This window comes from Rhipicephalus microplus, chromosome 3, assembly GCF_043290135.1.
Source record: "Rhipicephalus microplus isolate Deutch F79 chromosome 3, USDA_Rmic, whole genome shotgun sequence".
In the NCBI taxonomy this organism is placed as follows: Eukaryota; Metazoa; Arthropoda; class Arachnida; order Ixodida; family Ixodidae; genus Rhipicephalus; species Rhipicephalus microplus.
Window position 1 is genome coordinate 88552069 of NC_134702.1, and position 54008 is coordinate 88606076.

The 54008-nt window shown below is 44.9% G+C and overlaps 2 protein-coding genes across 2 annotated transcripts; both read left to right on the forward strand.

Moving 5' to 3' along the window:
* Positions 1-1410: 1410 nt before the first annotated feature.
* LOC142803822 (uncharacterized) lies at positions 1411-5331 on the forward strand. The gene is made up of 3 exons (XM_075889954.1): positions 1411-1557; positions 3600-5124; positions 5215-5331. Coding segments are annotated over exons 1-3 (1530 nt in total). The 5' UTR covers positions 1411-1554; the 3' UTR covers positions 5217-5331.
* Positions 5332-22020: 16689 nt separating this feature from the next.
* Positions 22021-25167, forward strand: LOC119160244 (uncharacterized). Its single transcript, XM_075889956.1, has 3 exons — positions 22021-22159; positions 23431-24958; positions 25045-25167. Coding segments are annotated over exons 1-3 (1533 nt in total). The 5' UTR covers positions 22021-22156; the 3' UTR covers positions 25047-25167.
* Positions 25168-54008: the final 28841 nt, after the last annotated feature.

A 54008-nucleotide genomic window follows, 5' to 3' on the forward strand; every position in this document is an offset into this window, starting at 1 on the left:
CCAGAACAACTAGAGCAACGGGGCGGCGCACACCTGTTGCACGTGTTAGGGAAGCGACGCAGCAGGTGAAGACGACGTAAAGGGCGCGTCTGCTAAGTAATTGCGCAGCACCCACAAGGTGCAACTGTTCCGGGTATTAGGCGGTGCAAATAGCCTTGAGAGTTAAAAATCCTTCATGATGACGATTACAGATATATTTAGCAGCGCATAGCCAAGCTAGAGCTCAAAAAGCTTCGCTCCTTAAATCAATATAGCATCGCCAAGCAACAAATAATGAAAGCATGACATTATTTAAAGCAGTTTGTTCCAGATATATTGCTTAAAACAACAATAATTGCGGACGGACGGACGGAAAAAACTTTATTAAAAAAGAAACCGTGCAAGGTTACCGGCCCGGGCTCAAGCTACCCCGACGTTTTGTGCGGTGAGGCGTAGCCTTTCCATTGCTGTCCGGGCCAACTGAATTGCCCACAGTTGGTCGTGCAGATCTGAGCTAGTCAGCGCGTGGTGATATTGAAAATAAACGCTATATGGTAATCGTTTAAAAGATGGTCTTACCGCTAAAAAATCATCGTAGTAATTTAACGCTCCTAACGAACGGCGTGCTTCTTGGGCACCCAACGACTGATTGTAAAACTCAGTGTTGCGTATTCCTCCTTCACGAATGGCTTCACTACTACCATTCATTCCTCTTGCAGTGCTCACATTACGCGTCAATGGGAATACGAAATACATTCAAGATACAAAAGAAGTCCGCGTAAAAAAGTATCAGGAACTTTTGAACGAAGCGTAAGATTTATCAACGTAGACAGAACTCAATTGATTTTACCACATTCTCTCTTGCGTGATCTACAGTGTTGCAATACTACCGATTCGTGTCACAATACGCTTACAATTGTGTAACGAGGTGACGTATAGAAGCTGTCGGCATTCCGTTATTCTATAACTCGTAAAATAGAAAAAACACCCAATTTAATCTTATGGCTAAGAAATGTAGGCTAAAGATTCTGCCCTCTATAGTAGAAGCAATCGCTACGCTCGATTTTTTTCTCGTAAGATCGATGACGCCTGAGCATTACGCCGTTGCCTAATACAAGTTACTCGCTAAGCTGCCGTCGGGCGAACTCTCTCGGACCTTTGCCACGTGAAATGGCAACTGCCCTATCCTCACCTTACCACGGGGGTTTCCTGCTAAATCACTTTTGCCCACCGCAGGAGGAGAGGGTGAATGTAAAACATTATTCGGCCTAAACGGGGCAGCTGTTCCAGCTCCAATTTCCGAGCAAGGCGGTTCAATAGGTCAAGCTAACGGCGATTTGCAATCTCTCTGTTGCATATAACGCTAAGCGAGTTTTTAACCGGATGTCTTGTTTAAAGCGTGCACATATATAAGCATGAAATAACGGTCAAAGTTGCAACTTTTTGGCAGTCTCTCTTCCACTGAGCATCATTTCGTTTTCTGTTTTACTCCTGACGCGGAGAGTATAAAAACGGCACGGAGTTTGGGCCACTTCAGCAGTTCTTGGTGTGCCCAACGATACTACTGCCGCAGAAATGGTAAGCACAGTTCGCATTGCCTTGCATCAGAGGTAGCTTCAAAGTGCAGAGAATTAAGTGCCCACAGTTCGCTTTATTAGAATTTCAACCACAGTAAGCTGTTCGTACTTAACGGAAATCGAGGTGAAATACATTTAATTAAATGATTACGTTATGTTCCACCTGTTCCAAAGATTTCGCTTTATGCTCTATCTTTGCTTTGCCAACATCACAGAAGGGCTTTTTTACTGATACCATGGTATGTTTAGCTTACAATTAAATAAGATTATTGTTAGTTATACTTCAGGAAGCAAAACCAATTACAAACTGAAGCTTCGCCGTTGCTTCATCTTGTCTAGCAATTTATGTTACAAATTCCAACAGAAATACAATTAATAACAATTGTTGAGGTTTGACGTCCCAAAACTATTCTATGATTATGACAATAGTGGTAGCAGAGGGCTCCGCATATTTCTCTCACCTGGGGTATTCATAACTAAGTACACGTGCCTCGAGCCTTTCCACCTGCATTAAAAATGCGGCCACCCATGCAAGGATTCGTTCCCGCATCCTGACGGTCAGCAGTCGAGTTCCATATCCACTGGACTACTGCGATGGGTAAAAGAAACAAAGTTATATAGCTTATTATACGAACCTTACCAAGTTCGTATAAAAAGATAGAGTTTCTTGCTTCAATCCGCGTGTAATCGGCAAATAATCTCTGGCAGGCAGTAACTCAGTAAGATGATGTCCCAACACGAATTATATATCTACTTGACATGGCAAAAATTTTTCAAAACATATTATCAGCCAAGAATAGCACCGCATAGTTTGAAAAGATTGCAATAGGATGGAAAGGTGGGCTAGTTGGTAATTCAGGATTGTTCAGCGAACTAGCAGCGCGGGGGTAAACACAGACACAAAGCAAAGAGGAGGCACACAGCACGAGCGCTCAACTAACCCGCATTACCTACCAGTCCAGCCCAGCTGTCGGAATCTTCTTTTCCTCAGCTGGCACCAGAGGTTTCCAGTCTAGTCCAGTCGTTGTTAGTTTAGCGCTCTTTGCTTTGTGTCTGTGTTTACCCCCGCGGTCCCAGTTCACTGAACAATCAGTTTGAAAAGAGAAACACACCCACAACCTGTGCTCAATCTCACAGCTATAAACCTTTTGCGCCACAAACTTACCATAATTTGGGCGTTCAGCTGATTGTGGATTTCTGTTTGTTTTCGGCCACTCTGAAATAGGAGCATCGTGTCCTTTCGGAGCTTTAAGACATTCTCTATATATCATACCTTTCGCCTAATCGCTGACTGCAATTCCAACCTTTAGGACAAATTTTTAAGATTACAAGCTATTTACACCACGCATTACACAACAAGCACAGCCCCATGTTCTTTGAGCAGTATCAGGTACAATATACCATAGCCTCTACCTCAGAGTTTTCTACATCGCTACCATCTCGTCTCACAGCAGTACGTCTAGTGTGATGCGTTCCCAATCTTTATACACATGCAAAATTTCTGAAGCGTTCGTATAACTAGTAATTTTGGCGCCCTATATGTAGTGCCGCGAAATTGAATAATTTTACACTTTCGTCGCCGTACAGTTTAGTCATTTACTTCTCATAATTTCACATTCGCAACATGTACTTTATTCGCAAGAAGACGATTGATCCTATTACATATTCTACATTTTAGGAACATCTTTGGCGAATATCTTCAAGGTATGCATAGTCTTACTCAGATTTTTCAGAGCTGCCTAACCATCTTGAGAATCACGAACATTGATTTATGGGATAAACTATTCATAATATACTATATTTGAAAAAAACACCTTTGTCCCGTCATGATTCTCCACCTTTTCTAGATTTAAATCATTCCTTCCAGACCATCTACAAAATTTTCTAGTTGCATTTGCACACCTCTATAATTGTATAAACAAGCTGCTAAAATATCTGATGCCCAAATTATTCCCACTTTTTTCTGATAAATAAATTAAACTATAAAGAAATGACCCACATTGCACGAGAGTTGCAATATATCTGTGTCAATTAATTCCACAGCTTCGTATCTTCGTTTTCCTGGCCCTGGCCTCCTGTGCTCTTGCTGGATTTCTCCACGGTAGTCACAGCCCAGGCAGTGGCATTGCCTTAGGCAGTGGCGCTGGCCTTGGCAGCGGTGTTGGACTAGGTGGCGGTGTAGGTCTTGGCAGTGGTGTTGGCCTAACTAGCTATGGTCTTAGCCATGGAATTGGCTACTCCGGCCTTACTGGCTTCGGCGTTGGCCATGGCCTTGCCTACGGGCCAGCGGCCAGCTACGCGGTGGCCTCCCCGGCTGTTGCTGGTACAGTCTCCACTTACCATGCTGCTCCAGCCGTTGCCACTGTCCATGCTGCACCAGCAGTCACCGCTGTTCACGTGGCTCCAGCTATCACTACCTATGCCGCTGCTCCAGTCGCCACCGTTGCCACTGCTCCAGCTGTATCTCATGTGACTACCTACCAGTCCGCTCCAGTCGTTGCCACTTCCCCTGCTGTGTCTACTACCTTCAACGCTGCTCCTGCCGTGTCCCACGCCAACACTTATCAGACCACTCCAGTTGTTGCTGCTGCGCCAGCTTCTTCTCGTGTCAGCTACCAGGCCTCGCCTGCTGTGACTAAGGTTTACCAGAATACTGCGGCTGTCTCTGGTAATCCAGCTGTGTCCCGCATTGCCTACCAGTCCAGCCCAGCTGTCGGAACCTTCGCTTCCTCAGCTGGCACCAGACGTTTCCAGTCTAGTCCAGTCGTTGCTGCTGCCCCAGCTGTTTCCCGTGTAAGCTACCAGTCTGCCCCAGCAGTGACCAAGGTTTATCAGAGTGCTCCAATTGTCTCTTCTGTCCCGGCTGTTGCCAGTGTGGCCACTGCTCCAGCCGTCTCTCGCCTCACTACCTTCCAATCTGCTCCATCTGTGGCTGCGTACGCTGCTCCGGCCGTCACCAAAGTCTTCCAGTCGGCCCCAGTGGTGGCATCTGCCCCAGCGGTGGCCACTGTCGCCCATGCTTCCCCAGTCACTACCTATGCCGCTGCTCCAGCTGTGGCTACCGTCAACGCTGGCCCAGCTGTGACCAAAGTCTTCCAGACAGCTCCAGTGGTGGCTGCTGCCCCAGCTGTGGACACTGTCACCCATGCTTCCCCAGTTACTACCTATGCCACTGCTCCAGCTGTGGCTACCGTCAACGCTGGCCCAGCTGTGACCAAAGTCTTCCAGACAGCTCCAGTGGTGGCTGCTGCCCCAGCTGTGGCCACTGTCACCCATGCTGCCCCAGTCAACACTTACGCCACTGCCCCAGCTGTAGCGACCATTCACACTGCCCCAGCTGTGGCAACCACCACTTTCCACCACGCCCCAGCAGTTTCTACTGTCGCACACGCCGTCCCAGCCTTCGCTACCTACCAGGCTGCTCCAGTCTATGGCTACGGTGTTGGAAGCCTCGGCTACGGCGCTGGCCACTATGGACTTGGCCATGGTGTAGGTGTCTATGGCTTGAACTATGGCTATGGTCTCGGCACTCCCTTTGACTACAGCACCCTCCTCCGCAGGAAGAAGTGTGAGTAAAACAGAAAATTTATTCAATGGCTCGGTGAATTGTTACGCAATTCAAAATAATGTTTAACGTGGGTCATGCTTTTTCTTGCAGAAGTCAGTCTGTTCTTCGAAGGACATGGCTCTTCTACACCAAGGATAGATTGAGGTTATGTTATTTGTTCATATTGTTAAGTTTTGTTGCCAAATAAAAGTATTTAGACTTTCAGAACTCTTGTTGTTCGCAATTAGAGCGAAGGCTTTGCGACGTAAAACCACGCTATGATATCGAGGCACGCTGTTGTGGAAAGATCAGAAAATTTCAACTGTCTATTTTTCATTAAGGCACAGTGACGCCGTTAAGTATGGGGGCCTCTACAAATTCGCCTTCACGGAAATTCGACAGCCGCAGCCGGGATCAAACTCATGACCCTCGGCTCACCAGGTGAGCACTGTAACCGATTCACCCTCCCGGAGGACTCTTTTTGTTCATGAGGATCATTTTCCAAGCAGTATGATCACGTAGAAGGGTCTGTGATGGCTGGCGATACTGCACAGATTAATGGTTGGTGTGGCACATAATCATAATATGAGGGGAATCCGGCGACCCCTTTTACCCTAAGGTATGCTTCTTTGGCAAAAAATAATGGGTGACATTTTCCGGAACAATGAAACAAAACAAAATCATAGCGCTATAGAAACAGTTCAGTATTTCGTTATGGATATCATGTCGAATACTCGGACTTCATATTCCCAACTTCTATTCCTCATTATGTGCTTTCTCATACATTACTATCATGGCCGTAGTAACATAGATGCCCCTGCATCCCGTATACCATGGCCTTCGTAGTAACAGCTGTTTACCTTTCGAGTGGCTATCTAATTTCTTGTGTACAAGTAAATGCTATTCGCTTAGAATTCACCATGATTCATTGTTTTTGATACAATTGGCAATCTTCATATGGTACATGAGACAGTTACTGAATCCAACGGGAATATCCTCATTTGGTTTGATTTGTAAGTTTGCTGTTAATATCTTAATCTTTGTTGGTGATGTGAAACATTACATTTTGGCAGAATGCTGCATACAACGAGGCTAGCTGTTACACTGCTGCTACGTGGGAACGTTCAGGCAGTCGTGGAGTTATCTTATCTGAGGGATAAATGTGTATTACAATAATTCTAAGAGGATATTCGTTGGAAATGTGTGAGTGCCACACGCCGCTTGCGTGACCACTTAAAAGTTGAGAAGCCTTGTGGCATCTTTAAAAATTGCACTCCTTATCACAGTCCCTGTGGAAGTTCATCACCAGTTTTATACGGGAAATTTTCGAACCTTCTTTCTTGATCTAAATGTTTGGATGTTGGACGTTTTTGAAATGCGGAGCATTTCTTAGTCACACGATGCCACACTTCGGCGTCAGCCGTGGCCCCGTCCACACCCCCACTGTACATGCTCGCGTTTCATGCCGGCCCAAGAAGACACCACAAAACCGTCGCTCCCCACCCCCTCTATCGCCTCGCAAGGCCGACGCAAACAGCGTCTGCTAGCAAAAAAAAAAAAAGACTGCTCGCGCTACACTACCGTTCCCTCGCAACTCCGTTTATGTATGCACCGGATCACGCGTTCGGAATTCAGTCAAGGGCGTATTTGCTTGGCTCGCGTTCGACGTTGAAGGCAACGCTGCTTCTTAGCTCACTAGATAAAAATAATAAAGTTCAAATAACAATCAAGCCTTCCCAAACGATACCGAAATACGCAACATTTATGCATCACCCCCTTCCCCTCCCCTTGGTGACCCATTTACTCTAGTTCCTCCTGTGGGAAGATGGGGCGGAAACTTTTCCTTAAGGTTGCTCGTCTGCAGTGTGCCAAGGAGATGATTACGCCTTACTTGTTTTATCATTTGCACAAGCACACTTATTTTAAAAGTTAACTAAACAACGTAGATTGTTTTAAACATGTAATCTGGTGCTTTTGAACGAACCGTGTCGTTCATTAGGAATCACATAAAAAGAATGTCTGAACAGATACCAAAAAAAATGAAAAGCACAGAGAAGGGTGGTAAAAGGACACGTGGAGCGATGAAATGAAGAAACTTATTGGCATAAATTGGACATAACTGACACAGAAAATAATATAACGTGGTAGAGCCCTTAGTCCTGGAGTGGGAAGATGGTTCAGAGGAGGGCGGTTAGATTAATCTATAATGCCTACCCCAATTTTGATTCACCTTCATCGCGCATGGCTACTAACAACATTCCGCTCCTGAAACAGCGTAGAGCTATCGCCAGACCCAAGTTTCTTTTCCTGCTTCAAAATGGGCAGCTTAATATCAATCCTCGTGAATACCTCTCTCCGTCTTTCTCCAGGCAAACCAGCCGTAGTCACAAGCACTACCTCACACCGTACCTTACATGTAATAACCGTTTCAAACACTCCTTCCTTAACCGTTGCAAACAGAATACATTGTCTGCATACATATGAAGAACTTTATTTCAACACCAGCGGTACTAGTTGAACAAAGTCCCAAAGCCCCCTCAACCAGTCGGTAACTCTACCAAGGTCGGCACAGGAAGGTGAAAAACCCCCGCGATGGCACGGGCCCTCCGGACAGGTAGCAGGTGTAGACCCAAGTCAGAGCTGTGTAAGCTCCGCCGCCACGAGTCCTCATCGCATAAATCAGCGCCCATGATCGCAGGGCACTGCCAAAGCATGTGGTGCTAGCGAGCAACTCTCGAGGTCACGACGAATACATCCTTCGTGAAAGTCCGGCTCTTTCCTGTGATACGTTAGTGGACAGAGATATGTGCCCGTCTGTAAGAGTCGAAAAGTGATTACCTCAGCTCTGTTGAGCCTAGCGTGAGAAAGGGGAAAACGCCTTCGACTGAGCTTGTAGCTGGACGTAATCTCATGAGACGTTGTCAAAGGATCCTTTCTCAGTTCAATATCCCCTTCAGACGCTTGATTGCCTAAATATGCTTTTTTCTAAATATGGCATTCCGGACTTCGAAAAGTAAATGCATCGATTCGCTTAGGCAACCATGTTAATGCAATGCTAAATAATATCACCTCGTGATTTCAGTTGTGTTGCTTTACTTTACTTTTGAACTTTACGCTGTTTCTTGGGCTGTGTGCACATTTTTTTGGAGTAGTGTATATTCATTTCACCCTTCTTAGTATTTGCTTGTTTTTTGGTTGTGGCGTCAGATAATTATAAAACTTGCTGTATAGTCTGTCAACTTTGGTTTCACTGTGTTCCCCTTTTTTTCGCCTCTCCGGCTTGGTCTACGGACTGCAGTAGGCACAAAATAAAATAAACAAAATAATAAAATAACCGGCTCATCACTATGCTAATGCTAACACAACTACAAAAGCATACATTACAGGGGTTCTGCTACAGGTTAAAATGTCAGCTTTGTTTTCCTTTTTTTGCACAAGAGGTTTTTTTTTTTATCGAGGGAATAAAACATAGTGCTTCTGCGGGAGGCGATTGCTTCATGTACACTGTTTGAAGAATCCTATCATATTTCTCTTGTTAGTTTAAAGCGTTTTCATGGTTCTCTAACCACGTGATTGGGGGCCTAGATATCTCTAGCAAGAGTTGCAAAATATGCCATAGCACTGTATGACGACGCTACGAAAGCATGTAGTTGACTATTGTCGGGACTATGTCACACTGGTTAGGCTTGATTAATTAACTAACTTTTGAATCAACGAGGTTGGGCAAAGTTTGCAGTACGTTTGGTTAGACAGTTTGTGACTGTATGTATTCGATAATTGAGTATGGTGCTCGCTAAAGATGCCTACAGCATACAGAAAAAAGACACACTACAGGCCCGCTTGAATGCTCACGCCGTGATTTTTGTGCTTCTCAAAGCTCCATTTCCTCGTTGCCGTTCATAATAGCGACAAGCATATGTGACGCTTATCGCCGGCGTCGCCACTAGCTCAGCGTGCGTCAAAGCACAGCCAACACCAATTTGGCGGCCCTGTCGAGGCAGCACATCCTACCAATTATTATGGACGTTTTCACGCGGACCGTTAGAAGGCACTGTTATACGGTGCGAAAGGGGGCACGTCACTGGCTATTTTTTGACAGAGAAACTGTTCACCTAATTGTTCCTCGTGAGTCTACAAAACTATCATCTTAAGGGGTACGTACTACTGAGCGGCATGGCCGGAAACTACCGTAATCCTAGGGGGTACAGTAGCAAATTGCGCTAGTTGGAACATACTCATTGCAATCAATGCACAAAAAGGAGAAAAAACACAAGAAAGTGCACGACACAAGCGCTGTCTAACAACTGAAAGTTTATAGTATAAGAAACGTGTCATACATATGAAAACATGACGGCATAAAAATCTTGACACCCCTTGACTGTAGGACGACCTTGATTGTAGGACGACGTTAAGAAGTGATTGCGTGTCATTTTAGTTTACTTTTATTTACTTGGAGCAGTGAGCTTGGGCAGGCATGCCAGCCGCTGCGCTGCATTTGCTTCGGCTCGCAGCATTTCCCGAACGGCATCCAGTCAGTGTCCGACCGGTTCGGCGCTGACCGTAGACACTATGTAGCCGCACGGCGCTCCGCGAAGGGCTGGAACGCTTGAGATTGCTGAGTGCTTATGATTTCTTGTTAACCCAGGCGTCGGCTCCTTCAATTTAATATCAGTGCAAATGCGCTCTTCTAAACGGGGCCTTTCGCCCGCCTTGATTCAGGGAGTGGTCGTGATGCAGCGCTATACATGAGACAACGGCTCAAGTAACGTTGTTATGAGAGGTCGCGCTGCTAGCGTCCCACGTGCCTCCGAGTGCTTTCTCCCGGAGACGCGATAGACAAATTTGCCACTCCAATATCATCCGTCTGTCACATTCGTTTCTTCGGGCTTCTTCGTGGCTCGAAGCAATGCCGCCGCTGCATCACAGTGCTCTTAAAGTCGGCACATGCAGTTGTGTTACAATGACGCTTCCCGATTCGTTGCCCGCATAGCGCCACGAACGGCGACACGCTATTTAAAAACACATATCGCTTACAGAGCCAGCGTGACTACCAATATTGTAAATGATGGTGGTCACGCTGTGATCTCGAGGGGTTCAATACGGCACCCCATGTATCTGTACACAACTGAACAAAAATTACTTTATACCATTCTGGACGTGAAGCACTGCATGAGGGGTCCCCTTGTTTCTCGACCGCAAAGCACACGCGAAACTAGTCGATGAGTGAGAGTAGGAAAAATCTAGAGGAGAGGGTGGTGAACGGCTGAATAGGATGCATCTGGCTGGCATGATTAAAATAGAGGAGGCGCTGACCCAGGTCAAAGGAACCAACCCCCACGTGGACGACGGAAGCGGATTGCCTCACGACATTTACGGCGTGCGCAAGAATGGGCCTCTTCCAGGACCCCTTGCAGTGGTTCGGCTTATCGCCCGACGGTGTATGATGTTCGCGCACCTAAATCTCGCCACCGAGTTAAGCGGGAGGCACATGGTGCAATTTGGCATTCGATGCGGCGCGCGACACCGCACGCCACGTACGATGGTTCAAGACACATGGGGCGAACAGCAATCAGCGCTCAGGCTCCGCCCACATACAACCCCTCAGCTTGCACGTTCGGAAGACATCGTATCCTTTTTATTAGGCGCAAAATAAAGAAGCTCATGCAGCCATGCTTTGTTGTCTGATAACATCGCCAAGAAAGCTACGCCTTCGCAAGCGACAAACATCGACACAGCCCACATTCATTATCGACTCCGAGCGTAGGCCCAGCAAGGCCGACGTTCTCGATTGTGCCGCTCTCTTTCTGACTTGATTTCATTGTCCAGCGCCTATTTTTACCAACATGATAACACCTCGTACACTTATATCACGCTTTCGCCTGTGCGACTGGTTTAATCAACGGCGTCGATGTAAAAAGCAAACGTGGCAACGAAGTGGGCCGGTTCGCCGAGACCGCCGGTACCACTGTTTGTTTACCTGCGAAATGGACTTCCATCACGGCACGACATCTCGTCGTTGGTTCGGAAATCGGCGTTGCTTTGCAGAAATAGTTCACTTCAAGCATCACTTTATTCAATCATGAGTGCTTTCTCCCGGAGACGCGATAGACAAATTTGCCACTCCAATATCATCCGTCTGTCACATTCATTCCTTCGGGCTTCTTCGTGGCTCGAAGCAATGCCGCCGCTGCATCACAGTGCTCTTAAAGTCGGCACATGCAGTTGAATCAAAAACAGTCTATCCAATGTTTTTGATGCCACTGGCAACGGCGATATCCACAAATACGAGGCCATCGGAGCGGCGAGGCAGAAACTTGCGACGGCGCCCACCTGTGGCACCCCTTGTCACATTCCGGCGCTGCCATTGGCTGCAGCCGCCAAACCGGCGCGGCTGCCGTGCGGCTACATTCAGCAGGTTGGATGCACGCGCGGCGTGCGAATCGTCGCCGCATCCTGTCGGACGCCTATCGGATGCGACTGTTGGCACGAACAGCCGTACGGCAAATCGCATCCGAATTCGCACTATGTGTCTCCCGCTTTAAGGCGGCGTGCGTTGCGATACCGTGGGATCGCCGTCGTCCTTTCGTCACGGTCCAACTTGCTTCTGGTAGCTCTCGGAAGCGGGTGCACGTGATTGCGACACGCGAAAGCGTGGCATACGTCGCGGTAAACGGGCGACCGGTCGGCAGCTTTGATAAAAGCTGCCGCACTGGCATGCCTTCGGCTATTTTCCGCGCTAATGCTTTCAAAAGAGCTCGTAAGTAGAACCACGTATGGAGATCAAGCGTCTTCACATACCGCGCACAAGGGAAAGGCGGATTACTGTCCCGTCGGATTACTGTCGGCAATAAGTGGTTGTGTTACAAGGGATGTGTTTCTTATGGCCACAAATGCCAATACGCGTAGCTTCAACTTTAAGTAGTTGTGCGCCCACTGAGCTAGCCCTTGTCTCAATGGCCTCGGCTTAGTTTTCTTGTTTTTTTTTTTATTTTGTTGTTGTGTTATTTGGGGCAAGGGCATGAGTTCTCGCACTTGCACAAAAATGATGTCTTTGTGGCGGGTTTTTGATTTGCCAAGTGCACTGTCCTATCCCAGGACAAACAGGCGACAATTCGCCTACAGTTGTGTTAAGGCAGGGCTCCCAGCACATGATAAGCGGCCCCAGCGTTGCACCCAGCGTTCTGAACCAGGCTTAAGGTGTTAGGCATCGTCGGCTCTGCGAAATTCTCTATGGTGTTGCCCTCCAAACGGCTCATTTCCAAAGTGCTTTCTTTTTTGTAACTTCTATGCCCGTAAATTTGCATTACATTCTGTTCAGTCTGTAAGTATAAGTATTGCTCAGCCCTACTAGAACTGATACAGCGTTTACTTCCTCTTCAAGCGACCAGCAAGTCAATCACCGTCATTTGCATAGCGGCAGTACGTTTGTTCGTCCAACTTTGCTATACCACCACGGGTGGTGCGTCTCGGGCGCTGAATGGGGAGAGTTAGTTCACCAACATCGAAAGAACCTGAATTTTACTCCCCACCAAGCACGTAATCAAGTATGCTCTACATACGCAATTTCAGCATCTGTGAGAGCGATATGAGGTTGGCTCACGCATCCGTATCCTGCTTTCACGATTTCATTTGCTGCAGCGATTTCACGCGTGCGCTGGTCGTTATGCCCCATCAACACCGTGGTTTTGTTAAACTGAGCTGTGCAGCCGTACTGCCGGCAATCGAGGACAAGTAGCGTGGTAGGTGTAGCATTCATGGAGATAGGAAGCTCCTTTAGACGGACGTTGAGGCAACGTTCTATCTTCCCAATGTACATGCACCCGCCTGACAAAGGGGTGAAATACACCACTCCGCTCCTACAGTCACTGAAACGCTTATATTGCTTGAGAGAGCAACTTTCAGTGCTGACATTGGCCCGCCCCTTCTGCATTCTTTTGTGCACTCTCACGCTTACACTTCCTAGCTTCTTACCAGCACGAAAGACAAATGTCTTAATGATTGGTCACGTTCTTTAAACGGTGTGACACGGTGTGCAGACAAGAGATAATGACGAACACAAGTCCATCGTGTATGTCGGGTCATATGTGACTGTCTATTTACCTCAAGCCTTTCCGTGGGGAGAATCAACGGAAAAACCTCTTTAAAGCCTAGCAACAACCAAGAACCAACTGCAAAATATATATATATATATATATATATATATATATATATATATATATATATATATATATATATATATATATATATATATATATATATATTGTTCAGAATCATCATCGTCTACACTTGATTTTTCATGTTTTGTGCGGGTTAGTGTAGGCCTCACGAATCTTTTGGTATTTTGTAGGCGTATGTACGCTACAAAAAAAAAAGCACTAGTACTTAATACACAGAAAGGTAAAGACTGTCATATCGGACGTTTTTCACAGAGTAACAGCTTTTTTATAAGCATTTCTCGCCTCAGGAGGAGAGTGATGCGTTCTGAAGTATGCCTCAATAGGCAATTAACAAGCCCACACAGAAATAGCGCTATATATTTTAGGCAACTGTGAGCTACCTGGATTAGGTGGTATTGTGACAAGGTAAATCAATATTTTTTTTTACCTCAGCCTTGCGAGAGCTGGAGCAACCAATATAATCACATCGAGGCAATTGTGGTGTAGGCGTGTTTTCGGCTCAAGCGGTTGTCAACTTTATTATATTCTTTTTCATTTTACTACTTATTTTCGCTCTATGTTAGTATATTTGGTGCAGGTTTATTTTGTGGTGTCCGGGTAATTTATTGCACTTACAACGCTTCTTCTTTTTTTAGGTTTTGTAATGCCTGTACTACACCAGAAAGGTGTTTTTTTTTTTTCAACAACAACAACTGGAATGGTCGTGGAGTAATCGCCTGACCCCATTCAACAACATTACACAACATTACAGACTAAACAGACGCAAATACCCACCACCACACAACAAATTGGACAAAACACCGGCCGTAACTCTGGGGTTAATACAGACAAATACGTACCCCAGCTCGCTGATCCTACGCCAGTGTTATTCGAACCTATACCCGACGGGCAAGTGTAAAGCGTGTTGGGAAAGGGCCACACTGCGGCACATGCTTTGGCAGTGTGCTGGAAACGTTAACGTCACTGCCGCCGCTCCCTTCGCGGCGCATAATAGGCAGGGACGAACTCCGAGGTCAATTGCTGCTTCAACCACCGCGCGAGGGCAGGGGCCGGCCTCCGCCGCGGCTGCGGTCACTGTTGCCGATCGGCGGCGTCCGCTGGGAGGCGGCACTCACCAGCGACGAGCTGGCCGACCAGCTTTGGCCCGTCCGGCAAGCTGAAGATGCCTCCCGGGTCCAAGGACTTGGAGCGGTCACCTGAGGCACCACCGTCATAATCTACGGAGAGTGGGAAGGGACAGGGGTTAATCCCCTCTTCCCCCAACTCGCCCGGTAAAACTGCCGGACTTTAAATAAAGTTCATTCATTCATTCATTCATTCATTCATTCATTCATTCATTCATTCATTAAAACTTTGGCATCCAGACCTTATTCACAGGAAATACAGTAAAACAGCATTGATATTTACCAAATATTGTATGAATTTCAGGGTGATAACGATTTCCTGTGGCTTTGGCCAAAGCACATAGACCTGCAATGTGTTGAAGTTCGGGTGCGGCGACCCGCTTTTCACTCTGTGACATTTAATACGAACGTAAGCGGCCGCCAAGTTACGAACAGGTGCAGCCAGCCCTGTCGCAGAAGGCGCAACAATGATTTCCGAGTGGAACACTATAATACATGCCCACCTAACCACAAGTTGCCTATCGGTGGCGCATTGGGACCTTCGAGATAGTGCACTCGAATTTCAGAGACCTTGAAGGAGCCCTGCAACACTTTTTCAAGTAGCCATGGAATGAATTAACCAAAGAAACTTTTTGCCTCTCAAATTCACCACCACCACAATTTTTTTATAGTGAAGCATTTCTTAACGATCTTCGGTGACTTTGAGCGTATCTATCTATCTATCTATCTATCTATCTATCTATCTATCTATCTATCTATCTATCTATCTATCTATCTATCTGTCTATCTATCTATCTATCTATCTATCTATCTATCTATCTATCTATCTATCTATCTATCTATCTATCTATCTATCTATCTATCTATCTATCTATCTAGCCGCCTACGACATTTAGCTCTCCTGGCCGTTCCGATAATGGTATCGATACCAAAATTGGTATGGCATTACATGACTGTCTGAGGAACATATTTGACTAGTCAAAACCTAAAAATGTGACATGTATGTCATGAATGTCATGGTTTACATTTTATGGTCCTGCAGCTCTTGTGGTAGTTTCGTTCACATGTCATGTTGCAAAACTGGTATGGTATGGCATGATTGCAAGGCGAACACAAGCGACCGACTCTAACATGAAAATTCTGACATGCGTGTCATGTAACAACATGACTACATACCACGCTCATGATGCGATCGTGGCCGTTTCGATAGCGTCACATATTTGGTATTACAGTACGTGAATGAATGACGAAGGTATGTGACTGATGCAAACATGATAATCATGAGATGTGTGTCAAGTAACAAAATGACTACATACCTCGCTCATGATGCACTGGCGGCCACTTCATTAGCTTCAGTTATACCAAATTTAGTATTATGAGAGGTGAATGGGTGACGAAGGTATGATACTAGTGCAAACATGATAAATATGAGATGCGTGTCATGTAACAACATGAGTACATGCGATGCTTATGATGCGCTCGCGGCCATTTCGCTACCTTCACATGTACCAAAGTCGATATTACGCGACGCGAATGAGCAACATAGGTAATTGACACATCCAAACATGATAATCACGACATGCATGTCCTGGAACGACACGACTACATGCCACACTCATGATGCACTCGCGGCCGTTTCATTGGCTTCTTATGTGCCAAATTTGGTATTACGTGACGCCAATGAATCACGAAGGTATGTGACTGGTGCAAACATGATAATATTACATGAGATGAATGTCATGTGAGAACATGACTACATGCCACAGTCAATGCGCCAATACATTTCGGCGGTACGCGGTGTGCGTGCTCGTCAATGTTCATTTCGTCGCGTCACGCCAGCGTTGCCGCGCCAGGCGCCGGTCCTGTGACATACTCAAGGCCACGTGCCGCGCTGCGTTGCTTTGATGCATGCGCGTTGCAGTGCGTCTGGTATACCTCAGTCACGAAAAGAGGGAGACGTAGTGTTGACTGGGTAACGCATCGGCGCTAAATGCAGCATGTCACCTTCCGCGCCGGTTGCCGTGGGGCCACGCCGATGGACGTTGGTCGCGCCTGGCGTCAGACTATAGAGTGCTCGCGTTTTGCTATAGCCTGCGCGCGCGTCAACGCTACGTCGCAGTATAAAGGGTTAGTCATAATGCGCTCGTGGCCGTTTTGCTAGCTCCACATATACCAAATGTGATGTTACGTGACGTCAATGAATTAGGAAATATGTGACTGGTGTAAACATGATAATCTTGACAGGCGTGTCATGTGAGAACATGACAACATACCACGGTCATAGCGTGCTCGCGGCCGTTTCGCTAGCTCCACATATACTAAATTCGGTATCCCGTGATGTTCATAGATGACGAAGGTAAACGACACACCTAAACATGATAATCATGACACGGAAGTCATGTACGGCATCATTCATGTTCACTTCGTAACGTTGGGCTGATTTTAAATTGACATATCAATATTTCTCATTTGTGCTTTGCATATCATCGATTCGCCTGTACGTGGGATCTGCCATTTTTTTTTTTTAAGAATCCGTCGTGTGCGAGCTAAGTTACAAAAAGTTTTCTCACTTTGCAATTGCATTCTCTTCTCTCTTCCCGACGAAAGCACTGTAAGCTAAGCAGGGATGAATGGCATAGGGTGGTGGTGGTGGTAGTGGTTAGAAGAGGAAAAAGGCACCTAATTTCTGCAGCCCGATAGGGAGCATGGCACAGTGCCTCAATGGCAAAGTAAAGAAATCATGTCACGCGTGCCGCGTCACTTTTAGCGCTTTCACTTTCTCTCCCTTGTTTTTTTTTTGTTTTCTTTTGTTCGAATACGTGACTTTCGAGTGCAATCACGCACGCACGCACGCACAGACCAGGTGCGGCATTCCGTGGCAGCCCCCGTAACTAGCGAGCAGTCCATGGCTGACACAGTGGGTCTGACAAGTGATATTCAAGCTTCTGGAGTCCTTTGTTGAGAGAAAAAAAAAGAGATATTTAGCTGATCCAGCAAAAATATTCTATGACTTCCAAGCCACGTGCTGCGCTGTGATATTTGGCTCACGTGTTCTAGGGAGCCTCAACTACCGATCGGCCGCGTTTTCTGACCATGCTCAAAATGTGTTTATAACCTTTATTATTTAAAAAAAATCGTTGAATAACCCTTTGATGTCCAAAATTTTGTTTCAATGCACAGAACCAAGAAAACTTTGGCATCTATCAAGCAAGATCAAAATACGCCGATTACGTTGTCAGAAAAAAGTTTGGCTTATTTCTAGATGAGTAATGAGTATTTGCTTCTGAGCAACATTGGACATATGTGGTACTACTTCACATAGATTTTGTTGAAGGAGCTTTGGCCAAGAATCATAGGTACAGAAATGTTTCACTTAGTGTAGTTAGTGAATAACTACCAGAACTTGCAGAACTTCCTTGGCTTCTTCATGTTGCCGTAGTGGGGCAAGTATTAATGCTAGCATATACTGCAGGTGTTGAGAAAGTGAAATAACAAGATGTCTCATAAAGCTAACACCTGGAAAGTGGGTTGCTTCCAACTTCCAACCAATTAAAAAAAGTCTCAGCTATAGCTCTTCATCATTTCGAGCAATATATAGCATCGATAAACTTGACATAATGCCTTACAGACGTGTAGCGGGTATCTCACGTCTCCGCAGAGAGAGAAATGTTGGCGTAGAGGGTGACCCGCTACACTGCAGATATTTTGACGATTTATGGCGTAGGGTGCGCTTCGCAAGCGTACTTGTGGTAGTAAGCCGAAGAGTGCGTCCTACGCGGTGTAGAAAAGCACCTCTTTCAGTTTCCACTGTAGCTGCGCTCCGTGTTCCACACAGGCCTAGATTTATTTTTTTTTTTTTTTTGCCGTTGCTATGACGAAAAGTATGGTCTTATGGATAACATATACTGTATACTGTAGAAACATTACTATGTTATATCTTGGTCTTTCAATCGGCTCAGTATAAAATTACTACAAACGTATCTTTCTTTATGTGCTTTCACAAGCGCATAAGCCCACTGTTGCTCGTGGGCAACAACACTTATGGCGGGAATCTTTTTGCCGTGTAACATGTGGCAACGTCCTTCATCACGCTAAAAAAAATGTTCTACAGTCCACTATCAGTCATTTAAAATCTAACATGCCTCGCAGAAGCACGCCATTTTGCTGGTATGTACTGAAATTATTTGCTTGTGTGGAGCTTTCCTAGCCACCCCTCAGACGCTCGAACAAAACTACAGAAAGAGGATGCTGCCACTGCTATGTAATGGATTAAGGCTCAAGACTCTCGGCAGTGTTCGCCTCTTTCCGCAGAAGGCGCTACAGGTATAATAAAGCAGGGTGCGTTTGCGGGGAAAAAGTACTTTTGGAGTTGTTGCTCCAGAACAACACTGGTATCACAGGGTGCGCCACCACGTGCCCTCGCGTTTCGACTGCAGATGGCCTTGACCTCACGTCTTTTTTTTTTTTCTCGTATTTAACGCATGAAAATCCGCTGTTGTGCTCAAGGTAGTGTCAATGTACTGTGCTTGTCCAGACCTGCCCCGTAAATGGAAGGACGTGCCGCAGTCATACACCCTATAAAGGATTGACGAGGATTGAAAAAAAAAAGAAAATGGGACGGTCTTGGCTAGGCCTCGCTACGTCAATGTCAAGCCGTCCAACTCTCCGACTTACAACGGTGACTACCTAATTTTCATCAACCCTACTGATTGCGCGTGCTCAATAGCGAATCTCCGGTAACACGTCCCACACACTACTTGGACAAGAAAGAAAACCAGAAAAAAAACAGCCGTTTTGAAAAGTTTTAAAGTCATTTTTGCCACGATACGGTACTGTGCAGTGGCAAAGAAGGTAATATTTGAAGGGGCAACCAGTTTTCATTGGTCACAACACACATGCTTGAATGATTTCACACGTGCGTGCGCACCATATATTTGCCATGTCACGTATGACTGGTGACAACTAAAAGCATTACTGTCAATCAGTCGGAGTTGTTCACGATGCTCTGAGACACAATAACTGAAAGTGTGCACTAGCAAGCATTGGTTGCAAACTAATTTTTCGTAGTTTATGTACTTGGAATTTTCAGAAAATACGAAGATTGTTGGTTACCAATTTATATTGAAGTTAGCGTGATTTTACTACAAAATGTACAAAAAATCGAAGAACTTTTCTCTTTTCTTGGTGTAAATGCTTGAAGCAAAATAATGCAGTTTTCCGCAATGAGTACTGAATAAGCATCTAGTAAAAAGTCGTAAATATTTCCAGTATTGCACTGCTAAAAACCTTAGTTTTAATAATGGTAATAGTCTTTTTCACCTCAAGTCTGCAAGCATTTGTTTAAAATAGGAGCTTGAATGCTACAAAACGTTTTCCAGCATATCTGACTCAACACTACGGGACTATTATTCTATATATAAGTTAGACACTTTATTGTGTTGATCGAGCGTTGGACTTCGGATCGTTGGACTTCGGAGCGTTGGACTTCGTTGGATCGAGCGTTGGACGTCAGAGAGAAACGATTTCAAATATACAAAATCAACACATTAAAATCTAGTTTATTACACATGAGAGTTTTCTTCGTGCAATTTGACATGGGCTTACTTCTGCAGCATTCTCATGTTTTGGAAGGGCCATGCCATATAACTATCATCGCATTTCCGTTCCTTCTAGCTAACATAAAATTTGCGTCTACACCAGCGTAAGCAAGGGTAGGAGCAAGAGAGCACAGACACCAGGGCATCATTTTGAACGCAAAATGTTTTGTCGTTCACTTCAAGAGTGGCCATGTCTGCAGGACGACCCTCTTTCATTAATATTTCTTAGCTTGTAATTTTGTGTAATTTCGTGACTACGGATGCAAACATTGCTTACCCTACCTTTTCAATCTAGGAAGTGCTTAGAAGCGCAGCTATTCATAGCACGCAACACAGTTATTATATACATTCGTTACTGAATAAAGCTAACGGCGCGTATTGTAGAGTTATTACACGTGATGAGGACGTTGAGGAAGACAGCAGTCGGTGTGTCCAAGACAAAACTGTTTCTCGGGCCGAACCTGTTGACAGAAAGTTCAATTGCAGCAATGTGCTGCAATCCATCTGATAGCGGAGGACAGAGCATCGACCTGTCGATCCACATATCCAAAAGAACTTGGTTTTGGGCAAGTTGGGACTTGCATGGCTGAAGTACGCTTGAGCGTGGCACAAATTGCAATTAGCGAAAAACTGAGGGAAGGGAGGAATCTGATGAACTGATTACCGTTGAGACGCGCTGTTTTTTCATGCATCACGCATCGACCTTTCCAGCTTTATCACTGGTAGCCGCACAAGCTCTCGAAAAACGTTATGTATTCGCGTCCTGTGCGCACTCTTCACAAGATGGTGTATACTGCAAATGTGAAGCTTCTCAAACACTGAGGTGCACTGTGTGCCGAGTGTTGCTCAAGGTCTTTGTGGGTTTAAACCAAGCACATAAAAATAACCCGCGTGGCACTATATACTTTTAAAACGTGCCACCACGCCTCGTGCAGATTCTTCAGTACTTGCTGAAAATTACAGAACGCACAGTTTCGCCATTAAAGCCTTACCCTGCAAGTACTGCTTGTATGTAACAAAGTTTATTTCATAAATACTTTCGAGCTGTACACACAGCCTTTTTAATATCCAACAATGTCAGTCATACATTGCAAGGACCTCTTCCCGCGAACACGTTGCACAATTTACAAAGTTCATTTCGGTGCCCTGACACGTCACCATAAAACCGCTTCCAGTATGATTCTGCATATTTGGGGCGTCAATAGCTAACAAGCGATTTACCGACATTAGTCCAGCGCAGACGTTTTTGCCATCCACCAAATTTCGCGTCATTCATGAAGCTATGCGAAATATTGTGTCGACTGTGAATACTTACTCAAATGCGGTTTTTTAGTCCTTATATTGACTGAAAAGGGTTATCTTACCCAAAAGGCTCGCACACATACGTTTATGGTGTCGCTTCTAATCGACAAACTGCTGCTACAGGGCTGGCATAACTAATACAGCCCTGAAAGTCGTGTATTGAATTACCCATGTATACTTAACAGCGCTACTTTATTCAGTGTATAGCGCGAACAAGACGCGCACTCATCTAAATTCTGGAGTAGAAGAGAAAGCATTAAAGAGAAATCACCGGTCCGAGTCGTTCGACTCGGACCGGTGTACTCTTTCACTTTCCCTGAGATCAATGACGCCTTGAGGGACGCACAGTCACCCCACACGAATGGCGCGTACGTTGCAAGCGGCCATATCTCAACGCTCTCACTCCGTTAGCATCTTGAACGCCCACTACAAAGTGTGTTCTCTCTCTCTCCTTACGAGTGCGCATATTTCGTCATCGCTTTTGCCTACGGGAGGAGAGAGTCGCGAGTGTTAGTGAAGAGGGGCTTAAAAAAGGAGGGAGCTAGTGCTCGAGAATAAGAAAAGTAAAAAAAAAACACGTTACAACAGAACTAAAGTGCGATCCGCATTCTCCCTTCGGAAAATAAAGTGGAGTGCGTTCTTAACCGGATCTTCATGGTTCTTCGTGCGTGCATCGAACTACGAGCGAAATGGTGACTGGGGCTGTCACCTCTTCTTTTTTAAATTCTCTCTCTCAACGTCTAAGTACCCTTTCCCTGTAGCTTTCACTCGTCTCGTGTAGGGTATAAAAGTGGTTCGAAGAGATGGCCACTTCAGGACTCCTTGGTTAGCCAACGGTACCACTGCCAGCAACATGGTAAGACCAAGCCCCCTTCAAATATTGCGCCTTAGGTCAATCTAAAGTGCTCGCCGCACTGTGGCAGCGAATTCAGTTTCTGCTGCACACCCACTTCATAACTCCCGTTGCAAGTCATTACCCAGAATTCACATGAAATTCGCGAACTGAAATACTGCAGCACTCACGATAGTTCGACACTGGAAAACTTCTAAAAAGCACTCTAAGGATTCATTTAGGCTGATTCCTGATTCATCAGCATTGGTATTTCGGCAGTTACTTATTGGATGTGTGAAATTCAAAATTTCCCGGGCTCCATACCTGAACTTTCTCCTCGCCTTCTGCGGACTATAATTCACGACAGCGAGTGCACTCTTGCAAAAAAAAAACAGGGTTCACAGATTCAAGTGTTCATATGCAGCGTATTATAAGTGTAAATCATTGGCGGCTTACAAATTAAGCATAGTGCTCCAGATGAAAATCCACCGAAACAGCTAACTTTTTTGTATTTATACGAGTGTATGTGCATAAAACTTCTTGTTAATACAACTAAGTGGTCTTGCCAATCGAAACGTGCGAAGAATTACTCTGAATAATTATGTGTTCAGTGATAAACCACCAGCGTGTTTTCAATGACGTAAAAAATGTCCTCCGCCTTGTGTAACTCAACTCCAGCCCATGTTAGTCGTAAAATCCCCCGTGAGTTTACATTTGCGATAAACTAACAAAATACAATCGATAATACTAAGGATTTTCAGGAACGCTAATAATGTCTGCACTACTGACAGAAATAGTATGTGCCCTTTCCAGCCAAGGCATATTCTTTTGGCATACACAGTAAAATGAAAAGACCTATGTAAGTGTTGTTCAATGGGAGCAACTTTTAGAACGAGTAACAACTCCTGGCAAAGAAAAGTCGAGCACCTACACATATTTCTACAAGTGGGTGCAGTTCGCTGCCCGTGCAGGCACTCGTCCATAGTCTACTTTACATTCGGTGTTACATAATTCTAGTTGAAAGAATGCTGTCACTTACAGGTGACAAGCCCCACATCCTTCACAGCTTTTTTTCTTCATAGCAGGCTTACATGTTCGGTATAGCCATATCCTCAATTAATGATCAACTATTGTGGAGTGCTTAGTCATGATGAAAGCCGCATATCTTAGGTCAGCAATATTGCCCTACCCCTTAGTCTGAAATGTATTCCTATAGAACCAATAGCGATGAGGGCTTTTCCTTTATATATTCTGCCCAATTCAAGGGGTCCCAACTTTATCGACGTTTTTTACAGTTCCGCGTCTGCGTCGTCCTCGCCCTGGCCTCCAGCGCCCTTGCTGGTTTCATAAACGGTGGCCACGGCTTCGGCAGTGGCGTTGGTCTCTCCAGCTATGGTCTTAGCCACGGTATTGGCTACTCCGGCCTCACTGGCTTCGGTCTCGGCAGTGGCCTTGCCTACGGACCAGCTGCCAGCTATGCTGTTGCCGCCCCATCTGTTTCTCGTACTATCTCAACCTACCATGCTGCTCCAGCTGTGAGCGCTACTTATGCGGCTGCACCAGTCGCCACCGTGGCCGCTGCCCCAGCTGTTTCGACTACTTACCACGCGGCTCCAGCTGTCGCCACCGTCGCTGCTGCTCCAGCCGTCTCCCGCGTGACCACCTACCAGTCGGCACCAGCTGTCGCTACCTATGCTGCCCCAGCTGTTTCCCGCGTCACCTACCAGGCTGCCCCTGCTGTGACTAAGGTTTACCAGTCTGCTCCAGTTGTGGCTGCTGCCCCAGCTGTTTCTACCACTTATCACGCTGCCCCAGCTGTTGCCACGGTTGCTGCTGCTCCAGCCGTGTCCCGCATCACCACCTACCAGTCGGCTCCAGCTGTCGCTACCTATGCCGCCCCAGCTGTCTCCCGCGTGACCTACCAGTCGGCTCCAGCTGTGACCAAGGTGTACCAGTCCGCCCCTGTTGTGGCTGCTGCCCCAGCTGTCTCTACCAGCTACCAGGCTGCTCCAGCTGTCGCCACCGTCGCTGCTGCTCCAGCTGTGTCCCGCATCACCACGTACCAGTCGGCTCCAGCTGTCGCCACCTATGCTGCCCCAGCTGTCTCCCGCATTACCTACCAGTCGGCACCAGCTGTGACTAAGGTGTACCAGTCCGCCCCTGTTGTGGCTGCTGCCCCAGCTGTTTCCACCACCTACCAGGCTGCTCCAGCCGTAGCCACCGTCGCTGCTGCTCCAGCCGTCTCCCGCGTCACCACCTACCAGTCGGCTCCAGCTGTCGCTACCTTTGCTGCCCCAGCCGTCTCCCGCGTCACCTATCAGGCTGCCCCAGCTGTTTCTACCACCTACCACGCTGCCCCAGCCGTTTCCCGCGTCGCCTACCAGGCTGCCCCAGCTGTCACTACCTACAGTGCTCCAGCTGTCACCAAGGTCTTCCAGTCTGCTCCAGTTGTGTCCGCTGCCCCAGCCGTCGCTAGCTACGCCGCTGCTCCAGCTGTGTCCCGTGTGACCACTTACCAGTCCGCCCCAGCTGTTGCTGCTGCTCCAGCTGTGGCCACCATCGCCCACGCTGCCCCAGTAGCCACAGCTGTTGCCACTCCAGTGGCCACCTACGCTGCTGCTCCAGCTGCCGCAACCATTTCCCACGCTACCCCAGCTTTTGCTGCCTACAATGCTGCCCCAGTCTACAACTACGGTGTTGGAAGCCTCGGCTATGGTGCTGGACACTACGGTCTCGGCCATGGCATCGGCGTCTACGGCCTGAACTATGGCTATGGTCTCGGCACTCCCTTCGACTACACCAACCTTCTCCGCAAGAGGAAGTGTGAGTATATTTTTCTGTTTCCATGCTACTGAATCCACTTTTTTTTCCTCGAATGGAGTTTATAACGTGATTTTTTTTCTTTTCAGAAATTGACCTGCTCTCCTGAAAACGAAGGATGTTGAAGCGAGAAGAACAGTGCTTTGCCCTTTAGCTATGTTGTTTATATTGTGAAATAATGTTAGAAAATAAATGTTTCCCATCAAAAAAAAGATATGGCTAATATTTTCAGGGTTTGTCTCAGATACCCGTGACATACCACGGGAAAATAGTCTCTCTGGCGGTGACACTTGCTGAAGCTTACTTCTTCTACACTAATTTACAATCTCCTACTCATTTTATCGCGTTCTAAACAGCAAAAATCTGAAATTTCAATGTCCCGTGTTATCCGCAATGCTTAAGAGTAGTTAAGTAATGTTTATTGATTTGTTTTTACTAATCGATGGTCAAGGTCTTGACATTGCCTATGCTTACTCTCATGACAGCTGCCAAATATGTTTACTTATTTATTTAACTACACTGTCAATCATTACATCGGGTCTTAATTGAAAGGGCAATACACTTACATAAATTATATTAGGTAAATAAAATTGTGTATTATTTGCCTTCTCAAAAGGACGTAAATTATTCTCTCCAATGCTGCTCGGGAAGAGTAAAAATTTTGTCCTTTTTTATTATACATAACTATCAATATTAGGTCGATAGTATTACTTCGTGCTGAAAATATATTGTTGAACACTCGTTATTCCACCTCCAATGTAGTTTTGAAGTGATAACATCCTCAGGAATAACAACAGCGTTTCTTACACTGATGAAGGTTTCAATGTGATCTTGCAAGAAAAAAATACCGAATTGTATCAGTATTTCACCATTACGGTTTTATGACGCAATCATTCTTATTTCGGTGAATATTTTAAGCTTAAGTCTTTTATTATTTCAGTTAAGAAATCTCATAAGATGGCCGCGTTTCAGTGGCAATAAACGTTTTGACCCACCTTTGTTTCTAACTGCCTCAAAAAGATCCAAGTTCTACGGCTTTATCATCAGCATCAGCGATTCGCTCCTTTCGTATTTCAAAATCAAACGCTGCGTTAGTTTCTGTGTTCTTTCCAGCTTCTTCTTGACTGTTACCTAATGACGACTCCAACCAACGGCGTAATGAAACATCATAACACATCCTCTTTTATTATGATGTACTTCACTGCAAGCATCTGTGCTACTCAGTGCACTAAAGGTCAGATGCACTGAAGCTGCTCTAACAGCTTTTACCTGCTCTCTTCGCCACGCGTTTTGCTGCGGATTAAATATCGATTTCGATTCAATATTAGTTTTCTTTAGGATTGATCTATGATTCAACTTCGAAAAAAGTGTTGAAAACAAGAAAGGAGAGAAAAGGACAGACAAGCGCACACTATCAACCGAATTTATAATAAAGTCTAAGCTTTACTAAAAGAACGAGGTAATGCATAATGGACAAAATAAAAAGCAAGAGGGGGCAAAGCAGGAGGAGAAAAAAAACTGGCAGATCCCACGTACGGTGGGAATCGATGATATCTGAAGCACGAATGAGGAAGTTAATATGCTGATGTATCACTTTAAAATCAGCACAACGTTACGAGTCGAAGGTGAATTATGCCGTACATGACTTCCATGCCATGATTATCATGTTTAGACATGTCATTTACCTTCGTCGTCTGTTAACGTCACGTAGCACCTACTTTGGTATACTTAGGCCTAGCAAAACGGCCCCGAGCGCGCAACAAGCGTAGCATGTAGTCATGTTTTACATGACACGCATATCATGATTATCATATTTGGACCTGCCATTTACATTCCTTGTCCATTCACGTCACATAATGCCAAATTTTGTACATGTGGAGCTAGCGAAACAGCCGCGAGCGCCTCATGAAGCGCCCAATATACTGTGACGTAACGTGGACGCCCGCGCACGCTGAGCGCAGCGACGCTACTCTAGCAAAACGCGATCACTCTATAGCCTAACGCCAGCCGCGACCGGCGCGACCAGCGTCCGTCGGCGCGGCCCGGCGGCAACCAGTGCGAAAAGTGACATTTACACACACAGACAGCACTACACACGTTACACAGACAGCACCGCGTCTGCCTTTCCTCGTGACAGAGGGACGCCAAGTTCGCTCGAGTTCCACCGAAGTGGTCGAGGGGTTGAACGCTTGCTTCCGACTTCCAAGTTCGCTCGAACGGGCATATGTCAAAGCAACGCAACAAAATGAACACTGGTTCCCGTTGAAGTGTATATTGGCGCCTTGAGTGTAGCATATACTGATGTTCTTACATGGCACGAATCTCATGATTATCATGTTTGCACCAGTGACACGCATCGCTTCGTCATCCGTTCTGGTCACATAATATCAAATTTGGAATATGTGACGCTAGTGAAACGGCCGCACACGCATCATGAGTGTGGCATGTAGTCATGTTGTTACATGACACGCATGACATGATTATCATGTTAGGAGGTGTCATTTACCTATGACGTCAGTTCGCGTCACGCAATGTTGAATTTGGTACATGTGAAGCTGGTGAAACGGCCACGATCGCATCACGAGCGTTGCATGTGGGCATGTTGTTACATGACACGCATCTCATGATTATCAAGTTTGCACCAGTCACATACCTTCGCCATCTATTCACGTCCCGCAATACCAAATTTGGTATATGTAAAGCTAGCGAAACGGCCGCGAGTGCATCATGAGTGTGGCATATAGTCACGTTGTTACATGCCTCGCAAATCATGATTTTCATGGTAAGGTCTGTCGCTCGCGTTCTCCAAGCAGTCATGTCATACCATACCAGTTTTGCAACATGCCCTGTGAATTAAACCACCGCAACAGCAGCAAGTTTATGAAATGTAAATCATGATATTCATGACATACATGACATGATTTTCATGTTATGACTAGTCAGTTATGTTCGTCATACATTCATGTTACGTGATAGCAAGTTTGGTATTGACAGCCTTATCGAAATGGCCAGAGAGTCGTAGGTGGCTGGATAGATGCTCAAAGTCACCGAAGTTCGCTAAGAAATGCTTCGCATTTAAAAGGCCTGAGGGACCAAACAACCAAAAAGCTAGGCCACATCAAGCATAGCACACCCGTCACACAAAACCAAGGTAGCCTAACTCTTTACTTCAGGTATAGAAACAGAGGAACATCAGGTATAGAAACAGAGGGAACACTGCCGCTGTAGACTCAGATTTCTTGGTAATATGCGCAGCCTCAATAGGTTTGCGCACTCTGATAATTATGCCGGAATGACACAGACGTATAACAAAGAGCGGAGCACAGCCGCATTTACTACAGTAGGCTAACAGATGAAGGCTGGAGTGGCCTTTCAAAGATTCAAAATGATCTCGAGGTCCAACATTTGACAGCGACTTGTTTGGCCCACGTACACACGATTGCATGCAGTGTTGCCAAATAGCAAGAAATAGCAAGATTTCTGCAAAAAATACCTCAAATTAGTTCTAAAGTCCACCTAGAAGCAAGAAAGGTATATTAAATATTTTTCAAACATTTTTAGACCATTATGTGTGCAACAAGTTGCGTTGCTTTAGTGTTTAAACAGAGCTATCAAGTAACGTTTTCTTGTACTCAACTACACAGAACATGTATCAACGAAAAGTGTTGCTGCTTTGCTTCGATTCATTTAGGATAGGCATGGTTTTAGCAAAGCGTCAGGGCTTCCATGCCCTTCAAAGAGGAGCTGGCAATGCATCAGAGCTCTGTAAAGATCATGGTTGCACGAATATTTGAAACTATTGAAAAAAAATTAACCAGCGCGTAACAAAACAACGGAACAACTTTTTTTCTAATAATTTTTTAATAAGCAGTACTCAGCAGAAGACCCCAGTGGAACAACGCGTTAAAAGAGCCACGGTCACTTTCATTCTCTTAATAAAAATTTGTCAAGGTGCCTGTAGTCCAAGGTGCATGCAAGATGCATGCTGGTCAGACGACACCAAGGTCAAGCTGTTTGGCGAATAAGCTCTGCTAATCACTGGGTGAAGGATTTCTTCCTTTCAGCTCCTGTGTGACTGAAGCAAATGTGTCTTCAATCTTCTATTATTTGCATCGAATTCCTATCATTTATTTGTCAAATAATATTTGCCTTTCCCGTGGGAAAGCTGACGAGAAAGCTTAAAGTGTGCCTACATCAAAGCACACATAGAAAAAAAAATAGAATCTACTGTAACCTCAAACCAGCGTATGAAGAAATTTTCTTCAAAAGTCATAAAAGGGCAGAAGTAAGAAGCTGTGGCAGCACACAGCCATAACTCGTGTGGCACATACAGTCATTTCTCGATGTCAGCCATTGAAAGAGCATCATCCATTCCGCTAAATATGATGCTATCATGCTGATTTCTTAATCGCATCACTTCCCAGGCTCAATTTATGATATCTTGCCTCTTTGTGTGTGTTTGTGTGTGCGCGCCATCGCATTTTGTCGCGAACTAAGACAAACTAAATTGAACTAAAAATCACGCGTTCTGTCAGTGGCACTCCTTTGATTTTTATGGCCCCTAATTCTTTTTGTTTTCAACAAAATCAACAGTTCAAAACACAGACAATGTCCCCTGTGCTTTTTTTCTTCGATAATATGACTGTTAGTTTCTTATATATGTACAAGTGCTCCTCGCTGAGCACTAATAATTCAAAAAGCCTTCCACACTACAGCCATAGCTACCTAAGATAGCTATATTAGGAGCTAAATTTCGGATGAAAATGCTGAAACAGCTACATGTAGCTAAATTAAACTTTCGGTAGCTACCATATTCCAAAAGTAGCTAGATCTAGCTGCAAAATAGCTTAACAGGCAACACTGAATGCATGACAAGAGTATGGAGTAGACAACACTGGTGATACAGGATACATGTTTGTTAATATGATTAACATTGCATGCATCTTTCTGGGCATTTCGTTCATTCCCGACTCTTGTGTTTACTCTGGCACACAAAGAGGATAACTTCTTCCCGACAGACATAAGCACTTGGGCGTCATTTCTTGACGCAACCTGTTTTAGACGGCGGTCAAAAACCATGAATACAAGGGGGAACAACAAATTTCTTATGCTGCGCCTTCTCATCCAAGTTACATCCATCACCAGGACCTCTTTTAAAATTTTTAATCAACTTCTCACCGACATTTAACAATACATCCCGTGAAAAGCCTGCTTGTCTCAGTTTTTGCACCTGCCCAGAAAGGCTTTCTTTAAATAAATGACTACAGGATTTCTTCAGTGCAGAGGTAAAACATGAGAGTGCAATGGCATTTTTAAACAGTTTAGTATGGCCCGATTTGTAGTTCAGCACAGGTTTTACAGACCTAGGGGTGTAGCACCACCACACTTGCATGGGCGGCATCTGCAGCTGTAATTCCACACACTGGATACTATGGTTCTTTAAGTATTCCAAAGTAAAAAGGTGAAGACCACACGGCTCAAAACGTTTTAGAATAAAATTCTTTAACTCATTTCTTGTTTCCATCCATTTTGTTTTGCACAGTTAATTACAATATGGACAGCGACGAACTTGCCCTGCATACCATTCTTCTAGAATTGCCCGAATGAAGGCGTCATGTGCTTGAGTACAGTTTATGTCACGCGTAATCTATCCCAGTTTTCTCTCCTATATCATAACATTTAAAAGACTATCATGCACACGTCTTTTTCTAGATTAATTCTGTGTTACATTTTTCCGTAGTTGCTCCCCCAGGTACCTGAACATGCGTGCTTTCTCAAACAAGTCTCTGTTAATGTTGTGCGGAAAAGACTGGACACGTTTCTGTTTGGTAATTCGCGTTTATGTAGATTTACAATACTTTTCCCTGTCCTATTTTGTACGCCAATCACATACTTTTTGCAAACACTTATAAAACAAAATTCATCATCTAATTTCATGACTGTGGTAGAGATTAAACAGTTCTCTATAAAATATTTTACCTAAATAACCTTTTCTGCCCAGCCACTGATATCATTAGGTTATCAGAGAAACAACAGTAGTCTAAATACTGAGCCTTGGGACACTCTTGAAAGTAAAGCTAAAGGATCTGAACCTCGCCCGCCAGCTGAAGTGCTGGTGTGCTGTTATGTATTTTATTACAATTTATTATATTTCTGCATTACATAATTTACCGATTATTTGTACATGATGTGCTCCATCGAGCGTTTCTGCAAAATGCATGTAGAACACATAAAACTGGGGTATTTATTTGTTGCACCAGAAAAAAAAATGCTGATAATTATGTCACAGTTGATAACCCGATCCTCAATCCATCTCGATAAGTTTACAGTTAAGTGCGCCCATTTAATAAACAGCACTCTATCTTTGAATACTTTACATGTAATAGAAGTAAGGGACACAGAAAGGAATCTGTTGGCTGTTTCTGGTAACCACCAAAAACGACGAATGAGCTGCGCCCTTCTTGTAGCAGTGAGTATGATTTATTGTTTTTTTTTAACGGCTACATTTAGGTAGTGTGACGTACTGCTAGAAGAATACATCACTTATATCTTCAAAAAAGCTTGGTCTTTAGGAACTTGGTTGGCAAGCTTCTATTGCTCGTGACCTGTCCAGCAGCCGCTGCCGGTGTGTACCCCAGTGTTGCCAGAGTACTTTTCTTCGGTCGGCGCTGAAAGTAACTGCTTCGATCACCTCTCCTGCGATTCCAGCAATGCTCACTACAGCGCGAGCCGCCACCCAAGGCGTTGGTTTCCAATGGCCTGCGCTTGCTTGCTTGCTTGCTTGCTTGCTTGCTTGCTTGATACTTTCTTTCGTGGCTCTCATTCACCAATGGGAATTGGCCAAGAAGGCCATGGTTAATGCAAGTCAATACCTTTAGGTTATCCAGGCCAGGAGGATAGGATTACTTTGTTTTGACTGTGAAATTAATTTGGCACATTGTGCAAAAAGCAAAGAAGATAAATAATAGAATTTGTTGAGTATCTGAGGTTGCTTCCTCACAAATGCGTTCACTTCGTTCTCGTCGCTTCGTAGGCGCGCCAGTGCCTCAAACATTCCTACACGTCCTTCTCTGTCAAGAAGGGCGTGTCGCGGATCGCCGATCACTTGATATCCACTGCGCATCCACAACGTCATCATCTGCGCTGATTTCTAACCCATTTAAAGTCGGCGCCTCGAACGCACTCTTCAGTGGGCATGGACGCACGACAGGAATCATGGCCTCACACATCTTTTTCTCCATTCCACAGGTCAGTTGTTTTTCAATGACAAGACTAAGATGTGACGATTCATTTATAATCCTGCCTTTATGTCCAGAAGAAGTGCTTGCTTCATTTTGTTCTTTGCTATTACTTTTGTGCGGCGATATTGAAAGCAATCCTGGGCCCCCAATGAACAAACATCGGATACGTTAACCGAAGTTATGAAAACATTACGGGACTTGAATCAAAGAACTAAAAGAACGTAAGATAATCAAAGAGAAAGGCTCGGTACTATAAGTGAGACAAATAGACATCAGTAAACAGTGGCGGATGCGATATCTGAAATAAAAGTAAGACTCGATAACGTATAAATTGAGACGGGCAAATTTGAAAAAATGGCAGCATGAATTTGGTGAAGTCGACGAGGCCGTTGGAGGCATCACTCAAGACGCTGGAGTCCTACACTACTGATTGGAGGATGCAGAAGATCGTTCCCGTAGGAATAAACTATTGTTTTATGGGATAACGCATATTTCCAGCAAGTCTGTTGTTCAATCAGAGCTGAAGATAATCGACATCCTGAATAGCACTCTAAACATAAGCGTTTCTAACATATCGTGGGCGCATCACATCGCTCGGTTTTCTGAAGGAAAATCATGTCCATCAATTCTTAATTTTACTGCTATAAAACAAAAGAATAAATCTTCTTCAAGCGTACACGGCTCAAGGGAAGTAATATCTCTGTTGGTGAATATTTCTGTGCCGCTACACGCAACGCCAGAAAAACCCTAATATAATATGGAAAAAGTCTGAATCTGTCATACAAGTTCAGGTACAAAAAGTTAATTATTAGAAAGTGCTATGGTTATGATGCTCATGAACAAAAAGCCTATGAAATGATTTCATCAAGTACTATGAATAATACCACGGCGTCTGTTCGAGTCTTAAGGCCCTGGCACATAATTTTAACAGCATCCCCATAGGATAAGGCGAAGGGTAGGGACGCTGAGTCGAAAATATGCAGCCTACTGCTTCTATTTACTAATATACGTAGTGTCCTACCTAAAAAGGATCTGATATGCGGCCTAATAAATAACTGTGATGCAGATATAATTGCGCTTATCAAGACTTGGTTGACGAGTCAAGTTACAAACTCTGAGTTATTCCACATCAAGAACAAGTATATTGTTTACCGTGTCGATCATCCAAAGGGAATAGGTGGTGGTGTATTAACTGCTGTCAATAAATGCTTAGACTGTTTTCCTGTGGTTATGACATGAGACATAGAATGTGTATGGTGCTGTGTAACTGTCAATTATGAAAGGTTCTGATTTGTTGTTGTTACCGAGCATCATCATCTGCCTCGACTTTTTGTGGCAGCATGTACGATTGTTTAAGTCAAATAAGTAGCCGTTTCCCCAGTGCATCTATTCTACTTATGAGATAGTTAATTTCCCCCTCCTCGACTAGCTTCAACACTAGCCGAGGAGGGAAGATGTTTGAGGTTCGGAATAGGTCCCCTCGATGACTCGAGTGCACGGTGGCAGTGTCAATCAAACTTCAACAGAATCGAAACGTTTCATCGACATGTGCGCATACTTTAGCCTACTTCAAGTTGTTACTTTGCCTACACGTGTAACGAACACCAAATCATTCATTTTAGATCTCGTTCCAACGTCATCAACGGATATGATATCCCAGGTTTAACACTCGCCCGGTCTTAGGGATCATGACGTCTTGCATTTTACCATCATTCATTCAATTTTCTGGTCTCATAACAGTCTAAAAACCATTCGAGACTACAAAAAAGCCAATTTTGCCGCTATAAACCATGAACTTGGTGTTTTCCTCGATAATTTCCCTCCCTAACGCCGCTGAATGCTCATTCGATGCTAAGTGGAATATGTTTAAAGAAAAATTCATGATCTTGTCAACCGGTTCATTGCAATGAGGCGTGTTCTCTCGAATAACAATGCGCCATGGTATGCTGAATCCTTGAAACGATTGTCAAAGCAAAAAAACGTCTCTTTCGCAGAGCTCAGCAGGTACGAAGCGAGGCTACATGGACGGCTTACAAAGAAGCTGCCTCGACCAATACATTTGCTGCAAAGAATAGAAAATTTTTGTTTTTAACACCACCCTTCCGACCATGCTTACCTAGAATCCGAAAACCTTTTGGAATGTAATAAAATCCATCGAATCAAATATCATATCGCTCAGTTCATCGGCTGGTCATCCCACACCCCAGGACCACTGTGCTACTATTCTAAACAATGCGTTTGTAAAGGCTTTCTCACCTTCAAGACATGGTGTACACCTACCATGGCTACAGCGCTGGAACTTTTTACCCATCGATCCGACAATTTTTCCCTCCACAGGCATAGCAAAAATAATAGACAGCCTCAAGCTTACGTCTTCATGTGGAATCTATGAAATCACGGTGAAATTTCTAAACAATACCAGAGAATACTCCACAGTTATCTTAGAGAGCACTTTTTCACAATCGTACACGTCTTCATCTTTACCTTCTGACTAGAAAACAGCAAAAATCACTCCGATTCCGTAGTCTGGTGATACTCATGACCCATCTAATTACAGGCCCATATCGTTAACTTCGATACCATGCAATATAATGGACCACAAAATATTCTCTAACCTTGTTGCGCTTCTGGAAGAAAACCAACTTTTTCTCTAGGTGTCAACACGGCTTTCGCAAACTCCTTTCCTGTGAGACGCAGCTGGTAACTTTTACTAATGACTTGCACGTGTATCTTGGTAACGGCTTTTTTACAGACTGTATATTTTTGGACTTCTCAAAAGCATTTGACAGGGTTAAACATGTATTGCTTCTGCACAAACTAAGCGCACTAAACATTAAACCGGGAGTACTTGTATGGATAGAAAGTTTTCTTTCTTTTTGTTCTCAATTTGTGGTTGCGAATGACTTCACATCTGACTCGACTCCTGTCGCATCAGGTGTTCCTTAAGAATCTGTCCTAGGTGTTCTTTTATTTTTAATCTACAATAATATTATACCCGACAACATTTCCTCAAAAGTTTTATCACGAATGTTTGTTCGCGGATGACTGCGTTGTATATCGCAAAATTACAGATGCATCTGACATAGCAACCCTTCAATCTGACTTCAATAACATATATAATTGGTGCCTCAAATGGGGCGTGGAACTCAACATTATTGAATGTAAATCGATGCGCATTTCTGGTTCCACCACAATCTGCCCTGGCTATGCACTAAATAACCGCCCCCTTCCATCTGTTATCTAGGCATTTATATTACCAACGACTTGTCTTGGAAGCAGCACATTTAATACATAACATCAAAAGCTAACCGCTGATTAGGATATTTGAAAAGAATTTTTTTGTTTGCACCTGTACAATTAAAATCACAGCTATATATAAGCTGCGTCCGCCCCAAACTGGAATACAGCTCATCCATCTGGGACCCTCATCAAGTCACATTAATTAACGAAATTGAATCGGTACAAAATCACGCTGTTTGTTTCATTCTAGGTAATTACCATTGCTCTGTTAGTGTTTCATTAATGAAGAGTACACTTCATATTCTATTACTCTCTATTCGCAGAAAGAAATCACGCATTTTATTATTTGATAAATTCAATCACCACAATCCTTTCCTTCACCCTCTTTGGATTCACCCGGCATTGTACCGTTCAGCTCGCCATGATCACGTGTACAAGGTCAGCGTACCTTGTCACAACACCTTAGCTTGTTCAAAATCATTTCTCCCTAAGACCTCAATAGATTGGAATAACCTACCTGCATCATTAGTAAGCATCACCGACCCCCCTTGATTTAGGAATGCACTAATAAACTGAGAATCGTAAACTGCACTGATTGGCGTAAGTGTTATTGACTGTTTAGTGTATTCTTTGTGGTTCTAGTTCAGTTGTCATTTATTAAAGTGTGCTCCTTGCATGTAAAACTTCATCATTTTTTTTATCTTCAAGTTAAATGTGTTTACATAATCCTGTAGTTCTTTTGTTGTTCATCTGTATTTCCGCCCCTCCCCTCTATAATGTACAAATATACCCTGTGGGTTCACAAATAAATAAATAAATAAATACATAAATAGGTGTTACGCAAGGGTGCTGGAAGTATCCTCCCAAGCCCCCTCACCAGTCTGATGAAGAACGCCTGGTAGCTGCACGTCTACCATTTATGAGCGCTAGACATTTGACTAACGGCAGCGTCCGGTATGGCATAAGGGGCGGGTGGTTAGCGTGCTGATCGACGTGGTCAACAGCAGTGCCAGAAGCAGAACGTGCCCAACAACGCTGCCGTCGACATACACATCATGCGCCGGCTCGTTAAGAAGCCTTCCTACAGGATTGCCTCAACTGCCCCACCGCGGTAGTCTAGTGGCTAAGGTACTAGGCTGCTGACCTGCAGGTCGCGGGATCGAATCCCGGCTGCGCCGGCTTCATTTCCGATGGAGGCGGAAATGTAGGCCCATGTGCTCAGACTTGAGTGCACGTTAAAGAACCCCAGGTGGTCGAAATTTCCGGAGCCCTCCCCTACGGCGTCTCTCATGATCACATTGTGCTTTTGGAACGTTAAACCCCACAAATCAATCAATCAGGATTGCCTCGCCAAGAAACGCCCCATGCACTCCCTCTAACATCATTTACTTTGTTGACATGACAACGATTTTTTTCTAATACACTTCAGTTGTGAGCAAGAAATCACTTTTGCGTGGCCGAAATTTGAGCATCTTTGCAAGTCCCAAAAACTAAAAAGATACAAACGAAATGAATAATGAGAAACTCTGGGTCTCAGCGGTGAACCCGGGTCATCAGCGTGGCAAGCGGTATTTTACCATACTGCCACGCTTTTTTTTCTTACGTGGTATTTATTTCATATGTAGGTATACGCATATATAAGGCCTCTCCGACAAATGCATTAGGCATTAGAAAACAATACTATATAACACTGTGTCTAAACGGGTCTTTGAGCAGCACACTTCATGAACTCTTGATACTAGTCCGCTTGATACTGCAGTTGCATGCGGCCCCCTTCTGTCTGTGGGTATTATATGCGCGCTTGCCTATTCGCTTTTGCAACAGTTTACTATCACATGCGCACTAAAATGGCCTTCAATTTTTATTTTATGTACTTCATAGTGAGCGCGCAGAGGTTTCGGTGCGAAATTCAAACGTTAAATATTAATCTAGATTTTCTCCTTTATAATAAAGATATGATTGTGAAATCAACGTCATTAGAACTTTCAGAGTGAGCTTCATCACTCAAAGCAGATCAATTGTTCCACTTTAGTATACCTGTAAGTAGCTCCGCTTTTGTGTGTTGGTTCTTTATGCTGTGCATCATTTAATGAAAAAATTGATAGGGGCGCACATAAACATGGATAGGGGCAAGTTTCACCACACCACCCCTCCTCCATACCTCCAGAATCACATGTTTCGATAAACATGCGCGAGGTTCCTGTTCAGGGTGGGGAGGGGGGATGAAGGTTTGTCGCAATGCTTCCTCTCCCTATTAGCTAATCAGTGTGTGGGCTAGATTTTACACCCCCCCCCCTTTTTACGTGGATAGGGAAGGCCGTCTTCTCCCCACTGCCTTCATGAGTACTCGATCCCATGCTTGACTCCTTCAATTGAACGTGGGAAGTAAACATTTCTCCAAGCGCAAAATGAGCGGCCCTTGGCCGCTACTATCGTCCAAACCTGCGTGGTCATAAATGGTATGGAAATTGTCTGAAAATAATTTGAGACATTGGTCTGAAATTGTTTTCAACCTTCGTCAGGACAAGTTCAACTTATTCAGAGTGTAAAGGAGTTTCGCTCACCACTTGCATGATTAGGAGAGTTGCGCCATTTCTTGCCCGCGGGCCCCTTCCAGTGCGCCCGCCTATGATCAGGGGTTCCGCGGTCGCTATTGTCGTGAAAATACGTTCGGGGTGCTACACATGACAACGAAATAAGTGGAAGGTCCGATTAAGTGAAGGTATGTGGCAAATCTGGCGCCTTTTTATGTATGTGACCCCACCCTCCTCTCACCCAGCGCGCACGGTAGGATATGTCCGTGAAAGTTTCCAAAGCGTATATTATTTAACAGTTTGCTCTTTCCCTTCATTGTGACTATTTCTTTATTCATTTAGCGCATAGCGCCAGAAAGTGAAGAAAAACTCGTGTATAAACTGTTGAGAAGTAATTTAAACGGAGGCAGAGCTTTAGCTGCTTCGTTCAATTCGTTGCTGTCGTTGTGAGCTAGCGACATCAAGCTATGAAGGATAGCGACATTTTCTCAAGTTTTGTCAAAAGCCAGATAGATGGCGGTACTTACCTTCAATTGAAAAGCAAGTGTGGAGTGTTCGAATATGTTATGGAAACTGCGCTGAAAAAGCATAACAGCGAAGATAGCCAATCAATTTCAACCCCTGGGTATAGCCTTGAATGCGCAATAAACACAGAAATCTACACTTACAGGCAAAGAAAAGAAATTTAGGAAAAAGCTTCAGACACGAAGTTCACTGTTCCATCGCTCACCACCAAGAACTTATATCGTAGATGTGTAAACAGTTTCAGGCTGACCATTTATTTTATAATTCACTTATGAAAAGGAAGGGCTGATGTTGTTTATGAGACACAGGCCTCAAAAACTATTGCTTGCGGTACAAGACCACAAAGGACATTTGTGAGTTTAAGTATTTCATATGGGAACTCCTTGCAACTGGGACAAATTTACATAACGATAATTCATGGCTATCGATACTCTTACTACAATAAATACATTGCCATAATTCATTCACGTATACGTTTCATGTTAATTTATTATCGAATTATCCTAAAGTTCTTCGCATTCTCAATTTGCAGAAATGATTCAAATGACTGGCCATAAAGGCAGTACAATATTGTAGAAAAAGTATGACGTTGAACTACTTCTCACGTGGCTCGCGGAAAGCGGCGGTCAAACCTGTCGTAAATTGTAATGCCTGCCGTAAAAAAAAAAAATCGTGCGCAACAGTACACTGAAAACTTGAGATTGTAAATGGTGTCATATTTGATACGCAGCAGTCTTAGTTCATATAAACGGCAATGTATATAGCTCTTCTTATGCAGCATAGTCGATAGAACTAACAAGCATGAATTGCGTATACGCAGAAGTCTACAAAACCTCTCGAAACCTAATAGAAAGGTAAGCTTGAACTTAGCCACGCAAGGTTTGAAAAATCGATAGCGCACGGCTATTCAGACTAATCAGACTGGTTCTATAGTTTGCTTCTAGGCCATAGCTAGGTGGTGCTAGCTCTTTCATTCGGTGATTCTTAGCGCAGGGAGGTTCTAGCCCCAAACACGACACGGATGTCCAAACACCTCAGACGGAAACTTTAGTGCTGAAAGTGGGCGTTCGCCCCTTATAGGTCTAAGAGTTCGTCGTCATTGGCGTAAGCCTTCCATAACTTCGGGGTCCTCTCGTAGCCAATGTTACGCTTCTTGTTCTGTAATGATCTCTCGTTCTACGTGGTGTTCTGTGCGACGCTGCCATTTCGCAGATACTTGTTGGGCAAACTTGTCTTCTTCATGTTAAGTGGATCAGTGCGGGGTAACAAAACCTACCAAAGATTTTGAGCTACTTACTCATTTATGATGATATCAGTGGTTTGACAGGCCACACACACAAATCACGGCTGTCGTAAACAACTTCGTTGTTGCAATCGCATGAAAATTGGAGCTCTCGCTGGAATCAAATCCCTGGTATCCTGTTTGGCGGTAAAGTAATCTACCACAGAGCCACAACAGTGAGTGAAAACGCTATGAAAAAAAAAATAACAGATCCTACATACAAGGAGAATCGACGACATGCGAAGCACGAATGAAGAATGGTAATATGTCACTTTAAGATCAGCTCAAAGTTTGAAGGCGGGGGTAAATTATGCCTTACATTACTTCCATGTCATGATTATCATGTTTGAATGCATCATTTACGATCGTCGTCTATTCATGTCACATTATACCGAATTCGTTATATGTAGACCTCGCGAATTGGCCGTGAGCGTGCTATGAGAGCGTAGCATGTAGTGATGTTTTAGATGACACGCTTGCCAAGTTATCATGGTTGGAGATGTCATTTACCTTTGTGGTTCATTCACGTCATGCAAGACCAAATTTGCTATATGTGTTGCTAGCGAAACGGCCGCGAGCGCATCAAGAGGGGGGTATGTTGCCAAATTCTTTCTTACATGACACGCCTGTCATGATTAGTTTGTTTGCACCAGTCAAATACCTTAATCCTTGACATCTTGTAACACCGAAATTTCTATATGCGAAGCTAGCGAAACAATCGACCGCAAGCGCACTATTAACGTAGCATGTAATCAAGTTTTACATGACACGCATGTCATGATTATCGTGTTTGGACGCGTCATTTACCTTCTTCATCCATTCACGTCCCGTTATACCGAATTAGGTATATTCGAAGCTAGCAAAACGGCCGCAGGCGCATCATGAGTGTGGAATGAAGTTATGTTGTTCCATAACACGTATGTCATGATTACTATGTTTACACCAGTCACATACCTTCGTCATCCATTCAAGTCTCGTTGTACCAAAATTGGCATATATGAAGCCAGCAAAACGGCCACGAGTGCGTCCTGTTCGTGGCATGTAGTCAAGTTGTTACATGACACAAATCTCATAATTATCATGTTTGCATCAATCACATATCTTCGTCATCCATTCACGTCCCGTTATACTAAATTTGATATATTCAAAGCTAGGGAAACGGCCGCAGCCGCGTCATGAGCGGGGCATGTTTTTATGTTGTAACATGATACGCATGTCAAGATTTACATGATAAGGTCTGTCTCGTGTGTTGGCCATTCAATCATGGCATACCATACCAGTTTTGCAACATGCCATGTAAACGAAACCACCACAAGAGGTGCAGGACCATGAAATGTAAATTATGACATTCATGACATACATATCTTGACTTTCATGTTATGACTAGGCAGTTATGCTCGTCGTACAGTCGTGTTATGCCATACCGATTTTGGTATTGATGCCGTTATCAAAACGGTCAGGAGACCTAAGCGTCGTAGGCGCCTAGATAGATATATAGATAGATATGCTCAAAGTCGCCGAAGTTCGCTAAGAAAAGCTTCGGATCCAAAGATCCTATACAGCTTTCAAATCGGGCAAGGAGTCGTGTTAACATATCCAATATTACGTGTAAGATGCGTATTATCACATTAGACATCACACCACGTGAATTACGTAACCAGTGACGTGTTTGCAAGCTGCCGTCCCTGCCATTCTGTTACACAGGACTGCAACGTAATTCATCATCAGCAGCAGCAGGATTATCAGTGAGTATACTCCAGTAAGCAGGAGCGTTCTCAACGAAGTGTTTGGAATACATGAGGGACTTCGTGAAGGTTTCTTCTTTTTTTCAAGACTGCAAAGCTGTTTCCCTGTGAGTCGATTGCAGAAAACTATCATCCTCATGAACTGGTACGTGTCTCGCAAAACAGGTAGATACCACTATTCATCACTGGTCCACAGAAAAAAAAACGGTAACAGTTAGTTCGAACACAAATGGCGGCGAAACGGTGGCGGTAATCCTAAAACCATGAGTACGCATATTGAGATAAATTAGATAGCAGAAAAGGCGACGTCAGCTGCGAGAACTATCTCAAGACATGGAAAGCTTACACAAGAAATGACGTACCCGTACATCTGTGAGAGGTCCCAGCGCTTAGTTTCAGTATGCTGCTTCTGTCTAGGGAGCTTCGACGACGGTGTCGTGTCTGTTATGGCCTGTGATTTAACTCAAACCTCTCTGCACTGCTAATCAACGCTGAAACAACCTAGCATCACCTATAGCTAAGGCCAGGCGGGCAACACACAAGAAGACAGTACGACAACACGAGCGCTAGTGTAGTCATCTCTTCTCGCGTTCGCCTATGCTCAAATCTACCCAAGACTGAACCAAAGCGCCTCAAAAAGTATTTTAGCTGAGGCAAAGCAATGGACTAGAAGCAATTGAATTTGTCGTCAGATTTACCCAGTCTCGCAGTTCCTTGCACTTACACTTCTGCGGCTTCATGCAAGCTTTTATAGTTTTTTTATGATGCTGACCATTTGATGGTAAACCTTACTCCAATAGTGACTCGGGCGAGTCAGTACATACTATAATCGCAGAACTACAAGCATGCATCTATCTATCTATCTATCTATCTATCTATCTATCTATCTATCTATCTATCTATCTATCTATCTATCTATCTATCTATCTATCTATCTATCTATCTATCTATCTGTCTATCTATCTTTATATCTATCTATCCATCTATGTATTTATCTCCCTCTCTCTCTCTATATATATATATATATTGTTACGGATGTGATGGGTTTATTTACAATGAAAAAATGTCAGCGCTCTACCGTCACTGCCGAATCACGATCGCTCGAGCGCGTCCGATCTCTTCTTCTTCCTCGCTCTTTCAGTCCGCGTTACATTTCCCTCCGGGCCAGACGAAGCTCACCGAGCGAGTAGAAGCGGTCGGTTGTTGTGCTTCAATCGGGCAATGTGCACAATTTGCGTCTTGCGCGAACGCCGATTCTGAGCTGTCACTCTCGCGACAGCGTAAGTGATGTCACTTAAGCACTGAGTAATCACAAACGGTCCTGAGTACTTAGAGAGAAACTTCTGGCAAAGTCCCTTTTTTCGAACAGGCGTCCACAGCCAGACCAAATCACCTGTAGCGAAAGTCACGGGCGGGTGTTTTGCGTCGTAACGGTCTTTCGCGCGAGCTTGGGCGGAAAGAGTTCGGAGCCGAGCAAGTCGACGAGCTTCTTCGGCGCGACACAAAGTCTGCGCGACACTGGCATTTTCGTTCGTCGAAAATGGAAGTATGGTGTCAAGGAAACTTTGCGGATGACGAGCATAGAAAAGAAAGAAAGGCGTATAACCTGTGACTTCGTGTTTCGCGGTATTAAAGGCGTATGTAACAAAAGGTAATACGGCATCCCAGTTCTTGTGATCCGCTGCGACGTACATTGAAAGCATGTTGATGATGGTACGATTGGTGCGCTCAGTGAGGCCATTGGTCTGAGGGTGGTATGGCGTGGAATGGCGATACTGACACCCACAAAGCCGTAGCAACTCTTCGACAACGTCAGCGGTAAACTGACGGCCGCGATCACTTATCACCACACGAGGGGCCCCGTGACGAAGTATGATCGAGTGTAGAAGAAACCATGACACATCAGATGATGTGGCTGAAGCAACCGCCATCGTTTCAGTATATCGCGTCAGGTAGTCTACGCACACAATAATCCAGCGGCGGCCGGTGGTAGACTTGGGGAAAGGGCCCAGTAAATCTATGCCGACTTTTTTGAATGGTGATGTCGGTGGCTTAACCGGCTGCAGTGGGCCGGCCGATGGTGTGGTAGGTTGTTTGTGGCGTTGGCAGACATCGCAACTTGCGACGTAGTGCTTGGTGGTCTTCCAGAGTCGAGGCCAGTAAAAACGTTGTCGGATACGGTGAAGCGTTCGGGCAAATCCAAGGTGCCCAGACGTGATGTCATCGTGCATGGCTTGGAATACCGCAAGACGCAGGCATTCTGGCACGACGAGTAGTAGTGTGGAACCATGGCTGGAGTAATTCTTGCGATATAGTAGGGCGTCATGAATCACGAATGGCGTGGCGCGTTTAGAGCTACGAGCCACATCAATCATTGGTTTCAGCGAAGGGTCACGCTGTTGTTCGTGACGAAAGACATCCAAATTTGGGAAGTTGGATAAGATTGCGGCCAGGTAGTTGTCAAAATCATCATCATCAGCATCCACAGTTGGAGACGGAAGACGAGATAAGCAGTCGGCATCTGCGTGACATCGACCGCTCTTGTAGGTCACAGAATAGTTATATTCTTGAAGCCGTAAGGCCCAGCGAGCCAACCGACCAGCTGGGTCACGTAGTCCGACAAGCCAACAAAGCGAATGATGATCTGTGACGATCTTGAACTGCCGGCCGTACAAATAAGGTCTGAACTTTTGGACGGCGAAAACAACTGCAAGACATTCCAGTTCGGTGATCGTATAATTCCTCTCCGCCTTAGTCAAAGTACGACTTGCATACGCCACGACGTGCTGCCGGCTATCGTGATATTGAACTAGCACGGCACCAACTCCGATACCACTAGCATCTGTATGCAGTTCCGTGAGTGCCTCCGGGTCGAAATGGCACAAGAGGGGCCCGGAAGTAAGCAAATACTTCAGCTGCTCGAAAGCAGCCTCACACTCAATGGTCCATCGAAATGGAGTGTTTTTGCGGAGCAACTCTGTCAGGGGATGAGCAAGCTGGGCGAAGTCTTTGATAAACCGACGAAAATAAGAACACAGGCCCACGAAGCTACGGAGATCCTTCAAAGACGTCGGTTGCTTGAAGTCTCGGACAGCACTGATTTTGTGCGGGTCTGGTCTTATACCGTCCTTGTCAACTAGATATCCAAGCACAAGGGCTTGACGCTCACCAAAATGACACTTCTTTGCGTTTAAAACGAGACCAGCTTGTTTGACGCAGTCTAGAACAACGCTAAGCCGATGGTTGTGTTCGTGGAATGTCTTGCCAAAAATAATTACATCATCGAGATAACACATACATATCTCCCATTTGAGACCGCGAAGGATGGAGTCCATGAATCGCTCGAAGGTAGCTGGGGCATTGCATAAGCCAAACGGCATAACGTTGAATTCAAATAATCCATCAGGCGTGACAAAAGCAGTCTTCTCTTTGTCAGACGGATGCATTGGTATTTGCCAGTATCCAGACCTTAGGTCGACAGACGAAAAGTATGCGGCCGAGTGCAGACAATCAACAGCATCGTCGATGCGTGGTAGCGGATACACGTCTTTCTTTGTGACGGCGTTGAGACGGCGGTAGTCTACACAGAATCGCCAAGAGTTGTCTTTCTTTTTTACCAATATAACAGGAGCTGCCCAGGGACTGCTTGACTTTTGAATAACGCCTTTTTGCAGCATGTCGTTGACCTGATCGGCGATCACTTGCCTCTCTGACGGGGATACGCGATAGGGTTTCTGGCGTATCGGTGTAGCATCTCCCGTGTTGATGCGGTGGTGCATACGGGATTCGGGCAACTTGGAACAACACTTGTTTTGAGCGAAATCAAAGACTCCCGCGTAGCGTGTAAGTACCTCCTCAAGGACATTCTGCTCGGAAGAAGGCAACGACTTGTTGATCATGCGTTTAATCTCGGCTGAGTAGTTGGGCGCAGTCTGACTGATAGCTGGAGACTCCGAGACCATTCTCACGTCAATTGTGGCCTGCTCCTCGAACGTACCCAGTTTGAATCCGGCTGGTAGAACAACAGGCTCTGAGGCTGCGTTGAGTGCCCACAAGCAAGCATGTCCGTCGATGGCTGTAAGGACAGACCGTGGGACCAGCACATTCTTCTTAATGGCGTTTGCATGATCAGGCTCCACAAGTCCAGTGCAGGGTCCTGAGCGGACATGAGAAGAGCATACGGGTACAAACACTGCTGTCCGACCAGGGATCGTCACATCTTCAGACAACGAAAAAGCATCGATGGGCAGAGTCGGAAAATCGTCAACTATTGCAGCGGGCAACGTACTTTGTAGAAGAATCTCTCCAGTTCCACAGTCAAGCGTAGCGCCGCATTCATGAAGGAGGTCTATCCCTAAAATGATGTCATGAGTTGCGCGAGCCAGTACGGTGAATTCAACTCGGAAATTTCGTCCACCAATCGTGAGTACAACTGAACAAATACCAACAGGGCATAACGTTTCGCCTCCAACTCCACGAAAAGTTTCTTTACGATTCCACGCGAACATAACTTTGTGACCCAAGAAACGATGTTTGAAACGAAGGCTCATAACCGAAACAGCAGCACCAGTGTCTACAAGAGCAAGAGTATCTACACCGTCTATACACACACGCACTTTGTTCATCAACATCACAGCAGAAGGAGGAATTGGCGAAACTGACCGTCCTGCGACCGCACCTCCATCGGTCGCACCAGTTAGTTTCCCAGCTGATGCGGGGAAGGTGACCGACGACGCGGAGACGGCGACCGGCGGGACCGTGTCGGAGGTGGCGTCAGGCTTCTCTCGGAGGCAGGGGACTCGCTGCGAAATTCGTTAGGCCATTGCTGTCGGGGACGGTGGTCGGCCGAGTGAGAGGTCCAGGTTTCGTGCATACGAGGCGGGTGCGTCGAAAAACGTGGCGGCACAGGCGTTTCGTACATACGAGCCGGATACGTCGAAAAACGTGGCGGTGCAGGCGGCCGTCTGGGACAGAAGCGCGAAATATGCCCTGGGAGACCACAGGTGTAGCAAACGGGGACTTGTCGACTTACGTTAGCCGGAGCAGAGGTGGCAGAAGTACGTGCAGACGGGTCGTGCTCCGCAGGAACATTTTGTGATGAAGCATAGTAATCTTCTGGTAGAGGCCTGGTTGACGACGGTCGGGGGTCCGCAGCGGCACGTCGAGATGATGACATCCGGTGGTAGCCACGACCCGTCGGGGAAAACGGAAGCCGCGGGGTAAAATCTGCAGTTTCTGTGCGTGGTCGGTTTTCGACGTGACGCTCTCGCATCCAGTAGGGAGGTGGTTCGGGGCACGCGGCGAACGAGCATTGGTGGTGAACGTCACCTGCTTGAAGTCGTACGAGCTCTTCTCGAACTACCCGACGTACGAGGTAGGAAATGTCTTCGCAGGTGGCGACGTCCATACTTGCGACAGTGGGAACATTGTCCAAGCGCCCGAACTTGGGTAAAATTCTTCGGGTCTTCAACGCCTCGAATGCGCGACACTGCTGCCTGAAAATCGAAGGAGTGTTCAAGTTTTCTTTTGTTATCAAAAAATTGTACACGTCCTCGGCGATGCCTTTCAACAAATGACCGACTTTGTCTTCGTCAGACATATTTGCGTTGACAATTCCGCAAAGCTTCAACACTTCTTCAATGTAGGTTGTGCACGTCTCGCCGGGCAACTGAGCCCTACGTGACAGCGTTTGCTCAGCTTTCTTTTTCATGGAACTCGTGTCCCCAAAGCAGGCCTTCAGTTCCTTAACAAATATATCCCAAGTGGGGAGGATATGTTCATGGTTCTCAAACCAAAGCAAGGCTGTCCCGGCAAGGAAGAATACTACGTTCACGAGCTTCGCCGGTGCGCCCCATTCGTAGTAGCGGCTCACTCTCTCGAAGTGTTTTAGCCAAGCGTCCACGTCTTCGTCAGTTTTACCTGAGAAAATTCGTGGCTCAGGTGCCCAGTAGTCTGGTTGTCGAGGTCGACGGCCACCTTGTGCCGTGTCGGTGGCACTGGTGGATGCAGCAGCGTAGGACGTCGATGGGATTGCCGTGTCGTCGTTCATGCTGATGTTATCCGGAGGTAGGCCAGCTAAGCGTCTGCTTCTTCGAAGAACTTCTGCTGCGGGGTCCAGGATGGCAAGTTACCCAGCACCTCCACCAAAGCTGTTACGGATGTGATGGGTTTATTTACAATGAAAAAATGTCAGCGCTCTACCGTCACTGCTGAATCACCATCGCTCGAGCGCGTCCGATCTCTTCTTCTTCCTCGCTCTTTCAGTCCGCGTTACAATATATATATATATATATATATATATATATATATATATATATATATATATATATATATATATTGCCGCGACATAGTTCCTGCATTCAATGCATTCAAGCAACGCGCCCATCACCGCGCGCACAGGGACATACATGCGTGCCGTCTGGTGTTGCGTAGAGACGATGATGATAGCACGAGAACCCTGCTGGCCCATGCTGATGTGCGCCACACGCGTGGGACTCTTCTTGAAGAAGTAGAAGAAGGAGACATCTTTGGTGTTCTGCTGTAACGTGCTACGACCATAGTCCCTTTGAGTTGTGGGCACAGGTTCGCCCTTTAATAAATATGTTTTATTACACCCCGAGTCCTTCAGCATCGTTACAATAGCTATCTATATCTCCAGCAACCTGCATTTGAATGCTCACCCAGTCAGCTTGCATAACTGGCTTGGCATTGCAGTGAGAGTAGGGCAACTCGAACGGCCTCTTTAGTACGGTGCGCATCCGCGGAAAGTCGATCTGATAAATACGATTGAGAAAAAACAATTCACTCGCGATTGCGACACTGACTAATGCGCACTCTGAGCGCCGCTTTGAGTTGGAGCAAGTGAACTTTAAAGTTCTGACTCTCCGCTATTGTATCAATGTAGCGTTCATTACATACTACCACAGAAACTACCAGCACTCGAGTGTTACGTACAAAACTGTGATGAATTGCCGACGTAGCGAATCCATCGAAGTGCTGACAGCCCCGTTACGACAAGCTAAGTCAGCCGCAAAGCACGTGTCATTCCTATCGAGCGGCTAGCGCACATGACAGAGAAAGAAAGCGAGGCCAGAGGCTAGGGGATCGTGCCAATGACAAACTAACTTCACAGTCATTCTATTTCGATCTCATTAGCTCAACACGATGCGCTGACTGACCAGCCAACAACGGCGATGCCGATTAATAAAGCAACGCCCGCCTAAGAGCTGCGCCTTGAAAAGCTTCATGCAACGCAGTCGACGCCCGAGCATTATGAGCTGCATAACCGCAAAGTCGACGTGGCGGTAGTCCACAGGTATTGTGGTCGCGTTCGCCGCTGTTACTTTTCTCGCTCTAAGAGACAATAATGTGAAAGAATAGATTAGTTTACACTGATACATCATACACCAAAAGCTCTCATATACATATTTCTACCGCCCATAAGTCTTAATGAATGGGATAGTCAATACGAAAACATTCACGGTTAAGTTTACCGCCAGTATTTCCGATGCAGACGAGACGGATTGGAAGGCGTCGTTTAGTTTACTATTTCTGATTTTATTTGTAACACGACATATTTAAGATGGAACACACCGTATAGGTGAAAATTGCGGTTTTCGCAAACGTTGTCAATATATTGTCGCCACCTTTCACTATTCCTTTCCCTCCCCCTCTCCCTCCCTTTCTCCTTTTCACCTTTAGGATGTCTGCGGTCCCTGTATCCTTTCTTCCAGTAACGCATTGTTCCCGACCAGGCAGTGCCGTCTCGCTCTTGCGGTTCGGTAAAAGAGCTGTTTTAAAAAGTTTAAGCCTTTAAACTACTCAGCGCTTCGTCGACATCTCGTCGTTGAAAGAGGGGCGCTGCGTATTGCCACAGAGGCCGGCAAGAGAGTGCAATGTTAATTATTGCCCGCTTCTGGATTACGCGTGCAGTAGGGGCCTCCTGATTGTGCACAAGGTTGCTGTTGGGCATGTCATGCTTGGCACAATTGATCGGATAGTAAGGTAAAAATAGAAACAGCTGTACTGAGGAAGAGTAGTTACACTTCAAATATTTTGAGTTGTCCAGTGCCCTTCGCAGCTGCAGTGCCGTGAACTCAGTTATTATTTACATTCTTGTCGTTATTGTTTTTTAATGATTTAATTGCTGCAAGTGTACCCGGATTCTCATTTATTACTCTATTGAGGGTGTTAAATTGGTGGATAAGGTATGACTCTCGTTGTTCACGTTCTCGGTTCGATATGAATTTCGTTTCTAAGAGTGTTACTCGTAGTTTGTCGAATGCATGGTTGGTATGATTGAGATGATTTGATAGAGGTAGACTTGGAGCTGATTTCGCATATGTTATGTGATGATTGAAGCGAATCCTAAATGGTGATTCTGTTTTTCCGATATACTGCCTACTGCACACGATGCATTAGAGTTGGTATACCACATTAGAGGAATCGCATGTTAGGTTTCATCATATGTTGATCAAAAACTTGGATTGTGTGCTGGTTCTTTGTGTGTTTCTCGCATTGCTTTACATACAAGACATCGTGACTTTAAACAAGGTCGGCATGAATTATTAGAGGGTGAGGTATTGATTTGAAAGTGGACAAGTGTGTCTTTGAGGTTGCGTGGCCGTCGGTAAACGACGCCAGGAGCGGATGGGAATGCGCGTTTCAGACGTTTGCTTTGTTCCAGAATGTTGTTGTCGTTTAAGGATTTTGTTTACATTGGGGTAATTTGGGCTGTAAGTTAAGCAGAGGTTTGTTCGTTGTGGGTCTTCTTGCGGTGGTCGCTTCATAAGTAAGTCATCACGCTTCAGTTTTCTCGCTTTTTGAACGGCGTCATCAATTACATGTGGGGGGGGGGGGGGGAGGGTGTATTTTTGTTTATCGAGCATAAGTTTTAGCCTTTGTGAGCTTCTGTCAAAATCTGCATCTCTGGAGCAGATTCACTTAAACCGGTGAGCCTGGCTGTATGGAGTAGTGTTTTTACAGTGGCGCGGGTTATCGCTTTGGAGATGAATGATGTATTGTTGTTGATCTGTTGGTTTGCGATACAGGGTTGTAGAAAGCTTGTCTTCTTCTATCGTTATGGTAACCTCAAGAAAATTTACGGTTGCTTGCGAGTAGGTGTGTGCGAAGTGTATGTTCGGATATACAGCGTTGTAAGTGTCGATAAAGCTGAGAAGTTCATCCTCGCTGTGGGTCCAAATAAGAAAGATGTCGTCTATGTATCTTCTGTATAACAGTGGTTCTAAGGAACTTTGTGCGAGAAATTCCAATTCTAGCTTTCCCATAAATATGTTGTCATAATTGGGTGCCATTTTGGTGCCCATAGCGATCCCGCAGATTTGTCGAAAATACTCTTGGTTAAATTCGAATGAATTTATTTCGAGGACCATCCGTGTCAAAGTTGCGATGTCAGAGAAATCTGGGGTGTTATATTGTCTATGGTTTGTTTACATGTTTCGTAATTCAGCTATGCCATCTACCACCATTCTACAAGCTTTCTAAAACCCTATATCGCAAAGCAACGGATCGACAACAATACATCCATTACCACAGCGATCACCCGCGCCACTGCAAAAACAGTATTTCCTACAGTCAGGCTCACCGGATTAAGTGAATCTGCTCCAGAGATGCAGATTTTGACACGAGCTCACAAAGGCTAAAACTTATGCTCGATAAACAACAATACACCCTCCCCCCCCTCCCCCCATGTAATAGATGACGCCGTTCAAAAAGCGAGAAAACTGAAGCGTGATGACTTACTTATGAAGAGACCACCGCAAGAAGACGCACAACGAACAAACCTATGCTTAACTTACAGCCCAAATTACCCCAATGTAAGCAAAATCCTTGAACGACATCACAACATTCTGGAACAAAGCGAACGTCTGAAACGCGCATTCCCATCCGCTCCTGGCGTCGATTACCGACGGCCACGCAACCTCAAAGACAAACTTGTCCACTCTCAAATCAATACCTCACCCTCTAATAAGTCATGCCGACCTTGTTTAAAGTCACCATGTCTTGTATGTAAACCGATGCGAGAAACACACGAAGCAAGCAGCATACAATCCAAGTTTTCGATTAACATACGACTAAACGTAACATGCGATTCCTCTAATGTGGTATACCTACTCTAATGCAACGTGTGCAGTATGCAGTACATCGGACAAACAGAAACACCATTTAGCATTCGCTTCAATAATCAAATAACACATGCGAAATCGGCCCCAAGTCTACCTCAATCAAAACATCTCAATGTTACCGGCCATGCATTCGCGAAACTACCAGTAACACTCTTAGAAACGAAATTTATATTGAACCGAGAACGTGAACAACGAGAGTCATACCTTATCCACCAGTTTAACACCCTCGATAGAGAAATAAATGAGAATCCGGGTCCACTTGCAGCAATTAAATCATTAGAAAACAATAACGACAACAATTAATACAATAACTGAGTTCACGGCACTGCAGCTGTGAAGTGCACTGGACAACTCAAAATATTTGAAGTGTAACTACTCTTCCTAAGTACAGCTGTCATCTGTATCTCTTTTTATCTTATTATCCAATCAATTGTGCCAAGAATGACAAGCCCAACAGCAACCCTGTGCACAATCAGGAGGCCCCTACTGCACGCGTAATTCAGAAGCGGGCAATAATGAACATTGCACTTTCTTGCCAGCCTCTGTGGCAATACGCAGCGCCCCTCTTTCAACGACGAGATGTCGACGAAGCGCTGAGTAGTTTAAAGGCTTAAACTTTTTAAAACAGCTCTTTTACCGAACCGCAAGAGCCAGGCGACAGCGTCTGGTCGGAAACAATGCGTTATTGAAAGTAAGGATGCACAGACCACAGACATCCTAAAGGTAAAAATGAAAAAAGGGAGAGTGAGGGGGATGGGGGAAAAGAAATGAAAGGGGTCGCCCGGGGGAGTCCACCTTATATTCTCTTCTTTTTCTTTTTCTCTTTTTTACTTCTTCTTTTTACTCTTTCTCTATGTTCCCCCCTCTGATTTAAGATTGTATAAAGCTCAGCACCAACAAACTGTGCGCTCAATCCTGATGAAGGCCAGACTCTGGCTGACACGTCGAAATAAACCACGTTGTGACTGCTCACGGAGGATCTACTTGACTATATATATATATATATATATATATATATATTATATATATATATATATAAATATATGTATATGTATATATATATATATATATATATATATATATATATATATATATATATATATATATATATATATATATATATATATATATATATATATATATATTTGAGGCTACCAAAAAACAGTCGGACGGCTTGGCATTCTTCCCAGTGTCTTTAATTCTTTTTGACTATTCAGATACTTTGTGCACTGCGAATCAAACCCATCACAACATTTAGATTTGTTTACTTCACATCTCATACCGAGAAACCATATGGAACCGCTGAAGTATTTACCATATTTTACTACTCAGTGCGTCCTTATGCATTTGTGCATTCCTTGTGATCGTCTGGTGAAATTACAGCGCTCTTGTCAAGCCAACTGGTGAACGCAATTTTCCCTTTTTTCTGCGTTGTTTTGATCTCTGCCGAGAGCGGAATTCCAGAGCCCCGGCTGCGAAACTTACGCAAGCCAGCGGACAGTGCCCTCAGTAGAGCGCACTAAAAAACGAAGAAGTAGCATAAAAAATGAAGCTCGTGGTGCCTGTGCTTACGCAGGCACCGAAAAACAAGTTTACGTCAAACTAGTTTAAAATATTCTGATTTCGAGACGCCAGGTCACATCGCGTTGCCAGTTTGAGCAACACAAGTTACAATTTCAAAATGTCCACGTCGTCATTCCAGATCACTAACGCTCTATTATAGCGCTGGTCCGCTGAACAAAAACCTATATATGCAGTTTTAGTACCAGGCCCTTACCATAACAAGCAGTGACTAATTAGGTATTAGCCAGCGTTACCTACACTAAAACCTTGCACTTTATAATGTGTAGAGTTACTTTGCAATAGCCCACAGGGCATTTATCATGCGTTATATCACTCTCAGTGGCTCCTACGTTAGCTTGTATCGCCACCGCATATAATTTCAAATTGTTTCGATGACCCCCATAAGGCAGGTGCGTAGTTGTCTAAGGTTAACGTTGCAGTAGTGATGGTATTGGCGTCAATCGCGTTGTGTTGATGAACCCGAGCGTGCGGGTTTGCTTCCTTAACGAGGGGACCGAATTCAGACGAAGGTATGCAATCCGAAAATATTTTGTATACACTTAGCTTTAGGTTTTTCTTACACATGCACAGGCAATACAACATCAATCTGGAGTGTCGAACCTATGGCATGGTTGCCTATTATATCCCTGTGGTTGCACGTAAAGCCATAGTGCATTTTATAGTCCTTTCTCAAAGTCTTTTATAGACTTAGAAGAACAAAGACTAAAATCGTCTTGCCACTGAGGCAACGGCTATTAGTCATCGTGATCTCTGTACA